Below are 71,400 nucleotides of genomic sequence, written 5' to 3' on the forward strand. Positions count from 1 at the left end.
CGGGCTGCTAGATTGCGTAATACCCTACATCCTGTGTGTTGGTTTTTATTGATGTATGTTCTGGTCTTGAGGATTGTTGTTTGAGGGGGGTCCCTGCCCGGCCTTATATACACGGGAGGGCAGGGTTACAAGTTTGAGTCCTAGTCGGGTACTATTATAGAGTTCTACTCGGTATCGGCCCGAGTAGTTTTCCATAAACATACAAGACTAGTCCGAGTAGGATACGCCCATCCTTGTTCTGATCATGTCCGAGTACGTCCCTTAGTGGGCCGTCCGAGACCTACTTGTGGGTCTGGGGAGTAGTCCCGACAATGTCCCCGCCTACAAGCTCATCACAATACCTCCAACATGGCCCTTCGCATGCTGGGGCCTTGACATGATCGATCCACTCCCAACTGTGCCTGGAGGGTTCAATTGAGTACTTGTAACCATCGACAAGTTCACCAAGTGGATTGAAGTCAAACCTATCACTTGCCCCAAGGCTGACCGAGTCCTCGACTTCTTGGATGATATCGTACATCGCTATAGTTTCCCCAACAGGATCATCACTGATTTAGGATCCAACTTCAACAATCATGACCTCTAGGAATACTGCAAGAATAGCAGAATTGACGTACAATACGTCTCCATCGCTCACCCAAGGGCCAATGGCCAAGTCGAGCGTTCCAACTGTATGTTAATCGAACCTCTCAAGAAAAGGTTGCATGACATCGGCAACACGAAAGGAGGCAAATGGCTCAAAGACTATGCACTCAACCATGTAAACCTACTGGCACTCTCCCTACTTCCTCGTATATGGGTCAGAGGCCATCCTCCCTGCAGACGTCATGTGGCAATCTCCCACAATTGAGCAGTATGACGAAGGAGTATCAGACAAAACAAGGCGCTTAGACCTAGATAGTCTCGAAGAAACAAGATGCGTGGCACTGGTTCAGTCAGCCAGATACCTCGATGGGCTATGGCGCTATCATGACCGTAATGTCAAAGAGCATTCCTTCAATGTAGGTGACATGGTCCTTAAATGCATCCAAGACACATCAGGGCTGCACAAACTCAACTCGCCATGGGAAGGTCCCTACATCATATCCAAGGTCACAGGGCCCAGATCATACCGACTACAGGAACTTTCAGGTGAAGAAATACCAAACTCTTGGAATATAGAGCATATGTGTTGCTATTACCCATAGCAGACTACAGGACATGTACTCGGGTCTTCACCCACAGTCTATTAACCAACAAAGTTCTTTGGCAAATACTTTGCCTCCGTTCGGCTATTCACAGCCACCCGAGCTCTCTAGCTCTGCGAGCCCCAGCGCTCCGTTTTCGACTTGACTCCATCAAGTCTATTCGAGTTATCACAACTCGTCGGCTATTCACAGCCACTAGAGCTCTCTAGCTCTGTGAGCCCCAGCGCTCCATTTTTTACTTGATTCCATCAAGTCTCTTCGAGTTATCACAACTCATCGGCTATTCACAGCCACTAGAGCTCTCCAGCTCTGTGAGCCCCAATGCTCTGTTTTCGACTTGATTCCATCAAGTCTCTTCGAGTTATCACAACTCATCGGCTATTCACAGCCACTCGAGCTCTCCAGCTCTGCGAGCCCCAGAGCTCCGCTTTTGACTTGTTTTCATCAAGTCCCTTCGAGTTATCACAACTCGTCAGCTATTCACAACCACTCGAGCTCTCCAGCTCTGCGAGCCCCAGAGCTCTGCTTTTGACTTGTTTTCATCAAGTCCCTTCGAGTTATCACAACTCGTCGGCTACTCGAGCTTCTTAGCTCTACAGAGTTTCAACACTCTCGCCAACTTGTCTCTACAAAACTAAGAGGCTTCACAAAATCCACGACTCAAGCCATTTTCACTTACTGGGCTACTACGTTTACGACAAAAAGCCACGACTACGGTGCTAGTCGCTCGCTCTTCAAAGGCACAAGACTACCGCAACCATCAAACAAGGAGTACTCAAGCTTACTTCATAATTGCATTCCTTGCATTAACGAAACCCCACAGAGTTACATTCGACTACCCAATGAAGTTAGGGTATACAAAATACAACACAATTGCACAACAACGACTGCAAGCAAACTACCTACTGATAGTTAGAACAGAAGTCCCAAGCTTTTACTACATCACAAGGATGCACAGGCCCGATGACTGCTCGACTACCAATGTACAAGCAGTGTCAAAAGGCAGGACCTGCACATGATGAAGCTGCGCAATACGCAGCCATATCCTGGTCCTTTCCTTTGACAACACCAGGAACTTCTTTACCGCCGCTCCCTCAACGGTGACAAGATGAATCCTCGATGGAAGATCAGGAAGAAAAGCACTAGGAAGACGATGTGAACTCCCCAAGGTGCTCCCTGGACAGCTTCAGTGCATAGATCCTTGCCGTATGCCACACCTCCACCTCTGATTAGGGAGCCGGATAAAGACTGCAGAGCTCATCATCCTTCACCCGTGAGTTCCAACGGGGACTAAGCTGGATCGCGAGTTGCAAGATGAGGCACACGGCAAACCCTCCTACCAGGATTCTTCTAGCATTGCGGCTATCCCTACGAATGCAAGAGTTTGTGGAGGGAAGGTGGCTCTAATCTACGAGGAATCTTCTAGCATTGGGGCGCTCAATGGAAGCTCTCTACTATCAAACAACAGCAACCTGAAGCAAGCCATCACTGTACTGAAGGGCATGACCTTGATCGAGTACCCAGGGGCTCATTTATAGCCGAAGGGCTGCAACTGCCAACTACTGGCAGTTACTGCTCGCTCGTGACGATCAGCCCAAGGCACTAACAAGGGCCAGGCAGACGTTTTAACCACACACTTGTGACTGCACTGAGCACAGCAGACAAAAGTAAACAGTACACCCATGCATCCTCTCAAGTACAAAGCAATAATAGTCACAGTACCCTCAACAGCAACTCCAATAATTGGGGATCACACCGGATACTACGACTACTCGGTCACTCGGATTTGTTTTCTTGACTGCAAGGTCAATCAAACAGATCATCGATCATATCAGAATTTTAGAGCAAGATTTACAAGACAATTGTTTGACTACAACCATAAGTATTCAACAAAAATACAACTCGAGTTCAAAAGACTAGGGTTCCTCCAAAGATACGAACTCGGTCATCTTTGCTACAATAGGCTCAGCCTCCTCAAGATACCGCACATAAGCATCCTCCGTGTAGTTCCGGGAAATTCCATCGCCAGCCGCTGACAAGTTTGCCCTCGGGTAATACGACTTGACCACTGCAAGGACTTGCTTGCGAACAATCTTACACAGTCCAGCAAATCTACCCGAGGCAGCCCTTAGTCTCTCGACTAGCGAGCGAGGCTCGGAATCATCTTCGAGTGGAGCAATAGCATTGATTACATCCTGAGCAGCACTAATCAACTCTTGGAGATCACCTTCCAGCCTCTCCACAGTTCTAGCATGGCCTCTGTAGGACACCATAGCCAGCGCCAGCATCACTCCATTCCGATTCTTTCTATCCCTCTCACGCTCATAGGCCGCCTGAGTTTCAACCAATGCTGCCCTAAGGCGGCCAGCCTCATCAGCTACCCAATCGTGAACATTTCTCCTACTCACAGCAGCCTCCTTGTTTTTGAGCTCTGCGTCAAACACCACAGATCAGAATCTACGACTACCAACAACCATACTCAAAAACTATGAGTACTTACCCTGATATCTCTGGTTCAAAGACCTATAGCGACTCTCCAATCGCTCATGGAGGACTTCATGATCATTCCTTTCAATTGCAAAAGATCTTGCAGCCTCCTCATGAACTCATAGGGAATCTGCAAGGCGGCGACACTCTTGGTCCATTTGCGCTACCCGTTGCGCGGCTTCACTCCGATCCTGAAGAGCTCAGGTATTTTTCTGAGCCCTATCATACAGATCCTACAATAAGCACAACACAAGCATCAAGACTTGTCCAAGAAACAATTAGTCAAACAAAATGGGTCATACGCACTTGAAAGCTCTGGATAGCTCTCTTGATCTTCGACTCTGGTGGCAGCTCGAGTACCGGACCCCCAGTACCCTTGGCAACTTGAGGCTCCGAATCTTTACCTACAACAGCCCCTAACACGAAAAAATCATGGTTAATGACTGGATACAAAGGATTTCCCCTTCTAAAGCGTCCATACTTCAGTAACATACCTGTTGCGCCGACTTCACCTACTTCTATCGCAACAACCAATGCCAAGGCACCAGCACCAACCGCACTCACAGTCGACGCAACTTCAGCAGTTGAAGGTGGCACACCTCTAGAACTCTCGGGGACTATTGGGCCTTCCACCGAGCGGATGACCTAATGCAGCATGGATATAGTAGCACCTAAATGACTAGCGTCTTCGATCTCAGGTGCATCCTCCATAGTCAAGTTAACTATGGCCCCCGAGAGGGTAGTCAACGGACCAGCCTCTACCCCCATCTCGACGGGAATAATGACTTCAGCATCCTTGGATTGATCAAGTCACGGGATTCTCATCTGGCAACAGAGTACTAAAAACATCAAAAGGAAAGCTTACACAAACCCTTACCGGGCTGATCGCAGTGGAAAACGAACACGCGTCTTCTCAACTACCATCGGCTGGATACTCGGCACCACAGGGGCTATGGGAGGAAGGTCCTCCACTCTTTTGCCAAGTCCTGAAAGAACCAAGGTTGAGACTATGTACGCACGACCACCAGAACAGAACAGAACACGTACTCACTACCTGTAATACCCTCACGCAATAAGGCGTCAGCAGCCACTCCCGACGTCTTCACAGCATCTGCTAGGTCAGAAGCCATGGTCTCATCACTTGATGGCTCAGTAGCCTGCCCGGGGGCTTCCAGCTCGGGGGCTACCGGCATAGAGGCTACCTACTCGGGGGTTGCTAACCCCGAGTTCAAAGGCGGCGCCTCCACAGGCGGCTCTTCAACAGCCGCGACACTTGAAGCTGTGTCTCTAGCAATCGTGACTACTTCATTAGAAGTAGCCTCGTCATCGCCAAAGGTCAAGTCGGTGGCCTTTTCAACACACAGTCTAATATCGCCAATATTCTGCAAGTAATACGACTAAGTCAACAAGAAACTCAAAAGTACTCAAATGCAATGCGCAACTACGCACCTTGGTACCGTGCGACCCCTTAGGGATCAAACCCGAAGAAGTCGCAGCATGCTGAGTAGTGGGTTTCTTCCTCACTACTCGGCGTCTCTTAGCTAGAGGAGTAGAAGGCGCATCTTCAGTATTAACCTCAGCTACCTCCTTACCCTCGGAAGGCTTGGGCAAGAAACCAAGCAGCACCCAGGACTACAAACCACAAGACAACAATGTTACTCGGAAAATACTAGTCAACAAAATCAACCAACTACGTATTCGACTAAAAAAAATAAAGCAAAGAGAAGCAAAAATACCTCTGTGGGTCCATACCAACCGTCAAACTGCCGAAGGACTCCCGGGAGCACTGGCACTCCTTGATAATTCCTAAAAAACTTACCCAACAACACCTCCACGTCATCGTCAGATACGTCTTCGGAGGACATACACGACGGGTCATCAAAACTCGTATACTCGAAGTCTGGGTGAGCACGCTGTTGCAGGGGTTGAACTTTGCGCTTAAGGAAACTGGCGGCTACATTGATCCCAGTCAACCCCAAAGATCTCAACTCAGAAATCTGCACCAACAAATTGGTGATCTCAGGGGTATCCTCAGGCTCAGTCACCCAGTTGTCCACATGTTTTAGAGCATGGCCAGTGACTACGGGCAAGATAGGATCATGGTTGCCAATATAAAACCACCTCTTCTTCCAATCACCGTGGGAAACAGGCAGATCATACTTGAGATATGCACTTGAGTTCCTCAACTGAAACCCGGCCCCTCCAAAGACTTCTATCCTAGTCGCGCTGGGTTGAGGCTTACACCAAAACAATTTTCTAAACAGATCCAAACTAGGCAGAACACCCAAGTACACTTCACACAAGTGTACAAAGATAGCCATATGCAGCACTCCATTCGGGTTCAAGTGGACTAACTAAAGACTATAGTACCCAAGAATACCTCTAAAGAAGTTAGAAGTAGGCACCGCCAGTCCTCTTTTGACAAAATGAGCCAGCATCACCATCTCCTTGGGGTGCTCTTCGAATTGCCATGCATTCCCATATGCGGGCCTCCACTCAAGATCAACCCTTGGCTGAAGAAGCTTTGCATCAACCAAGGCCTGAACCGCCGACGCCTTTATCACAGAAAGCTACCAGGTGATCCTAGGAGGCAGTGGCACAGTTTGGTTCGTCAAGCCACACTTGGGTGCTGGCAACTCGAGCTCCTTGCCTTTCTTGGATCTGGATCTCAACTTGCTGGTAGCCACGACCTCCCCCTGGATCTTCTCAAGTTTCTTGCCCATCTTCTTGACACACATCAACTAATCTTGAGGAAAAAGGGGGGACAAAAAGGCCGCAACAATTTCTCTCCTAAAGATCGGGCGAGGGAAACAATGGCACCGGTGGCACAAGCAGGAGCAGCGGCGCTAGGGTTGCAAAAAGGGGTGCAAATTACATATCTGTTGAAACAATCATGCCAATAATTAGCATTGGGCCTCCTATTATGTCAGCAACATCTCCGGATTCCACCCGTTAATTAAGCAACGGTCAGATATGACTCAAATTTACCACCATAATGTCCCACGGTTACTCTGACCAAAAAGTTGATCCCTTCACCGACTTCAAGTAGTTGTCCAAGTGCTCGGGGGCTGTGTATACCGTACTCGATTGGATAAAGTTTTCTTTTTCTAAAGACTAAAATAAGTCAAAGTGAAATTATAGGTTTGACCCTCAGCCTGATTCTTCGATTCAACCTAAGGCTCGGGGGCTACTCCATATGGAGTGTGATTATCATCGCACTACCATGTAAAAAGTTTCAAGGCAAAAACTACTCGAAGCAAACATCAGGGACTGCTAAGAGTACCTTCCAGTCATGCAACAGCAATAGTACTCGAAGTTTAGCCGCATCGAGAAGTACTCAAGGCACACAAGGAGAAACTTGAGCAGCATCTTGTACGGACCTACTCAAGGGAACATACCTAAAACCTACTCGGACATGAAGACTACCCCGCAGGGCGCGTAGACTTCATGGACTCCCCGAAGACTAGTCAGGTCAAAAGGAAACTACTCTACCGAGTTAGAGTTGGACTCTGTAAACGTACTCGACTAGGACTCATACAATCTGCCATGTAACCCTGCTCTCCCGACTATATAAGGGTGGCAGGGACCTCCTCCAAAAAATGAACAATAGAGAACGAAGAACAAGATCAATACAATCTACACACAGGACATAGGGTATTACGCGATCTAGCGGTCCGAACCTGTCTAAATCGTGTCCCTTGCGTCACCATCAACTCGTTCACTCTTGATGACACCCACCGCACAAAAGACCACCTAGGGCACCCCCTAGGCGGGTTGCCGGTCTAAAACACCGATAGTGGCGAAGTTGAAGGAGGCCTTGGAGGAAGTTGACCTTGCCAACCAGGCCATGTCCGACGACCTGCCCTGTATCAGAGAGCTAAACTTTCTACAATCCTGACTTCATCCCTGGTCTTTTGTCATTTGGCCAGTTGCCTTAGCACGCCTGCCCTTATTTTGCAGTGCTTGGAGATGATAGCAGCCAGTAAGTCCGGGTTCCTCCGGGAGGAGCACGGTCGTCAGGAACAGGACGTGGTGGCATTGCGGCAGGTCGGTGATCTTGCTCGCGAGCTGGAGACGGCTAGTCGCGAGTCCCAGGACCAAGAGGCATGTGCAGCCGCTATGGAGGAGCATGCGATTGCTGCCGAGTGGGAGCTTTCCACGTTGGAGAGTCGCCTGGCGGAGGCAGTGGTAGCGGCTCCTTGTAGGGTGACCCAGCTGGAAGAGGGGCAAACCATCCTTGAGAGCACCACTCAAGAGCTAGGTGAGAGGAACGTCCTTCTGTGGCAAGAGCTGCAGCGGTCGGAGGAGGGCTGCATCACGGTCGTTGCTACAACGGAGAGTAAGTCCCGTCAACTCAAGAGTTTAGCCGGGGTCGTGCCCATTTTTGCCTTTCGCTGAAATGGTCTCTTGTGCAGTTCTGGAGGGGGAGTTGAGGACGACCCAGGCGACGGTCAATCGGAACGTGGAGGTGTTGGCCCGATCCCTGGAAGAACAGTCCACCCACGCTGATGAGCTCAACCAACTCCGCGATGTGGCGCAGGTGGTAGTCACTGAGGTGCTCGGGTTGGGCCTGAGTACCAGTAGGCCTGCCATCCAGCTTGCGGAGGTCCCAGACATGGTCCAAATGCTTATCTCCGACGGTGTGTTCCACGGGGCGTCGGGGGTGCTGACGTCGGTGGTGACCCATTACCCCAACCTGGACTTCGAGGTGATCTACAGAGGGTACGCTGGCGAAAGGAGCTTTGAGGAGATTCGGGCGCTGGGTCAGAGCTTGGCCCCGGGCACGCGAACAATCGCCGCGCACGTGATCGTGACGTGGGTCATGGAGGCTCGCCGCTTGTGAATAGCTAAACGCGTGAGTTGGGAGGGTGCCACCGATCCTGATGCAGTGGTGCAGGCCGAGACAGAGCCGGGTGTTTTCCCGACGGAGACCCACCCAAAGGTCGACCCGAATGCGACTGGAAAGCCCTCATCCTTGTCAGTTGTGCCGCCAACCGACCCGGCCGAGGAGGATCGGTAGAATAGGGGCAGATAGTTTCTTTGTGTATGAAAGAAGTTTGCGGGGGACTGTGAGCTCCCGAGTGAACAATTTAAGTTCATTTGTGATTGTGATGGGGAGCTTGTCCTACCCTTCCTCGTTTTCACCCTTAAGAAATTTCTGCTTTTCGCCCTTTTCCTTTCAGACCTGCCAGTTGACTGTAGGCTACAACCTTAAGAACCTGGGCACAACCCGTTAGGCTCAGCTGCTCGTAATCGTAGTCATGGTAGGGTCTGATCGGTCCTCAAGGTAGAGCATGAGTTGCTTTTAGAGTGAATTAGAGGATGGGGTGCCCTTTCATTCGGGTGCACCCTTTCGTTTGGGCAAGGCGCATGATTACGCAAAAAGTAAAGAGGGGGTGGTGCCACACCCTTGTGGAGCCCCTGAGCGACCCAGGCTGAGAGTGCTCAGGCTGGGGTGCTGTAGGAGCAAGTTTTGAATGGAAAAGGACTAGTAATGGACCGAGTTAAGGAAAGAAACGACGTAACTGCTCAATGTTCCAAGTGTTGGTGAGGATGTTGCCATCGTCGTCCTTCAGTCGGTAGGCACCCAGTTGGATCACCTCGGCCACCGTGTACAGTCCTTCCCATGGTGGAGAAAGCTTGTGCTTGTCCTTGGTTGTTTGGGTCCTCCAGAGCACGAGGTCGCCGACCTCGAGGGTTCTTAACCGAATCTTCCTCTCGTGGTACCTGCGAAGGGTTTGCTGGTAACGGGCAGAGTAGATGAGCGCCGTCTCGCACGCCTCCTCGAGTAGGTCGACCACGTCCTGTTGAGCCTCCGCAGCTCGGTTGGGGTCGATCGCCTTTACCCTTGGAGCACCGTAGTTGAGGTCGGATGGCAATACCGCCTCAGCTTCGTACACCAGGAAGGAGGGGGTGAACTCTATCGACTGGTTTGGGGTCATCCTTAGGCTCCAGAGGATGGCTAGGAGCTCTGCGACCCATCGTCCGACGTGTTTCTTGAACCGGTCGAAGATGCATGGCATGAGCCATTGGAGGACCATCATTGGCCTGCTCGACCTGACCATTCATCTGCGGGTGTCCAACCGAGCCCCAATCGACCCTAATGTCGTAACCATCACAGAAGTCCAAGAACTTCTTGCCGGTGAAGTTTGTTCCATTGTCTGCGATAATATAGTTAGGGATGACGAACCGGTAGATGATGTCAAGGAAGAACTCGACCGCCTCTTGTGAGTGGATGTTGGTGATGGGCTTCACCTCGATCCACTTTGTGAACTTGTCCATCACCACGAGTAGGTGGGTGTGACCACCTGGGGCCTTTTTGAGGGGTCTGACCCTGTTGAGGCCCCAGATCACGAATGTCCAGGTGATGGGGATGGTCTCGAGTTCCTGCGCTAGCAGGTGAGTCTGCCGAGCGTAGAACTGGCACCCCTCGCACCTGCGGACCACCTCCTCTACGTCACGTAGCACTGTGAGCCAGTAGAAGCCTTGACAGAAGGCTTTCCTGACAAGTGAACGTGGGGCCATGTGATGTCCACAGATTCCGGCATGGACTACGAGGAGAAGTTGTTTCCCCTGGTCGGTTGGGATGCACTTCATGAGTATCCCCGATGGACTTTGTTTGTAGATTTCATCGCCAATGGCAATGAATGTTTTGGCGCGTCGAGCGATTCGTCGTGTCTCAGTCCTTTCCGGCGGGAGGACTTCTTCGAGGATGTAGGCAAGCAGCGGCGCTCTCCAGTCGGTCGGGTCAAGCACTATCACTACAGCATCAAGGTCGAAGCCACCGAGTGCTTGGTCGGAGTGGGGCAAAACCGAAGTGCTAGAGCCCCTGAGCGACCAATCGAGGCCAGCTTGCATGTGGGTCGGATAATCGCGGACGTAGGCAGACAGCTCATGGAGGTCGTTGATGAAGACTCTATCCGGGGGTGGATCCCATTTGGCCGCCACTTTCGCTAGGGATTTGGGGGCGGCGTTGTCCTTTCGCGGGACATGATGTAGCTCCATCCCTCAGAACTTGCCCTCTAGTTTGTGCACCTCTTGGCAGTATGCTGCCATGAGTGGACTTTTGTAGGAGAACTCCTGCATGAATTGGTCGACCACTAGTTCCAAGTCGCTGCGGACACCCAATGGCGATACGTAGCCTATTGACGAGGGCTTCATATTCTGCGATATTTGTTCGAGGCCTTGAAGTGGAGGCAGATTGTGTAGCAGAGCCTGTTTCCCTCTGGAGAGATCAGGACCACTCCACCCCCGCACCGGGTCCCATGATGTCTGGGGTCGGTGTCTGGACCTCCGTCCACTCGGCGACGAAGTTGGCCAGGGCCTGAGACTTATTCACGGTGCGGGAGGCATACTTGATGTTGTGCCCCATGAGCTCGAGATCCCACTTGGAAGATCTGACCCGCGGTGTCGCGGTTGCGAACAATCTTGCCCAGTGGGTATGAGCTGATGACCGGCACCTCGTGCTCAGTGAAGTAGTGAAGCAACTACTGGTCTGCCATCAGCACAGCGTACAGAAGCTTCTGGACCTGGGGGTAGCCCACCTTAGCATCGGTGAGTACCTCACGGACGAAGTACACCGGCCGCTGAACCTTCAGCGTGTGTCCAGGATCCTCCCTCTCAACGACGAGAACGGCGCTAACGACATGGTCACTTGCCACAATGTAGATGAGGAGAGGTTCCTCTCACTCGGGAGTGACAAGGACTGGGGCTGAAGTCAACAAAGATTTGAGGCTCTCTAACGCCTTCTGTGCCTCTTCTGTCAAGACAAATATGTCCGACTTCTTGAGGAGTATGTAGAGCGGCATCCCTTTCTTGCCAAGTCGGGAGATGAACCAACTCAGAGTGGCCAAGCAGCCAGTGAGCCTTTGTACGCCCTTGACATTGTGTATGGGACCCATGTTCGTGATGGCCATGATTTTTTCGGGGTTGGCTTCGATGCCACACTCGGACACAATGTATCTGAGCAGCTTCCCCTTCGGAACCCCAAAAATGCATTTCTCGAGATTCAATTTGATCCTGAACCTTCGAAGGTTCACGAATGTTGCGGCGAGGTTCATGATCAGGTCGCCTGCTTGAGCCATCTTTACCATTATGTCGTTGACGTAGACGGCAATAGTGTCCTTCAGCCGCTCGACCTGGTCGGGTTGGTTGGGCGGGTCGATCTGGTCGGTGAAGCACCGTTGCATCCCCCGCTAGTAGGTGGCACCAGCGTTCTTCAGACCAAATTGCATGGCCACATAGTAGTACAAGCCATATGGGGTGATGAAGGAGGTCGCGACCTAGTCGGACTCTTTCATCGTGATTTGATGATAGCCTGAGTAGGCATCCAGAAAGGAGAGGATTTCGCACCCTGAGGTGGAGTCAACTATCTGATCTATGCATGGAAAAGGAAAATGATCCTTAGGACACGCCTTGTTAAGGCTAGTATAGTCAACACACATTCTCCATTTCCCATTTTCTTTTTTACAAGAACTGGGTTGGCAAGCCAGTCGGAGTGGTACACCTCCTTGATAAAACCGGCCGCCAGGAGTTTAGCGATCTCCTCGCCTATAGCCCTACACCTCTCGTTGTCGAAGCGGCGCAGACATTGCTTGGGGGGCTTCGAGCCCGGGGTGATGCGTAGTGCGTGCTCGGCAACCTCCCTCAGGATCTTTGGCATGTCAGCTGCCTTCCATGCGAAGACGTCCCGGTTGGCACGTAGAAAGTTGACGAGCTTGCTTTCCTATTTGGCCGAATGCTTGGTCTCGATCCACACCGCCTTGGTTGGGTTGCTGGGGTCAATCTCCACCACCTTGGTCTCCTCGATTGGACTAAAAGCACTCATGGCGGTCGACTCATTGTAGTCGGGCATTGTTGGTGCCACCTCCATTCCGACCTTTGGGACTTCGGCGGAGTTGGCAAGGCCGGTGGCGAGCTCGAAGTTCTCGCGATCACACGCATAGGTGCGCGAGAAGGTGCTACCCACTATGATGGTGTTGTGAGGTCCGGCATCTTCAGCTTGAGGTAGGTGTAGTTGGGGACTGCCATGAACTTGGCGTAGCACGGTCGCCCCAGGATGGCATGGTAGGACCCTAGGAAGTCCACCACCTCGAAGGTCAGGATCCTCATGCGGAAGTTGGCGTGGTCGCCAAACATGACGGATAGATCGATCTGCCCGAGCGGGTACGCCTGCATCCCTGGGATCACACCATGGAAGGGCGCGCTCACCGGTCGAAGCTCGGACCGGGGGATGCGCATGGTGTTGGGATACAAGGTCGGCTACACTAGCGCAAAACAAAATTTTTCTACCACGTAAACCAAGAAATCTGCCGTATATGGATCACAGGATTACCACTAGATGCGCAGATGCGGAAGTTGATGAAGCACATCGGGGTAGTGTAGTCGATCACATGTCGACGTCGAGCAGCTCCTCAGCAGCTCATCCATGTGCAGCGGTGTCCTCCTTGTGCGCCGACTCGTCAGGTTCCTCGTCGGCTCATCAGGTTCCTCGTCGGAGGTGCCTCGTCCAAGTGCTGCAGATGAAACACCTCCAAGGTATCCACATGTGCGGGAAGAAAGCGTCGCAAGCCGGACTGCTAGGTCCGCGAGTTGCAGCAAAGGTGAGGGCGTGGGAGGGGGCGCGCCTGTGGTTTGGCCAAAAGGGTTAAATCCTAGGGCGCCCCCCCACCCCTCAATATATAGGGGTTCCTATGGGCCTCTGGGTCCGAGGCCCATTAGTACTCCTAAACCTTGTCCAATTCAGATCATATCCGAATTGGGCTTCAGCCCTTTAAGTGTGTGACCCTATAGGTTCATATACGTATAGACATGGCCTGAGTACTCCTACTCGGCCAATAATTAGTAGCGGCCTCTAGCAAGACATGCTAACTCCAATAGGCACACGAAGATCATATCAGACGAACCATCATAATATCACATACATGCTATTCCCTTTGCCTTACGATATTTGGTCTAGCTCCAAGTCGACCACTCTTTCTCGATGCTGTGATTCGGAATCCCTTTCTAGGTTAACTCTTAACCTCACGTAGCATGGCCATGCATTTCTGGATCCGATCACTCGAGGGGCCCAGAGATATCTCTCTCAAATAGAGAGGGGCAAATTCCATCTTGACTGACCATGCCTCACAGCATGCTTCTTGACAAACCCGAAAGCTACCTTTATAACTACCCAGTTATGGTGTAGCGTTTGATAGCCCCTAAATAAGTTGATCCACATCTTGAGAACATGCGACAATCTCAAGTCTAAGGACAAAGCGTACACGTTGTGTAAAAAAGAGAACTATGTAATTCGCATTGGGTCAGTCCTAGCACATGTCTCTACACGTGCCCACATTATTAGTTTGACATCTCCATGTCCATGACTTGTGAAATATAGTCATCAACTAATACATGTGCTAGTCTAATATTTATGTGTGTCCTCACATGAACTCCGACTAGGGACAACTTTTAGAATAACCATACAAGTAAAGAGTTTCACACACAATTCACATAATTGGAAATCAATTCAAGAAGTCTTTAATGGATATTCAAGGAACACAATATAAAACATGGATACAATGGAATATCATCATCTCTATCATTGCCTCTAGGGCATACCTCCAACACATGGCATCCAAGGTCCCAACATACAGGATGTTGAGGCCGCTGCCCCCGACCATGAGCACCCGGGTGAGGCGCTTTTTGTTGATGATCGGGTCGATGATGAGCGGGTACCTATAACAACTCTACCTTAATTAGGTATAGTTGAACTTGAGCCAGTCATTAGTCACTAAGTAGAGGTGGTGAAAGGTCCAAATTGCCCCTAAAAAGCTCTTCTTGGAGTTAAATAGAAAACTTAAGTTTCTATTTACCAACTTAATTTTTTGCCGAAATAAGAGTTGTAAAGCTTTTAATTTCAAAAAACTTTTATTAATAACACTTTGGCTAATTTGAAGTGGGACAAGGTCAAAAACAAGAATCAAATCAAGAGTACAACAAAACCCTACAAATGACCTAAGTCCTGGAATTCATGTTTTTCCTCAACTTTGCAACCTGTTATCTCACCATTCTTTATCTAACCTCAAGTTAGACCTTAAATAGAAGTTGTCATCCTATCCCTGCTGGGGCTGCTTGCCCTGACGGTCGGTCGCGGCGACCAACGTCAGGTTGGTCGGTCGGCGCCAGTCCTTCTTGTTCTTTTTGCCCCTCTGTTTGGAGGGCCCTCATCCTAGACTTCACGCTTGGCCTTGCCCTTGTCCCGACCGCCGCTGAAGACCGCCCGGACCGCCTCCTCATCGGAGTCATAGTTTGTGGCGATGTCAAGTAGGTCGTGGGTGGTTTGGGGCTTGACGCAGTCGAGCTTGTGGACCAAGGATTTGCAGGTCATCCCGGAGAGGAACGCGCTGACAACATCTGTGTCGATGATTTCAGGGAGGGAGTTGCATTGCCTCGAGAACCTACGGATGTAATCCTGCAGGGACTCGTTGGGCTCCTGTTTGCAACTCTTGAGGTCCCAGGAGTTCCCAAGGCGGATGTAGGTCCCCTGGAAGTTCCCTATGAACACCTTCTTGAGGTCCGTCTAGTCGCGGATGCTATTGGGCAAAAGGAATTTGAGCCAAGCTTGAATGAACTCCCCTACACAGATGGGGATGTACTGGATGATGAAGTAATCATCATCTGCGTCGCTGGCTCGACAGGCGAGCCAGAAGTTTTCCAACCATAGGGTGCACCTCCTCGTGTTCCTCATCGGACCAGTCGTGGCCCGCGCCACCCACGCTTGCCGCCATTTGGTGGACATCGGCGTCGTGCCGAGGCAGGCACCGCGCATGGATGACACTACGTGCATCATAGTTCAGTCCAAGCTACTAACACATGTGCTGGCAATGTGGAGCTGGTGCCGAACCGGGCTACGGCATGGCTGTGGCACTCCGCCCTGCATGATGCGGCTGCGGGGGCGACTGGTCGGAGTGATTCAGCTGGTGCGGCCCTAATGCCCCAGTCGGGCAAGAGGCCGCGTGCTACTATTGTGATATGAAGCTCTCTGCCTGCTGGATGGCGGCGGTCTCTACCAGCGCCCGAAGGTTCCGGTGGATTGCCTGCTCCTGCGGGTTGGTAGGCTCGGGGAGGCTGCACAGAAGCATCGTTGTGGCGGTGCTGTTCTGGCTAGCCCGAGCAAACTGTGGGGGGCTCATCCCCCCCAGCTAGGATGTTCTATTGGACCTGGCGGGCGCGCCGCTCGCCGGGTTGCGCATGTGCGGCTCAGAGCACGAGCTGGGCGCACCGGCGCGGGTGGGTGCTAGGCCTGCCGCCATTGACACGGTTTGTCGTTGTGCGCTTACGCCTGCGACTGGGCCTCTGCGTGGTGGTCCAGTAGGGTGTGAGCCCTCTGAGACTCCACCACCTCCAGTGGCTGTCCCGGGGCATCCGCCATGGCCCATTGCCGGAACAGAGGATGGTTGGACACCATGTTGTCACTAATGTTGGAGCCGTCGCTCTCTTTCTCCTTGTCGCAGAGGTCGTGGAAGGATGCGGGAGCACAATCCGCCATTCCCATGAACTCACATGGGTGAGGGGGCGACGTCATGACCCTCTAGAGCCCTCGTGCGTACACATCCGCAGGGGACGTGAGACCATAGGGGAACCAGCAACGTGGCAAGTGCAACGGAGACAACGGGGTCCCTCCAGAGAGCTGGCAGAAAGTGTTGATCAGTGAGTACATGATAGTGTCCACATCACTCACCGTGGGGTTTGAGCCCAACATGGACTCGATGTGGAGCGCGAGCACCTCAATGTTGAGATCGTCAAGCGGCTCATGGTCAATGGAGGGGCTCCTTCCCGGGACGCCGGGGTGACCGCCTCCTTGCGGAGGTGGAGTACGCCGAGCTGATCGGCAACGAAGTCTAGACTTCCGAAGCGGAAGGTCTGGGATGGCGCGAAGGTGGCGGAACCCACATCCCACCAAGTGTGGGTGCAGGAAACTCCAGCGAGCCGAAGTGAATCGTGTTGCTCGAGCTCATCATACTGAAAGTAGTGCGAAGGTAGGCCATCCGATGACCTACAAAAATGCGAATGCACGATGTCCTCCCCTCGGACGGCGCCAACTGTCGGTGCGAAATCTGGCCGACAAGTAAATATTTGCAGTTTTGCTGTGCGTTAGATCAGATATGGCCTAGCACACAATGACACAGGATGTATACTGGTTTAGGCAACGCACCCTACGTTCAGCCGGGATCAGTCGGTGGACTTTATTCCTGAGCCCAGGTGCTTAAAGTTTGCAGTGGGGGTACAAAAGAGAGGAGGATGAGAGGGGGTGCCTAAGTCCTGGCCTTGTTCTCATCTCAATGGAAGAGAGTGGTAGGAGCTCAGATGTGCGCTAAGTGTGGAGAGTGTGAAAGCGTAAGAGTGTAAGAATGTAAGAGTGCGTAAGTCGTAGAGGTGGAGGGTCCATCCCCTTTTATAGTACAAGGGAACAGCCTTACAGGTCAGAAAGGATAAGACAGTGAGAGTACGGGCGCTGCCTAACCTTGTTGAAGCCCATGTCATCTAGTATGATATGGCCTCCATCCTCGGTCCCTGTTCTCCTCATCAGGCCACTCCATCGTAGCGAGTAGGTTTACGGCGGTACTGTACAGGTGTGCGCAGGGCGTGGCACGGTACGGTTATGCATACAGTCAGCTGACACGGGTGCTTCCTCGTTATCCATCCCACTTTCTCCCTAGGCCCACACAGGATCGAGAAAGAGCGGTCGGCTTGGAGCTAGACCAAATATCATGAGGAAAAGGGAGTAGCAAGTACGTGATGTCGTGACGGTTCATCTGATATGATCTTTGTGTGCGTATAGGAGTTGGCACGTCTTGCTAGAGGCCGCTACCGACTATCGGGCCGAGTAGGAGTACTCAGGCCATGTCTATACGTATCCGAACCCATAGGGTCACACACTTAAGGGGCTGCAAGCCCAATTCGGATATGATCCGAGTTGGATTTGGTTTAGAAATACTAATGGGCCTCGGACCCAGAGGCCCATAAGGAACCTCTATAAATAGAGGGGTGGGGCGCCCTAGGGTTTGATGCTTTTGGCTGAAAACACATCTGCCGCGCCTCCCACGCCCTCGCCCTATTGCAACTCACAGACCTAGCAGTCCGGCTTGAGACGCTTCCTCCCTGCACGTGTGGATACCTTGGAGGTGTTGCACCTGCAGCACTTAGACGAGCCACAACGAGCCGCCGACGAGCTGCGGCACGAGGATGACCTTGCTGCACGTGGACGAGCTGTTGAGGAGCTGCTCGATGTCGACGTGATCGACTACGTGTTCGACTACGCTGATCGACTTCGCTGCCCCGACGCGATTCTACATCTTCCGCACCAGTGCGTCGAGTGGTAATCCCGTGATCCATATACGACAGTTTTCCTAGTTTACGCGGTAGAAAAAATTTTATTTTGCGCTAGCGTAGCCTACCTCGTATCCCTACAACTCAGTTGGGTGTACCCGGTCGGGAGAGCTCAGTCAGGAGAACTCAGTCGGGGTCGAACTGTGGCCTACCCCCGATTGGCTCCTTCTGGTCAGGGCACCAACTAGGCTTCCTAGTCGGAGGAGCCGTCTGGTAGCTGTATCATGGTCTCGGCCTAGCTTCGCGTAGCTGGGCCGGCCTAGGTACACATTATTGTTGTGCCCTTCGTTGGGCCAAGTGTTGTGGGAAGGAAGTCCCGTTGGGGACTCAAGGTCTATGGACCCATCAGGTAGACTCTAGATATGTCTTAGAACTCTTGCCTATGATCTTGTCAAAATTGGTGGGCAAAATCTCTGGTTCCATGAACTCTTGGATGAACTCGGCCTCTGTCAGATGTTCCGACCCCGAGTCGAAAGTTCCGGCAAGTGCCTAATGTTTATGTTTTGATTCATGTATCATCTCTTGACTCCATCCTAATCCTTTTGTAAATCATGTCAGATGGGTCGTGACAAGAAAGGCAAACATCATGAGGAGACACCGGAGATTGAAATCTAACTCATCTACCGAATCGGAAGATCAAATGCCTATTGCCCAATGGAAGAGGAAAAGGCAGTCCCCAAGGTTCCCCAACATGCTCAAGGCAGGGGGAGGCCTATTCCAGCTGGAGGTCCTAGTCAAGGTGGTCGACCTCGCATGAAGAATGCATCCGCTCCGTGTGCTCATATGGATGAAAATGAGATGATCACTTTGGACTTTCTTGAACAAGTGATCCTTCACATGTCCAAACCCATTCGAGAAGAGAGGCCAGGATATAATGGAGTTCGAATTGTGGATTATCAAAAGGACAAGCATGATATAAGAGCTCTCCGGTATGATAGGCCCTTCCAATATCAAAAGGAGTTCTGTAGGGATGTTCGTTTTTTGCTGCGTTTTCATGCTGATTGGTATGAGTTAGTGATCTTTTGCAAAAGCCATCCTACTACTAAGATGAAGTCTATTCATTAGCCATACTTTAATGCTATTGAGTTGTCGGTCATTGAGCAAGTTTGGGAAGCATGTAGGGACAAAAATCTTGTTCAACTCATGAAGTTCAATTGTGATTCGAATGAAGAAGTCATTGCTCAATTCTATGCCAATCTTTACATTGACCGTGTCAATAAGGTAATGCATTGGACTCTTCAAGGGAAGCCCCTCTCCACAACATATGCCGAATTTGCTAGTATATTTGGTTATGATGAAGAGGATCTCACTAGATATAAGATTCATGAGATAGAGAATGTCATTGAGGATGGTAAGAAGTCCTTCATGTATGACAGTGCTTATGGGCTAATTGAGCATTGTACTACCAAGGGTATGATTCCTTTTTACAAGTTGCTCAACTAGCTTTTTCGCTATACTCTCTGTCCTAAAGGTGGTGATGCAGACAATATCTCCAACATGTCAAAGAACCTGCTTGCAAGAATGCACCCAGTATGGGTGAATTTAGTGTCTTTGACTTCATTTGGGAAAAGATTATTATTTATTCTTACTCACCCAAGAAGAGTTGTCACTATGCTCCTTATATTTTTCCTATGATCAAGGTAGTGACACAATTGGAGATCTTGACAGACAAGGGTCATCCGGTATACAAGCCCAAGAAAGGTCACATTGAGCGACTATGCAAGATTAGCTCTCATGGTATTCATCCTCCACCTCCACAAGGACCTTCTCATGGGGCTTCATCTTCTTAAGGACCATCTCATGGAGCTTCACCTTCTCATAGACCATCTAGCTCTAAAGGTCCTCCACCCTCTCGTGCTCCTAAGAAGGAAGGGATCTTCAACTTCTTATCACAAGGTCTCTTTGCATGCTTCAATGTGGGCCGCCACAATGCGGAAGAGATGTATGCCCACAAGAAGCATGTGAATGAGCAGCTTTTGAAGATTGAAAAGAAGCAAAAGGAGCTCATGGCTAAAAATGATATACCACATTCTCCCGTCCGTGCTCCTATGGATTATCCTCCTCCACCGGTGTTCTACAACCCTTGGGAGGAAATTAGACAGTCCTCCATGTTCTTTGGGGCTCCCATGATGAAGACTTGGGTGGGCGAGAGGAGTCCGACGAGGAAGAAGAGGATGTCCCCGCTGCTCACACTCCTACCGATGAGGGCGATGAGGGTGAAGATGATGATGAGGACGACAACGATGATGATGACTTGATGAGTGATGGCTATGGAAGGGCCTTCCCTTTTTGAAGCTTGATGCCAAAGGGAGAGTGAGCTCACCATGGACCATGTGGTGGCTGCTTATTATCCTTATCTTTGAGCTTTAGTTTGTTGGCTTGTGGACATGTAAAACATTAATATGGTGTGATGTGTGGTGTGCCAAGTGAGACTTTTAAATTTGTAAGACTTATTTATGCTTTGCTATGTTGGTGTGGATCTAGAACTTAATGCTTATGTGATGATCATGGTTTGACGTATTGTTTATTTCCACTTAGTTGATGTGATATATCTTGTCATGTGCATTACGTTGATATTAATGTCACACATTACACCCCACAAATGCAAGTATATAGGGGGAGCTCTCTTAAAATGTACAAATGGCATTTGAGGCCATTTTTCATTTTATCTTGAAAGATGCACATATTAAGGGGGAGCTTATCTATATGGTTGGATTCAAAATGTTTATATATTTGTCTTATGAGCTTGAGTTGTGTTGTCATCAACCACCAAAAAGGGGAAGATTGAAAGTGCATTTGGCCCCCTAAGTGGCTTTTGGTGTTGATAACATGAATAACTAAGGAACTAATTTATCGAGAAATTGAAAGGTTTAAATGTTTAGAAATGAAAAAGTGCAAGAGAGGATCCCAATTTGTTTGAAGGACGGTGTTGAAGCATAAAAGAAGATTTTTTATGCTTTCTATTTTTGAATTTGAGTATAGGAACACTACACTATAAATGGGGATACGGAAGGATAGCTTGAAGATGTCAAAGTGCTTATTTGAGATGCTAATCACCTACGAGAGGCACCACTCATACACTTGCCCATTTAGTTTCTCACAATTTCTGTGAGTGTCGGAAGTTCCGACATGGGGTCAGAAGTTCCAACACCTGGCGGAAATTTTTGAAAACTTCCGAGAGGGGGTGCTCAGCGGGTTTTAACTGAACAGTATTGGAAGTTCCGACCCTATGTCAGAAGTTCCGATAATAGGTGCCAGAAGTTTCTAGTAACTTCTGGTAGGGGTTGCTCAGCTGTTTTATTTGAACTGTATCAGAAGTTCTGACAATCACTTAACAGAATTGCAACAACTAGTTTTTGGGCCTCGGGTATTTATACCCCCCCAGCCCCCCTTCATTTGTTGCTGACCTAACCCGAGACAAACTCCTCCAAGAGCATTCAATACTCATCCCCACTCCCTCCTTGAGCTAAATCTTTGAGAGTTTTGAGTTAGGGCTTGGGTGAGAGAAGGATTTGAGATGTATGACTCAAGCTTTGAGTGAGAGGTCAACCAAGGTCATCTGAAGAGCACTTGAAGCATCTTCGGTCTTCGATTCGCATTGGTTACTCTTGAAGCTTGCTTCTAGATGGTTCGGCATCGCCCGTTTGAGTGCCCTCTTGTTGTGGTGCACCTAGGAAGTTTGTATTGCCCATCCTCTTGGAAGATTCATAGTAAGTGACTCAATCCTCCTTTGTAGTTGATTGACAGAGGTAAAGGGTTGGTGAGGACCCAGCTCTTTGTGAGCTACTCAATAGAGATGTAGCTTCCTTTGTGAGAGTGAACTTCGGTAAACAAATCCTTTGTCTCGTGTGCTTATTGTATTATTCAAGTTCTTGTTGATCTAGAACTTGATTTGTGCTGATCTACATTCTTGTGAAGTTTCTACCATAAGGATCACCTGCAGTAGTCTCTATACTTCATTGCTGAACTTTTGATTCAAATATTTTCTGCTGAAACCTAATTTATTTTGAATTTCGTAGAGTACTTTTAACTATGTCGGAAGTTCCGCCCTTGTACCGGAAGTTCCGACCCCGTCCATTGACCCTCCCTCTAGGAATCACACGATCCTTTCAACCTTCCATGAAATTGAGGAGATCTTTGAAATAAGTCTTGCTACTCCTTTTGAGTACTAATTGCAGCTTGTGATCGACTTGTTGTATGTCCCTGAATCTTAGGTAGGAAATCTTCTATTGTGGAACTTGGAGGGCCTAGCCTGAAGCCCGTGACCAATGGCAGTAGCCACTCGGTCCAAGATGTTGCCCCAATGCCAACAAGTCCACAGCCAGAAGAACATCCTATGCCCATAAGCAACCTAGGTGTCGTATCTCTCGTAGCAGCGTTGATGCAGGATGTAATATCTTTATTGACTAACATTGTAGTGCCAGTCCCCGAGCAACGAGTGCCTGAAGTTGTGGAGGTGACTACCTCTGGCACAATGGCTACTCTTGTAGCCCCCGAGCCAGAGGTAGCAACTGAAGCAGCAGAAGTGCTGGAAGTTGTGGTGGCCGACCCATCATCCGAGCTGGGTCCGTTGACAAGTTGTGCCATGGTTCCACTCAGTGCAATGGATTTCGAAGCACACAGGGACCCACTAACAGCTGGAGAACTTAATCTTGAAAACATTCAGTTGATCGACAGCCCACTGCTAGACATAGATATGGTAGCTAGAATGATAGAGCTATACCACCGCGTCGGTGCATATGCAAAGGTATGCTTTGATCCAACTTTCTCCATAACTTCAAACCAGTACTCGTACCTTGACATGAGTACATATTTTGTGGTGCAGGATGTCATCAGACGCTCCCAGCAAAAATCTCAGATGCTTCAAGGCTTTGGGGACTCAGTACTCCGTGCTGAGGCCCTTGCCAAGGAGCTTGCCAAAAAGAGGGAGTACTCCTCCCGGTTGCTGATGAAGTATGACGGACAAGCCACCGAATATTCAAACCACGTTCAGCAGCTGGAGGAGGAAAAAGACGATCTCAGGGGACGTAACAAGTCTTTGAACTAGCAACTAAAAGCTAATTGATCTTCTCCCTTGGTCTTCAAGTAATGATGTTACTTGCAATATTGATCCTCTTGTGGATTATTTGTGCAACGCTCGAGAAGTCAAAGGATGATCTCTAGGGACAAATCACCAACTGGAAGAACTCATGCTATTGGGTGACAGATCAACATGATAAGGTGACTGCATTATATGAGAACCTGGATCATCATCTGAAGAAGGAGAAGAAGATGCACGAAGACAGGGAGGTCGACTTGGTTAATGCCATGAAGACCCTTTAGGAGCGGAGGCCAAGCTGGAAGCTGCAAGACTTGCTCTGAAGGAAATATCCGAAGCAGTCCAGCTGATTGCGGACATGGTAGAGCCCCCAGTTGAGGGTGTAGAGCCTCACCCTTTGTCCGAAATACTCAAGGATGTGCCAGCAAAGTTCACCGGCTACGTTTAGAAGATAGCGAAGTATTAGGAAGTATATGTGTATATTAGGATGTATTTATACTTTCCTTGTACACTTGATGTATTTCTTGTACTCCAAGCCATATTCGCCATATATATAGAGGTCACCCCTCCTCATTAGGGTGTGTGGTGTTTTCCCATCTACTTCTCAACATGGTATCAAGAGATTAGATCATGGGCCTCCTCTCCTCTCCTCTCCCTTGCGCCTCCCTCCTATCCCACGCGTAACCCTAGGGCAGCGCCCCTCCTGCTGTGCCACCACCACCCCTTCCGCTGCACCTCCTATCGCGTGCGCCCCCTCCCTGTCACACGCCATGGCCATCCTCTCCTCCATCAACTCTTCTGTGTTCGGTGATGCCACCGCCCCTGCTGATGGCTCTGTGCCGCCATCTTGCGCGCCTGTTGGCGCCGGCGGTGGTGCCCTTGTGCCGTCACCTCCTCCTGGTCCGCCTCCTCCTGGCGCCAGCGGTGGTGCCCCTGCGCCACCCCCCGACCCCCCTCCTAGCGCAGGCAGTGGCGCTCCCCGTGGTGGCGGTTTGCATCTTACCAATGCTCCACCACCCATCATCCACCCCTACGCCACAGTCTCCATCAAGTCTCACATTCCCATGACGTTGATGATGAAGTCCTCTGCCTATACCAAGTGGGCGTATTTCTTCAAGTCCATGTGCGGTAAGTTCGGCCTCAAGTCGCACATTGACAACACGATGGTGCCCTGTCCCTAGGACCCCGACTAGGATCAAGCAGATTGCTACGTCCGCTCCTGGTTCTTCAACTCCGTCGATGACTCCATCCTCGATCTCGCCATGACGATGATGATCAGACTGCCAAGGATCTTTGGCTCGCCATAGAGGGCCTCTTCCTCGCCAACAAGCAGTCTCGGGCGATCTTCCTCAGCCATGACTTCCACTCCATGACACAGGGTGACTCCTCCATCACTGAGTACTGCAGCTGCATGAAGACCCTCGCCAACGCCCTCCGTGACGTCAGCCATCCCATTCAGGACTCCCAGCTTGTCTTAAACCTCCTCCGCGGCCTCAACCCGCGCTTCTCCAAAACCGCCAACGACATCGCCAACTCTACCATTGGCTTCTTGTCCTTTGCCCAGGCACGGGACATGCTCGCCCTGGACGAACTTCACCTCACCAATGAGGAGAAGATCTCCAACTCCACCACCCTCCTTGCTGGGAACTCTTCATCATCTTCATCCTCCAGCTGTACGGGCGGGTGTCGCCCGCCGTCTGGATTTTTCCAGACTGGCGGCGACGGCAGCAATAGTAGCAGCGGCTTCCAGATGCCCCATGATAGTGGCGGCTTCCATGATGGCGGGCCCCCATGACCCACCGGCCCGTGGTTCTACTTCAATCCGGGGCCTGGCTCCTACGGCCCCTCGGGTTTCCAATAGGTTGGCCGTCAGGGCGGTGGGGGCTGGCGCGCTGGCACCCCTGGCCTCCTTGGCCCCCCTCCGTAGTCTCACGCTGCCAAGCCCCCGTTCAGGCGCCCCCTTAAGCGCCAACCTAGGACCAGGCGGGCCTGGTTGCCACCTTGAACTAGATGGCGCTGTAGAACGGCGGCTAGGTCGTTGACTCAGGTGCATCCAGCCACATGTTGTCTTCAGATGGTACTCCTCCATTATTGTCGGTAATGGTCACACCCTTCCCCTCACATGCCACGGCAACTCCACCCTCACCACCCCCATCTCCCACTTTCGCCTTAAGAATGTCCTTGTTGTCTCTTCTTTAATTCGTAATCTGATTTCTGTTTGTCAGTTTACTAAGGACAATAATTACACCATAGAGTTTGACGCTTTTGGTTTTTCTATCAAGGATTTTCTGACCAGACGCGTGATACTTCGCTGCAATAGCACTGGCGATCTTTACACCATGCCTCTAGCATCTAGCTTTGCAGCGCCCCACGCCGGCCTCGCCATCTCCTCCATTTTGTGGCATCTCCGTCTTGGTCATCCTGGTCCTGCCGCCATCGCTACACTTAGACAAACTTCATCTATTGCCTGTAATAAAGACAATCACACTTTATGTCATTCACGTCAATTAGGGAAACATGTGCGGTTACCTTTCTCACATTCTAGCTCTCGCAGCTCTGCTCCTTTTGAGTTAGTTCACTGTGATGTTTGGACTTCTCTCGTTGCTAGCGTTTCTGGTTATCACTACTACCTAGTCCTTTTGGATGACTTCTCGCATTTTTGTTGGACGTTTCCTCTAGTTCACAAGTCTGAAGTTGCCGCACACATCACTGACTTCTGCGCCTATGCTCATACGCAGTTTAGTCTTCCCGTTCGAAGCATCCAAGCTAACAATGGAACCGAGTTTGTCCATAAGACTCTCACATCTTTTTTGACTTCTCGGGGTATCCACTTGCGCCTCTCGTGTCCCTATACTTCTCCCCAAAATGGAAAAGCCGAGTGTGTCCTCCGCACCCTTAATAACGTGACTCGCACCTTGCTCATTCACGCATCCATGGCCACCTCATACTGGGCCGAGGCACTTGCCACTGCCACCTATCTTCTGAACCGGCATCCCTGCTCCGTCGTCCAAAATGACATTCCCTACTGCCTCCTCTATTCCGAACCTCCCGAGTACTCTCACTTATATGTATTCGGTTGTCTTTGTTACCCTAACCTCTCAGCCACGGCACGCCACAAGCTTGCTCCTTGTTCCACAGCATGTGTCTTCCTCGGTTATCCCTCCTCTCATAAGGGGTACCGCTGCCTTGACTTGTCCACTCGTCGAGACTCATCTCTCGCCATGTTGTCATTGACGAGTCTATTTTCCCCTTCTCTCCCACCCCACTCACCCATCGCAGCTCGACTTTCTCTTGTTCAGTCCCTCCAATGCTCCTGCTCCCCCCTCGGTCGCCCCGTCCTCGGACGTCAAGCAGTCGCAACCCTCACCCATTGTTTTGTAGGAACTCACTGACGATGACCCTGCCATCTTGGTACGTGGACCGATCGTGTACCTCGCTCCATCTGCAGGAGCGACACTGCTCTGTACTTCACCGGTTGGGCGCCCCGACCATCCTGGCGAGCGCCTCAATAGTGCAAGCAAGCGCCCCAACTGCACCAACGCGCGCTCCGACCGATCGAGCCAGCACCCCGACAGCATCGGCGAGCGCCCCGACCATCCAGGCGAGCGCCTCGACCGAACTGGCACGCACTTCGACTGCTTGGGTGAGCGCTCCGACCAGTCGGGCGAATGCCCCGATCGCATCGGTGAGCGCCCCGACCACACCGGCGAGCGCTCTGATTGGTCGAGCGTCGTCACCACCAGACCCTCCACGCCCTGTCACTCGGTCTGTAACTGGGGCAATCCAGCGGGTCCACTACCAGGGCATGACAGCCTTGACATCTTCTCCACCCTCTCCTATTCTGGCGAACTATCGTAGTGCTCTTGCTGACGCCAACTGGCGTGCTGCCATGGTCGACGAGTTTCAGGCTCTCATCGACAACGACACCTGGCGCCATGTCCCGCGGCCTCCCGGTGCCAATGTCGTGTTGGGCAAGTGGATCTTCTAGCATAAGTTCCACGCTGATGGGTTCCTCGTCCGGCACAAGGCGTGCTGGGTGGTTCATGGCTTCTCCCAGCATCACAGCATCGACTACAATGAGACCTTCAGTCCAGTTGTCAAACCGGCGACGATACGGACCATCCTCAGCATCGCTACTTCTTGCGCCTGGCCGATCCACCAGCTGGACGTGAAGAATGCATTTTTTCACGGACACCTCGCGGAGACTGTCTACTGCCAGTAGCCTCCCAGCTTCGTCGACCCTGTCACCCCCGATCACATCTGTCACCTGCAGAAGTCCTTGTATGGACTGAAGCAGGCCCTGAGGGCGTGGTACTCGTGGTTCGCCTCCTTCATTTGACAGCTCGGCTTTGTCGCCTCCACCTCTAACACCGCCCTCTTTGTACAAAGAGGGGCCGAGCATCGCCTACCTACTACTTTATGTCAACGACATCGTCCTCACCACCTCGTCCTCAACTCTTCTATGGCACATCATCGGGCATCTTCACTCCGAGTTCGCCATGACGGATCTTGGCAACCTACATCACTTCCTCGGCATCTCCATCACGCGTTCCTCCAAGGGTCTATTCTTCTCTCAGTGACAGTACGTCCTTGATCTTCTTCAGCGTGTTGGCATGGCTGAGTGTCACTCTACAGCGACTCCCATTGACACTCATGCCAAGCTTTCGGCACACGACGACGCCAAGCTCCAGGATGGCTCTGAGTATCAGAGTCTTGCTGGCGCCCTTCAGTACCTTACTCTGACTCGACCTGACCTAGCGTATGCGGTTCAGCAGGTGTGCCTCTTCAAGCATGACCTGCGCAGGCCCCACATGGCCCTGATCAAGCGCATCCTGTGCTATGTGAAGGGCACACTCTCCTCCGAACTTCACATTGGCACTGGTCCTGTTCAGTCTCTAACTGCCTACTCCAACGCCGACTAGACTAGCTGCCCGGACTCTAGACACTCCACATCCAGCTTTTGCATCTACCTCAGCGACAATCTGGTGTCTTGGTCCTCCAAGCGCTAGACCATGGTGTCTCATTTCAGTGCTGAGGCGGAGTACCGAGCTATGGCTCATGCTATGGCAGAGTGTTGCTGGCTGCGTCAACTTCTTCAGGAGTTTTATGTCCCACTTGCTTCGGCCACTGTTGTCTACTATGACAACGTGAGTGCTGTCTACATGACAGCCAACCCGGTGCATCATCGGCGCACGAAGCACACCGAGATTGATATTCACTTTGTCCGTGTGAAGGTGTCCAGGTCCTCCATGTGCCGTCCTATCACTAGTTCACGGACATTATGACCAAGGGCGTGCCAACTCCTTTGTTTACTGAGTTTAGGTCCAGTTTGTGTGTTCATGATCCTCCCGCTTCAACTGTGGGCGGGTATTAGGAAGTATATGTGTATATTAGGATGTATTTATCCTTTCCTTGTATACTTGATATATTCCTAGTACTCCAAGCCATATATATAGAGGTCACCCCCCCTCATTAGGGTGTGTGGTGTTTTCCCATCTACTTCTCAACACGAAGTCTGTCTCCAAGCAGTTGCTAAGCTTCATGAAGTCCTTCTACCCGCAAGCTGATCTAACTCCTGTTGCGGAAGGAATAGCGGAGGACTGATGGGATGAGCTCTTTCAGCAACACCTACAAGATATGGACCCTATCGCAGAAGAAGTAGCAAATCATTTAGACCTCGAGTTGTCTTGTACAAAAAGCAAACATTAGTTCTTGTAATGTAAACATGATATGAATGCTCTGAAATGTAAATAATTCTAAATCTTGTTGCAATTTTTGTTGCTTTCGACTTGTGTTTTTTTAGTGCCTCTTACGATCTATCCTGATAATTACTCGTGCGGTAGATGTAAGTATCTGCGCACAAGGCTACTTTGATGAACCTCTTTAGATACACGATGTAGAGTACTATAGGATGTCACTCCGTTTTGCGGAGTATGAGTACTCAAGGCATCTGGATAGTTAGACCTCTTAGGTGAGTAGTCTCTTTAGGATTTCTTCGATTAGAGCCTATCTTTATAACCTCTCTGAGTTGTATTGATGTTGCGCTCCTAAAACCCCTAAAACTACAAACTTGCTATTACAAGCCGCGACTAGACAGATTTGTCTAGTAAAAAGTATCTCAGGTAGTGTAGGCAACTCCTGAAGTGCGGACGACTTCTAATCTGCGAGCCACTAAGGGGCAGATTTGTCCAATGAATTGACTAACTTATGAATTTTAATGCAGTCTTGTCTTTGCAAGCCGCATTTGGACAATTTCATTCGGTGAGTTGAATAACTCAGAAATTTTTTGCAGACTTGTCATTACAAGCTGCGGTTTGGGCGACTTTGCCCAGGGAGCTGAATAGCTCTACGAACTTGCTTCTACAAGCCGTAATTAGGTAGAAATAAGTAATCGTATTACGACGAAAAATATGACTGCTTTATTGAATTGTAGTTCTACAACTAAGGTCGATGGCCGGTGTACATGAATATGTAAACTAAGGATAAAATAGACAAAGTTGCTCGATGTTCCATGAGTTATCGACGTCTTCACCAGAGAGATGTTGGAGCCTATACGACCCAGGTCCAATGACCTTGGAAACGATGAACGGACCCTCCGATGGTGAGTTTAGCTTGTGCAGTCCCTTGGTGTCTTGGATACGCTTGAGGACCATATAGCCTGTATTGAACGAACGTTCCTTGATGTTGCGATCATGATAGCGGCAGATTCCTTCAAGGTACCTTGCAAACTGGATGAGTGCTGCACAGCGAGCTTCTTCGAGACAGTCTAGACGCCTTGTTTCTTCTGCTGCGCCCTCCTCATACTGCTCGACTACTGGAGATTTCCACATGACATCGGCAGGGAGGATAGCTTCGGATCCGTAGACTAGGAAATAGGGCGATTGCCTTGTAGGCTTGCATGGTTGGGTATGGAGCCCCCAGAGGACATTTAGTAGTTCTTTCCACCAGTACTCCGTTGAATCCCCCAGGCGTCATAGGCTGTGGGCCAATCATGTCGACCCCCAGCATGCGAAAGGCCAAGAGGGTGGTATGGTGATCAGCTTGTAGGTAGAGACGTGTTGTTGCTTGGTGAAGAATTGGCATCCTTGGCATTTGCGGACTAGTTCCTTGATGTCAGCGAGAGCTGTAGGCCAATAGAACTCCACTCTGAAAACTTTACCTACGATCGTTCGTGAGGCTGCATGGTTGCCGCAAATGCCTTTGTGAACTTCCTCCAGTATGTCCCTCCCGTTTTGCCGTGAGACGCACTTCATGAGTACTCCTGATGATGCGCCTCTTCTGTAAAGCTTGTCTCCGACTAGAACATAGTTTTTGCTGTGTCGTGAGACTTGCTCTACCTCTGTTTTGTCTGGAGGTAACTTGTGCTCTTTGATATAGTCGTTGAAAGGAGCTCTCCAGTCTAAGTCGATATCATAATCTCTCGGTTTGGTGCAGCATGACCTCGATCGGTGGTTGTTGATGGTGCCGGCTCCGTTATGGATGGCTCGTGTAGCTCATGGATGAAAACCCCTACTGGAACTTGAGCACGAGTAGATCCAAGCTTGGATAGGACGTTCGCGACAACGTTGTTGGCGCAAGCTACGTGGTGAAACTCCAGACCAAAGAACTTGTTATCTAGCTTGCGTACTTCCAGGCAGCATGCGTCCATATTTTCCTTGTGGCCATCCCACTTGTCGTTAACTTGATTGATGACTACCAGTGAGTTGCTGTAGACCAACAATCGCTTGATTCCCAGCAAGACTGCCAGGCGGAGCCCGTGTAGAAGCGCTTCGTATTCAGCTTCGTTGTTGGATATTTCCTAGAAAATTTGCAAGACGTATTTGAGTTGTTCACCTTTGGGAGATATTAACAGTACTCCAGCACCAACACCCTCAACCTTGAGTGATCCGTCGAAATACATAACCCAATGCTCTGGATGCTCTGCTGGTGTTGTAGTTAATTCTCCCACCATTTTGCCATGAAATTGACTAGAGCCTGGGACTTGATTGTAGTCCTCAACTTGAATTCTAGGGACAATGCTCCAAGTTCTATCGCCCATTTAGATATTCTCCCTGGTGCATCCTGGTTCTGGAGAATTTCTCCCAGGGGGAAGTCTGTGACAACGGAGATGTTGTGCTCCTGAAAATAATGTCGTAGCTTCCAAAAGGTGATTAGTATTGCGTATAGTAATTTCTAGATTGGCGGGTATCTGACCTTGGAATATGACAACACCTCACTGATGAAGTAGACGGTCCTCTGTACTTTGTATACACGGCCTAGTTCTGGCCTTTCAACCACGATCGCCGTGCTGACAACGATAGTAGTCGCGACGATGTAAAGCAGCAAGTCTTCATTGGAGTTTGGCACCGTGAGGACTGGTGGCTTTGATAGGAAGTCCTTTAATTGTTGGAGGGCTTGATCTGTCTTCTCAGTCCACTAAAATTTATCTTGCCACTTGAGTAGTTTGAAGAAGGGTAGACCCCATTCTCCAAGCCTTGAGATGAATCTATTGAGAGCCGCCATGGATCCAGTCAGCTTCTAGACGTCCTTGATGCATAATAAGGCATGCATGTCAGTGATGGCAGATATCTTCTCGGGGTTAGCTTCAATTCCTTGGTGACTGATGATGAACCCGAGTAGTTTCCCGGAGGGTACACCGAAGATGCATTTTGTCGGGTTAAGCTTCCACCAGAATGCATGTAAGCTTGCAAAGTTTTCTTCCAAATTCGCAGTCAGGTCATCGGGATTTCTGATCTTTACGACCATGTCATCCACGTACGCCTCTACGTTGCGGTGTAGCTGCTTCTTGAAGCACTCCTGGATTACTCGTTGATAAGTAGCACCTGCGTTCTACAGCCCAAAATGATATTGTAGTGTAGTAGAAAGCTCCAAATGGGGTGATGAACATGGTTTTGATTTGGTTTTCTTCCTTGAGAGCTATTCGATGATACCCTGAGTAGCAATCAAGAAAATAGAGTAGGGCGCATCTAGCTGTGGAGTCGATGAATTGATCAATCCTAGGGAGCCCAAAGGGATCCTCTAGACAGTGTATGTTAAGGTCTGTGTAGTCGACACACATCCTCCACTCGTTGTTATTTTTCTTTCGCACCAGCAGGATTGGCAAGCCACTTCGGATGACAAACTTCTTTAATGAAGCCTGCCACATTAGTTTGGCCAGCTCTTTCTTGATGGCTTCCCTTCTGTCTTGGGTGAACCGGTGTAAGCGTTGCCTTTTTGGTGTAGCTTTTGGATCTACATTTAGCGAGTGCTCAATCAACTCCTTGGGCACCCCGAGCATATCCGCTGGTTTCCACACGAAGATGTTGCGATTAGCCTAGAGGACGAGCGCGCTTTCCTATTTAGGATCCAGCCTTGTGCGAATCAGGGCTGTCTTGGAGCTATCACTAGTCTCAAGGTCAATGGCTTTGATTTCTACTTCATTTGCCGGCTTGACCTTGGCTGCCCCCGACTTCTTTTCAGGGATCTCGAGTTCTGACAGGGATAGTTTCTTGGATGCGGTGAAGACTTGCATCATCGAATTTGGTACTTGTGTAGTTGCTGCTAGCTCCACGGCTTCTGTGTCGCAGTCATACAACCTCTTCAAGTCCTCGCACAGGGAGAGTACTCCCTTGGGTCCCGGCATCTTGAGTACTAAGTACACATAGTGTGGGATGGCCATGAATTTGGCCAATGTTGGTCTTCCAAGGATAGCGTGGTACAATGTTTTGAAGTCTGCTACCTCAAATCGGATGTATTCTGTCCGGTAGTGTTATTTGGTCCCAAAGGTAACTAGCAAGACCACCTGTCCAAGGGGTATAGCCGCGTTGCTTGGGATGATCCCATAGAATGGACAATTCGTTGGGGTGAGCATATCAGTGATGTTGAGGCCCATATTCTTCAATGTCTTGGCGAACAGTACATTGAGACCGCTACCGCCATCGATGAGTACTTTAGTGAGTCTGGAGCTAGCGACTACTAGGTTCAGGATGAGGGGATATCATCCTGGGTCTGAGAAACTAGTCCATTAGTCCTTCCTGGAGAAGGTAGTTGACACTTGGAGAACGTTGGTGTTGCAGGTTCAATGGACATAATCTCTCGAAGGGTGAGCTTCTAGGACCGATTCGTAACAGTACCCGGTGAGCCGCTAAAGATGACGTTTATGGTGTTCGATGGGTTATGGAATTTGCCATTGTCACCATCATCTTCGTCTTCCTTGGCCTTTGAGAGACCAAGTTGAGAAGTGCCTTAGTCTATTTGTGATGAGTGATTGACAAGATGATTTGAGGCCTTACTGGTTGAGTCCTTATTCCATATGCGCTTGATTATGCTAACGGCTAACCGAAGGTGTGAGTTGTGTTGTGCTGGTTGTGTAACCCATATCTTGTGTGTTGTGTCTCTTGGCTTGTAATGTGAAGGTGTAAGATGCGACATGACGGTCGACAACATGAGGTGAAGGTCAACGAAAGGTTCATACCGATGTACTAGGGCTGTGAAGGGTGGACATGAGTAGGCTTGGACCGAGGGACCTAAGGAGTCCGGACGGAGTCATGGGCGATCCACATGGTGCATAGAAGAGCAAGAGTACACGAACAGTGATGGAGACGGCATCGGTCGAGTCAAGCAAGACGGAGGCAAGTCGAGTAGGTGGCCTAGGAATCAGGAGCGAAAGACTTGGAGGCGTCGAAGGCTTGGTGGAGGCTGGACATGCGTTGACATCGGTGAGTCATGCCTTGCAGAGCGTGCAAGGAGGTTTGACCGGTTTGGCCTTAAAACCAAAGGTGAGTCATGCACGGTGGGCGTGCAAGAGGGTTTGACCGGTTTGGCCTCAAAACCAAGGGACGAGTTTGGTGCGGTCGGACAGCATCGAGTCGGAGGACGCGTGGCACCATCGCGAAGCTTGCGTTGAGGCAAAGCTAAATCGTGAAGGCGCCGGGTCCGTCCGATGAATGAAAAAAAAGTTGGACGGTTTTACTCCTATGGGGTATTTGAGTTGTGTGCTTAATGTAAGGGCATTTTGGACATTTTCCAAATGCCTATATATGTGTAGGAGGGTTGTTTGGGGTAGCAATCTTTTGGGCTAGTTGGTGGTAGGCTCCTCATTTGATTTGTGAGAGTCTTTGGTAGAGGGAGAGAGGGAGAAAGGAGGGATCTTTGTTTGATCTATTTGCCATCCTAGTTTGGATTGTGCTTAGGAGTGGCTTGTAATCAGACATGGTGAAGTAATCCAAATATCTATTTCGTGCCCTCTTGTTCCATCCCGTTTGGATTTGCAATTTCCGTTTGTGTTCTTCATGTTCTTGCTTCTTCCTCTCCACCCCCTTCATGTTTTTGTTTAATCCGTGATTTGTAGGGTGCTTTGAGTCTAACCGATTGTTTGGAAATGAATTAGGATGTGAGTTGAACTGTTCCACCAAAGGAATTCGATTGAAGCCTCACGAGTTCATAGATCGGGGTGATTAAATTTTTGGAGTTGAAAAAGTAGCATTCTTCACGAGATTTGATTTTCCCGTTGATTGACAAATCTTTGAGGGATGATTTCTTAGGAGTAGCTTCTCTACTATCTTGACATGCTTTGGTTAAATTTTGGTGGCATTTGACATTGATTTGACCAAGTTTCGGACGATTTGGAGTTCGCGCGAACATTTTTGGGAAGCTCTGTCCGCCTGGGGCGGACCGTCCGCCCTTGCGGTGCTGATCGTCCGCCCAGAGCTCGCAGAATCGCTTTGGTCTGAGCTGTGTTTGAGTTCTTGAGGTGTTTTTGTTTAGGTTTCACTCCAGTTGCTTCTCGAGAGTCCCACTATGTCTTTTGATCATTATCATAGACACCCAGCTACCTTGGTGGCTTGTGGACCTCTCCTCTTCCACTCGTTTTGATTTGGTGTTTGATTTTGGGATAGCGGTCTAAGTTTTTGAAATAAATATTTGAGGCTCACATTCACCCCCCCTCCGGTCACTGTTTCGGTCCTTCAATTGGTATCAGAGCTTGGTTAAGGATTATACAACCTTAATTGGTTTTGTGATCCATGGGGTGACAAGGTAAAGGGCGTTTTTGTTTGCGGATTTGGTTTTCGAAATTTGAGCTTGCTTTTGGCTAATCCTAAATGGTGCTTTGAGCTATGGCACTAAGCTCTTCTTCTTGTGGTTCATTGTCCTCAGGTAGGAGGAGTTCGGAGATTGAGTTGGAACCAGAAGTGGAGGCGGTGATGGATCTCCTCAAGAACTACCAGGATGGTGATCTCACAAAGGGCGAGTTCTACCACGGGCTAAGAGACATGAGCCAAGGTACGCTTGCCAAATGCATCATGGTTCTATGCAATCGTGTTGATGATTGTGAAGATGAAAATGAGAGAGATAGAGCTTTGTGATGCTTTGCGTAGGAAGAATGAGAAGATGAAATGTTCTCTTGCTAAGTTGAAATGCAGAATTGCTCATTGGAAGTCACATGCTTTAAATCCTTGCAATTCTTGGAATGCCTAGCTTAGAAAGAATGATGAATTGAACTCTTCTTTTGATTGCTTGAAATCTAAAAATGACTTGTTGAAATTAAATGCTCCATTCCATGCAATTCTTGTGTAACTTTAAATAATGATTTGTTAAGGCTAGAGATGAAATTGCTTTGTTGAAGTTAAATGCTTATTTACCATGTGTTTCATGTGAGTCTTTGCTTGCTGAAATTAATGAACTAAAATTGACTCACACCACATGTGTAGATCAACTTGAGCATGCTAGGGCTGAAATTTGTGAAATGAAGTCTATACCTTGTAGCATGTGCTCTTTGGTGCTTGATGATGATGTTTGCCTTACTTCTTGTGATAATCATGATATAGTGCTTGATGTGAATGATGATGATTGTTCATGCGGTCTTATTTGCACATCATGCATTGAATTGGAAAATGAAGTTTTGGCTTTGAAGCAAATACGCGATGATATGAGCGCCAAGTTGGTTGATCACAATGAGATGAGTGACAACCTTGAGAAAGAAAATGAACTCTTGTGTATCACATATGCTAAGTGCATTGAAATGGAGATGGATAATTTGAGAAATGCTCCATGTGGTACTTGTGATCGCCTAAAATATGAAAATGAGGTTTTGGCCACAAGATGCTTGTGCTAAGTCTTCTGATTCTCGCAATTCTCACTCCAATGTTGGTGTTTCAAAAAATTACTTTTTCTCAATCGGAACTGGCTTCTTCTATTGAGCGTGAGTCTTTGGATAGTAGTACTTGTGCTAGTGCTTTGGATAGCTCTTCTATAGCTACTCCTAAGCTTGTTGCTTCTTCCGGTATTACCCAAGACAATTCAAGTGGCAAGGGTGCTTCTCACATTTTTGGAAATCATACTCCAAACCGAAGTTCCATTGCACCTTTTGTAAGAAAGATGGGCATACCGTTGAGTTTTGCTTTCGCCGTGTCAAGCACGAGCAACGTGTGCGTGCCAAAGCTTTTAGGAAGCCACATAACCTTTCCCATGGCACGTGTGAACCTAATGTGGACACCAAATCAAATGGTATTGTTGATGCTTCTTACTCTAAGTCCCAAGGGACTTCTCACTTGAATGAGAATGGTGATTCATCCTCTCAGACCGTGCCTCCAAAAAGGCCTTTGTACCATTGCTCTTATTGTGAGAAAGATAGGCATCAAGAGATTTTTTGCTATCGCCATGCAAGACAAACGCGGCGAGCTCGTGCTTCTAAGCCTTTAGTTGTTCATAGCCCTATTCATGGAATGAACACTTGTGAGCCTAGTACGAAGCCACATTTCATTGATGGGTTTTATGACTCCTTTTCTAGTTCTCATGGTGCTTGTATTGGTTCTTCTCTTAAGACCTCGGGGGATCATTGCCTTTTTGCTAGTGGTAGCATTCGTTCTTCTTCTCGAGTTTCTCCTTTGAGGCGTGGTTCCAAGGGTGTTCCAAAACCTTCTTATTTGAACTGGCATTTGAATCATGCTAACTCACATGATAAGTTGAGTGCATCTTTTACTCGTGTGACTAATTTTTGGATTCCCAAGTATATGCTTGCTAACCCTTTGGGATCCAAGACTCGGTCTTCTTTGTCCCCTCATGTGTAGGTACGGGGATGTGGGTGGAGAACATGAGCTCGAAGGGACTTGATCTTTTGCTTAAGGTGATCAAGACTTGATGGTTCTCCATGCCATTTGGATGGTCCTCAAGAGGCCTTTGTACACTTGTATAGTGAGTTTTCCCTTCCACACTCTTGTACTCACTTGTATACTATTTGCATATTTTATTCTTGTATCATGCTGTGAATATACCATGGTAGGCTAGCTACTTTTTCATGTTAGCATATGTGATCTTCATGTATATCTTTTCATGCTAGCTTTGTAATATATCTTGGTGGATGATCCACATGAACATCATGCCATGCTTTAGCTTAGTCTTCATAGTGGGTATGACATGTTGTTCGTTTAGTATCATTTTAGCTTAGTATCTTTGTATGATCATTTGCACCTTGTTGACATGTTTGCTTGCCCAAACTTTTATTCATAAATGTGGAATCATGTTACAATGTTTAAATTTCTCTCATTGCTATCATCATTGCATTGTGTGGCATGAATTGACCTTCATCTTGGTTTTAGGCCTGCTTTGTCATTAGGTTGCATTTTGCTCCTTCTTTGGATTTTCTTTTCCTTTTGATTGGCATTGGAACTTTTCTTTTGCCTCTTCTTTTCCTCATTTTTGTTTAATAGGTGTCTATGGGTGAGGGGGAGTTCGGCTTCATTTGAGGGCGAGTTTGGACCAAGACTTGCTTTGGTTTTTGATATATTCACTTTTATCTTTTAATTGGTATCACAAGTGATCTTCATTTTGAGTTCATCTTCTTCAAGTGATATCAATTTTTTATCCTTAAATTGGTATCTTTTCCATGGTACTCAATTGGGATCCTTAGCGGTTCTTCCTTTACCACGAAGCTTTTCCTATATTGGTTTGACCCTCATGAGCTTTCTTGATCTTGAGTCGAACCCCATCTCTTTTAACATTGTATTGCATTTGTATAATATTGCACCTTGTACACTTTACACTAGATGAGCTTCTTCTATATATCCTTAGCATTTCCTTATGCTATTTGTGAACTAATGCATTGGTTGGTGATTGTGTTAGCAATATGCAGCATATGCTCTTGATGATATTGTCATATAACCATGTTGAGCTAAATGCTTTTTGAAATCAAATGTTAATCTTGAATAATGAATTCTAAAATGCTTATCACCCATGACTAGCTACCTGTTTATGCATTGCTCTTGCTTAAATGCTAACTCCATGTTTAGCTTGTACTTCGAATTCATATTCCTTTTCAATTGGATCAAAGATCTAGGTATCATTGCAAATGTTTAGCCCATGATGCATTCCTTGGGGAAGCATGGCTTCTTTGTGCCGCAAAGGCACTTCATGTCCCTTGTTTTGTGTGAATCATGAAAAATTATGAAAAGAAAAATTCTATAATTCACAAAATGTTTATGCTTAATGTTCATATCTTTGTTTGCTTAGTTGTTACATGATGTCTGCCAAAAGAAGTAGGCACATGGTTTCAACAAGCCTTGACTAACTTGTGACGCATATGTGGGTGTTTGCAATGATCTCTTGTTGAGAATGTATCTTCCTCGTATGAGCTTTGATGGCCTAGTTTACTTCTTGCTTGAGTGATTCATGTAGGTGCTTGCTCATGTGGTGATACTTTTATAAACTATAAAACTAGTCAACTTGCTTCGTCTTTTACTTATATCATAATATCCTCTTGATGGCAATGCAATTGCTCTTTTATGATTTACCTGCTTGTGCATTATCTCACTTGTAGCCTTTGTAAGTGCTTTGTGATATATTTGAGAAGCTTGGTAGCTTATTCATTTCATGACATGCTTTTTGTGCTCTCATATGATCACGATGGTTGCATTTAAGGGGGAGTCTTGCATTTAATGGGGAATCTTGCATTTGAGGGGGAGCTTACATTCTTTTACTCTTGTGCATGCATTTCATTGTGGCATATTTTCAGGGGGAGTGCATGTGTTTAGGGGGAGCTTGTGAGTTTTGTGCCCTTTTTTTTTGCTATTTTGCCGGTTGTGTTGAGCTTTTACCTTTTCTTGAGAAACCGACATTTGCTTTGAGCTTTCAATCTTCACATGATTGGAGTTGATCCTTTCTGTCTCTTCTTGATGGATCATGTGTTTTCGATCTTCACGTGATTGGTGTTGAGCCCTTTCTGCCTCTTCTTGAGGGATCATGTGTTCTTTGTCTCAGTTGCATCGAGTCGTTGCCCATGTCTTTGGGGACCGAGACTTTTCCAAGTTGATTTGGCTTTTGTGGTACTTCTCATGTCAAGTGACTTTAATCTTTACCTTTACATGGCTTTCAATCATTTGGATGAGAGTTTTGCCTAATTGGTTTCACAACTTGGTTTTTACGACTCTTCTCATCTCAAGTGACTTTGATCTTGGTTTTTATTTGAAGTTTGATCACTTGGATGAGATTTTTGACTTTTGCCTCTCAAACCACTTTGTTGTGCTTGAATGTTAACAACACACTCATGAAGGGGGAGATTGAGAAAATCAAGTTGATATGAACCTTGATTTATAGTGATGAGCATTTGACAAATGTTGAAATGGCTTTGACAACATTTTGGGATTCATGAAACTCTTGTGTCTTTCACTTCTTTGGTTGTCTTGTGGGATTCATCAAGGGGGAGATTGACAAATGGCTTTGATGCAACCTAGAATTTTTGTTTGGAGCTTGCATGATCCCTTCTCATTTCAAGTGGCCTTGTGTTTGTTTTTACTTGGTTTTTAGGCACTTGAATAAGTTCTTTTTTGCTTTCAAATCATCTTTTGTCAATGCACTTATCAAGGGGGAGATTGAGAGATCAAGTTGAGAAGTGTCTTAGTCTATTTGTGATGAGTGATTGACAAGATGATTTGAGGATTTATCGGTTGAGTCCTTATTCCATATGGGCTTGATTATACTAACGGCTAACCGGAGGTGTGAGTTGTGTTGTGGTGGTTGTGTAAACCATATCTTGTGTGTTGTGTCTTTTGGCTTGTGATGTGCAGGTGTAGGATGCGACATGCGGTCGACGGCACGAGATGAAGGTCAAGCAAAAGGTTCATGCTGACGTACTAGGGTTGTGAAGGGTGGACATGAGTAGGCTTAGACCGAGGGACCTGAGGAGTCCGGATGGAGTCATGGGCAATCCACATGGTGCACGGAAGAGCAAGAGTACACGGAAAGTGATGGAGACGGTGTCGGTCAAGTCAAGCAAGATGGAGGCAAGTCGAGTAGGCGGCCCGAGAGCCGAGAGCGAAAGACTTGGAGGCGTCAAAGGCTTGGCGGAGGCTGGACACGCGTCGACATCGGTGAGTCACGCCTTGCGGGGCGTGCGAGTGGGTTTGACCGGTTTGGCTTCAAAATCGGGGGTGAGTCATGCTAGGTGGGCGTGCAAGAGGGTTTGACCGGTTTGGCCTCAAAACCGGAGGACGAGTTCGGTGCAGCCGGACAGCGTCAAGTCAAAGGACATGTGGCACCATCGCAATGCTTGCGTCAAGGTGAAGCTAAGTCATGAAGGTGCCGGGTCCGTCTGATGAACGAAGAAAAAGTTGGACGGTTTTATTCCTAGGGGGTATTTGAGTTGTGTAGTTAATGTAAGGACATTTTGGACATTTTCCAAATACTTATATATGTGTAGGAGGGCTGTTTGGGGTAGCAATCTTTTGGGCTAGTTGGTGGTAGGCTCCTCATTTGTTTTGTGAGAGTCTTTGGTCGAGAGAGAGAGCGGGGGAGAGAAGAGATCTTTGTTTGATCTTTTTGCCATCCTAGTTTGGATTGTGCTTAGGAGTGGCTTGTAACCGGACATGGTAAAGTAATCCAAAGATCTATTTCGTGCCATCTTTTTCCATCCCGTTTGGATTTGCAATTTCCATTAGTGTTCTTCACATTCTTGGTTCTTCCTATCCACCCCCTTCACGTTTTTGTTCGATTCATGATTTGTAGGGTGCTTTGAGTCAAACCGATTGTTTGGAAATGAACTAGGATATGAGTTGGACTCTTCAACCAAAGGAATTCGATTGAAACCTCATGAGTTCATAGATCAGGGCGATTAAATTTTCGGAGTTGACAAAGTTGCGTTGTGCACGAGATTTGATTTTCCCGTTGATTGACAAATCTTTGAGGGATGATTTCTTAGGAGTAGCTTCTCTACTACCTTGAGATGCTTTGGTTAAATTTTGGTAGCATTTGGCTTTGATTTGACCAAGTTTCGGATGATTTGGAGTTCTTGTTGTCCACCAGAGGCGGACCGTTCGCCCCCTGTGGCCGAACCGTCCGCCTGGGGCCGACCGTCTTTCCTTGGGGTGCGGATCGTCCTCCCAGAGCTCGCATAATCGCTCTAGCCTGAGCTGTGTTCGAGTTCTTGAGGTGTTTTTGTTTTAGGTTTCACTCCGATTGTTTCTCGAGAGTCCCGCTGTGTCTTTTGGTCATTATCATAGACACTCAGCTACCTTGGTGGCTCATGGACGTCTCCTCTTCCACTCGTTTGGATTTGGGGTTTGATTTTGGGATAGGGGCCTAAGTTTTCGAGAGAAATATTTGAGGCTCTCATTCACCCCCACTCTGGTCGCCGTTTCGGTCCTTCAGCCTTACCCTTGTCTTTAGTGCCAAATGGTTCCAATAGGTCCTTCATGACTCTGCGTAGATTGAAACAATCTAACGTAGAGTGCTTGTGGTATGGGTGCCATAGGCACTGTTTCTTCAGGAGCTCGCTGAACGAGAGCCTCTCTTGATTCCTGCCGCCACCTTTTTTGGATGACTGTGACATTGCCGCGACAGTATTGTCTAGCTTTCACTTGCAGTTGTGACCTCTCGAGTAGTTATTTCGGTTGTCATTGTTAGGGCGATCATTGCGGTTCTTGTCGTTGCATTGGCCATTATTCTGATTATTATTATTCTGGCCCTTGTTGTGTTAGACTCGAACCTTTCGATCTCCCTGTCTTCTTCATTTGCCCACGCCTGTACCATAATCTTGAGAGATTTGACATCAGCAGGGCATCTTCTGCCGAAGTCGTGGAACATCCGATGATCGTAGAGGCCATTTTGGAAGCAGTCTATAACATCGCGCTTCGTGATGTCCACGATTGTGGTTTTCTTATCAAGGAGTGACGTAAGTAACTCCGCAGGGTCTCTCCTTCTTATTGTTTAACTTGAGACGAGTCGATCCTATTGCTAGGACGCTGCATTGCCCCTGCGTGGTTGTTGGTGAACACCACCTTGAGGTCCTTCCATGAATAAATGAAGTTCTTGTCCAATGATTCGAGCCATGTGAGTGGCGCCGCCTCCATGCAGATGGGGAAGTAGATGACCTTGGTGTCATCATTCCCCCTGCTGCCTATATTGACAGCGAGTAGCACCGCAACCATTGGACTGGGTCCTGCTTGCCATCATACTTGGTGATACCTGAAGGTTTGAATTTTTCGAGTAGAATTATCCTCCTCACATGTCTTGAGAACACAGGGAACCCGTCAGAATCATCTCCTGGGTACTTGACTTCTTGCTCACGCTCACGGTGTCGTCCGTCAATGATGGTATGGGCGTCGCGGCCGGCGTTGATTTTATTGTGAAGGTCTTCTACTAGTCATTCGTGCTCTGGGTTAGGCCCACGGTGGCCACAGTCTCCCGAGGATCCTACCGACTACCCTCTGCTCCATCATGGGTCGGTCTGGCGCCTCTAATTTGGCTTGGTCTAGACGAAGGGCCTCTATGGCTGCTGCCATATTTACTACGCTGGCATGGGGAGCCTTGAACTGACTGTATCGGGTTCTACCGATCTAGTTGTTCGTATGCACACTTTGCCAATTCAACCAATTGTCTAGTGTATTTGTCCTATGATATTGCGCGGGTGATGAGATCAATGGATGCGATGGTGGCGAGGGGAGTACGATGATGACGTGATTGAACTACTTCGAATGCGTTATCTAGGTTCATGATTGGTAGGTTTGCTGCAAGACGGTGGTGGTGCTCTGCTCTTGCAGTGTTTCTTGCTTGTTATTGAGTTCTTTGAGCTTCAGTCTCTTCTCCAGCAACTGAAGTGTCCCCACATAAGTAGAGACTAAATGTGATACAAATATCAGTCCCAGGAGGCTGATAACACATTTATTCGACAGATAATTCAGTTACCGTACAACTCTCGAGGGAGTGGGCGTGAAAGCCACGCAGCGATAAGAAGTAAATAAACAACAGCGGCTAACCAAGCGACTGCCAAAAGACAGCACTCGGGACTACACGGCAGCAGAAGCATCTTGGAAAGGCTGGCACCACAGACAGCGTTGGGTGCGGACACAACCTCTACTCAAGGTCTTCGGCGATGAAGTCCGGGTCTTCCTCTGTAGTAACGAAGCAAGGGTGAGTACGAACGTACTCAACAAGTCCAACCCCATCCACGAAGGGGGATACAAGCAAGTATATGCACAGGATATATCAAGGATAGGCTAGGGTTTATTTGCAATAAGGCTAGATTTTCAACACATGCATGGGTACGTTTTCAAACAAGTTTTCGTAAAGCTTTTCTTTAGTAACCGAAACATTAAGTGGGGTTGATCCTACAAAAAGGATCCAAGTTTTTATTGCTATCGGACTCCCCGTCCGCCATAGCCCACGACACAACTGCCGGACACTTCCAAAATCCAACACACACACACACACACGCGTGACAATCTTGCCCAAGTGCTAGTTATGTGACCAAGCCGTAACTCGTCCAATGCCGTGGACACAGCTACCCGGATAGGTTTTAACTCTGCAGAGGTTGTACACTTTTCCCACAAGTAGGGTACCGCAGTACGATCACCTTAGTGCCGGTGCGGATCCTAACAAAGCCATTACCCACCTTAGCTAAGACCGGCTAGCCCTCACGGGAGCACCCAAGGGGTTCACGGCTCATCCACGAGACCGTAACCGGGACCTAAGTCACCGAGATCTTACTCCTTCCATGGGCCCCCGTTGCTCACCAGCACCCCTGAAGACTAACAGTTCAGCTAGTGGGATTTATGCTAAGCCATTGCCCATACAACGGTCGAGTGGTTGCACGATGGTTGAATTAGGCAAGATGACACATCAACTCGGTCCTTAACCACGACAAGATGGATATCTCCCGACATTGCTCAACCACCAAGGTACGAGCACATCACCCTGGCATCCCACACAAGGAATACCCATCCATCCTGTCTACACATCCTTTTTCCTTTGAACCCAGAAAGCCATTTTCCTTACTTGCACACACACACACATTTATTTTCCAAAAACATCATTGTAGTAGTGATTGAAGTTTAAGTAGCAATTCCCTAAGCATTCTAGCGGTGGCTATCGACCAAATAGAGCGAATCATATTTAGAGACAGCTGTAGGATAACAAGGAATGTTCATAACAATCAAGGGGTGGCTATCCAACCATGTCTTGCGATGAAATAATATGCATTTTGTAAAACGGGCCAATAGGTTGTGTTTGAAAAACTAGGTATTAAATATGCATCAAAGGGTGAGATTGGACTTGCCATCTTCAAAGCCTTTCAGGAGTTCCGGCTCGTGCTGCTGATCCTCGAGCTCGGGCTCGTGGTCAAACTCCTCCTCGGGATCCTCCTCGGGCAATCCGCGATCTACGGCACACACAAACAGACACACAAATAAATAAAAGAAAGATCGGTTTTTAACCGTGAGCTCCGAACAGAAAATGTGAATGGAAAATAGGTAGAAAGATTATTTTTGGGAAATTTGGATATGGATCGGCGAAAGTATTCTGGAGGATGAAGTGGTGAAATTTGGGATTAATTGGAGGAAGTTTGGCGCATGAAATGATGGGTTAAACATGAATTAGGGGCTTAAACGGAGGTTTAGGACTGATTTATAATAAACCAGGGACCTATTTGTAAATACTTTTGGAGGTGGAGGGGCTTATCCGCGAATAGGTTTATGAGAGTGGTGGAAGGACTGTTTCGCGAATAACAGATTCCTTGGGGTTAGATCGGAAAGGAGGGGTTCCTTCTTCCCTTCTCTCTGTACCAGAATAGAAGAGATGGGAGGGAGGGGCGGCCGGCCTGGGGCGGTGGCCCAGGCTCGCCGGCGGCGAGGGGAGGCGGCGGGAGAGGCTAGAGGAGGCCGTGGGGGCTCCATTTTGCCCGATACCTTGGAGCTTCGGATAGGGAAGGGGCGGCCGGCGGTGGTTCGGTGGAGGCGGCGGCGGTTGGCGCTCGGGCGGCGGAGGTACTGGTGGCGACGGTGCTTGGCGAGTGGTGTAGGTTGGGGTGGCGAGCTGGGCGGTGGTGGAGTGGCAAGGGAGGCCGGGCGAGCGGCCCTTTTTATAGGCCGGCGAGGGGCGGCCGGCGGTGTGCGGGGTGGGGGTCGGGCAGGCCGGGCCGGCGGTAGGGGCTCAAGCGCCGAAGGAGGGCGTCGCAGGGAGGGCGGCACGGCAACGGTGGCGTGCGACGGGCGGCACCGGAGGAGAGGTAGGGGCCGGCGGCAGGCGGCGTGGAGCGGGGACGGAGGTGGGGCCGGCGTAGGAGGGGCGCGGGAAGGGGTCGGCGGGGTCGAACGGCGCGGAGCGGGGCCGGAGGCGGGGTCGGCCGGGCAGCGGGGCGCGGCCCGAGGCGGCCGGGCGGTGTGGCGCCAGGGAGACGTGGGCGCTGGGAGGAGTAAATGCGCCGGTGGGGGGGACGTCCAAAGGAAATGGCGCCATGAACCGGGAGGAGTGGCGCCAGGAAGAAGAAGAGAGGAGGAGAGAGAAGGAGGAGGAGGAAGAAGAAAAAGAAAGGAGAAGGAAGAGGAAAAAGAAAGAAAGAGGGAGGAAACACAGAAAGAAAGAGGGGGAACCGGCGGCGATTGCGGCACGCGGTCAGAGCACGCGTGCGGCGGTCTGACAACGGCACGCGGCGAGATTTACGGGCACGGGTAAAGATGATGGCTGTCGGCTTAGGTGCCGGGACGGCGAAATTGCTGGGGAAAGTTTTCGATATCCAGGAGCTCAGCATAAAAAGATTTTGAAAGCGATTTTAACGGGTGATTTTAGTTGGTGATTTCGGCGGATGTTACAGCAACGTTGGAAGTGAGTTCATTCTGCGAGACATCATCCGGGTGAAATTTATGCCATGGGTTCCTTTCTGGTTGCTCTTCTTCCTCGCCATCTTGTCCAACAACAAGAGTGAAAAGTTCTCGTTCTGGAAAATAACTTCCCGAGCTTGAAGTGATGACCTCCGTGGTGCCACTTTTTTCATAGATGGGTGATAGAGGAGCTCCCTCCTTATATGTGAGGGTGTCAAGGTAGGTGAGAAGGCGTGAATTGTCGTCCTTGGCGAGAGTAGGTGGCTTCATATTGGGCCAGTAGACGAATCTGCCTTGGGCAGTCGATGTGATCACAAAGCCCTGCTGCGAACCTGATAAAGGGGTCTTCTCGTCCGGGTCCGAGTAGTAGTCAAGGTCGTCGATCGTATTCCTATCGGATTGTGATCTGGACAGGGTAGCCTGATAAATAGTAGCCGCGTTGCGAAGTCCGAACGGGAATCAACTCGGGTTGTAGGCCAACTTGCACGATGGCTTATGTGCCGACTCGTGAAAGTTAATCCGACTGGCGGAGAAGTTGAGTTGTACTCAGATTCATTCCCCCAGCCTCTGACTAAGTCAGAAATTGAAAATTCGTTGAAATTCTCGACGAGATCCTCTAAAGCTTGACGCTGGAGCTTCATGGTTTGCTGCTTCTTCTCCGGAGTTGTCGCAATGTGGCGGTGGAAATTTCCAGTGCCGTTTGTGACGCAAACCCAGGAGCCGAAGATAAATGTCGTGCCTGTTTCGAACGCGATGATTGGCTTGATGACGACTTGTGCCATCGACTTTGCCAGTGGATTCTCAGCGAGAGCCCCTACCTGGCACGCCAGCTGTCGGTGTTTAGACCCAGCAACCTACCGGGGGGAGCCCGAGGTAGTGTTTTGGTTAGTGGGCTCGTCGAGATCAGGAACTCGAAGGTGAACACAGATACACGATTTAGACAGGTTCGGACCGCTAGATTGCATAATACCCTACGTCCTGTATTGGTTGGATTGAATTGCTTTGGAGGGGGTCTCTGCCTCACCTTAAATTGCTGGGGGCAGGGTTACAGGTCGGTTGATTTACAAGAATACTAGTCCGATTCGACTAAATGAGTCCTACTCCTATTGCTAGAGTACTTTTCCTAATCCTCCACTAGTTCTTGTCTTGCCATGTAGATCACGCCGTCTTGCGTTGTAGTCTCCATATCAGATACGTCTCAACGTCCAACCCTATATTTAAGACTGTCCAAACCTTTTGGTGGGCCCATAGATGTATGTACGACACCACCGGCACATGCTGAGGCTGGGGGCTGTGCTCCTCCAGCCGCCCCCCACGCTGACGGTAAGAGAGGGGACGCTGAAGATAGGGAGGCGCGTGGCATATTTGCTGTAAATAACACGAACTCAAGGGCAAATCAATATTATTTCACGCTGGGCAAGAGGAGAACCCATCTCCGGCATTGTAGTTCATTTGCGCAATCGGCTCTGCAAGGGCTTCGACCTCGAAGCCGTTTTGTTTGTTGGCGTTTGGCAGGACTCTTGAGAAGCAAGTGCCGGAGCCATTTGAGGAGTCCTGCCAAAGAGGCCCTAAATGTCATTCGTCAAGACCTCGAGGAGTTCAGGCGAGCTAAGAAATGGCAAGCTAGCTAGAACCGGGTGAGAGACTCAAAATGTACTTTTGTGATCAAATATGAGGTGGACGTTCGGCCCGCGCTCTCAACGCTCAAGAGGGGCATGACAATAGTAGAGAAAAAAGGGCCATGGTTAGAGCCTTTGTCGGACCATATATAGTCTGAGATAGATATGAACAAATTTGGCCGGCCTTGACCCAACTTGAGCCCATCGGGCTAAGTTCGGCCCGTGGCCTTTTCGGGCCGTCGTGGCGGCCATTTTGCTTGCCCAAAAAATCCGAGCGGGCCAAGCACGATCCGATTTTTTTATTTATTTTCAAACTATAATAGATTGGCTAGCCCCACCCGGTTCGAGCCAGGCCCGAAAAAGCTCAAAAAGGCTGGCCCACAAGCTGTCGTGGGCGGTCATGTTTTTTCAACCCGAAACATTTCGAGCTTTTTGTCGATTTGTCAACTTGACCGCACTTTGTTCAGGTCTGAGACCTAGGCACAAACAAACATGCAATGGATGATGGAGTGAACAGAGGTTTGGATTAGAAAAACAATCCAGGTTTCCCCTTGAAACGTCCCAATATTTAAATTTGGTCCAGGACCCGCCTACGCTCGTGAACATCTACTGTGTTCGGCTGGCTGCTGCGGCAAAGAGCTGCTGCGTGCTGCAGCTGCTGCGGCAGAGAGCCGAGCAGCAGCAGCCAGCTGCAAAGCAGCCAGCCGAACGAGCTCATCCATATTTTCTTGAACATTTGACCTTATGGATATATTTAAATTTGTTTTTCACGATCGAATTTGATATCGACTCGATATTATCCATCCACAACAAGGCTTTGGACTGAACGCATCCCAAAAGTAACTATGCAAAAACCATGATATAAATATAACATATTGATTTATTTTCAAATACTTTTATTTTATTATTGTAAAATATTTTTATATGCTTTTGTTTATTGATATCTATCTATTGATATCATTATTGCTTTTTAAGTGTCTTTGACTACATGTGTTTTTTGTAATTTTGTTACTTGTATGTTTTATGATAATTTCGTTCTTCTAAGACCATGGATTAAGCGAGAGGATACTTGATAATTGCGACCACAGTACCACTTAACTGAAGTAGATATTCGCATGTGAATATGAATTCGAGTTATCAATTTATAACATCCGAAATTCTAAATCTGTATTCATATTTAAGTTAAATGTAATAAAAGAGTACTGCTATCCTTTGCGCTGGCGACAAGTAGACGACGTACTGGCTCGTGGTATTCTTCCCCTGCAATACACGCCAAACCTGCGTGCCACGCGACGTCCAGAATTCGGATCCACTCCGTCTCCGAGAGGCAGAGCATCACAGCCGCCCTACTCGTCGCCCGTACGCAGCAAAGCGCCGCACGCCTCCCCTCGCGTGACTCCAGAGTGGTCCCACGCGGGGAAGGCACGAACCTTCACCGGCCACGCCACTTCCCAATCTCACAACGCTACGTGGGCCCATCGTTACCATGGTCCCCGCTTGTCAGTGGCCCATACAGGCCTTCCCTCACGAGCGACGAGCCGAAGAGACGGGCCTTTCCAGGTTCCTCCAGCTATCCCCCTCGCCTACCCATTTAGAACGCGCTTTTCATCACAACTCCATCCAAATAAATTACCGTATTTTCTTATTCCATTTTCACCTTCATTTTCTTTCCTTGGTTTCTCCCTCATCCCACCTTCCCTCGTCGTCCGAATTAAAACGCTCGACCTGCCAAGCCGGACCAAACCCTAGGTCCCGATTCGGCATCTCGCCGTGCTAGCTCGGATTCGATCGGGCTGGGCGCGGGGTCGGATCGGCGGCGGCGGCGGGCGGCGGGATGACGATCCCGAGCGCGGAGGGCTTCCTCCAGGCGTCGAGCTGCCTCCCGTGCACTGCGGAGGAGGAGCGGGAGCTCGTGGCCGCGCTCACCAGGGAGGCCGAGGAGAATGTCAGGGACGGGGATCTCCGTTACCTCGTCTCACAGAGGTCGGTGCCGTACGATTTCCTCGTTGCTTTCCCCCGTAAATTGCCCCGTGTACTTTTCCGCGCCGAACCGCGCGTCGTTCCGGGAGCTGTAGCGATTTAGGACTTAGGTTCGAAGCGTGGATCCGAGGCGTAAAATTTTGTGGGGGACGCGGGCTCGTGGTTAATTGAGTCTAGGACTATTTGGGGCTGCTGGTGTTAGGGCCAGCGTTAGCAGTATTTTGATCTAATATTCTAACATCTCGAAAATCCGGTCCGTTTGGGTGACGATGGTTGGCCATCTTGGGCAAAATTCATTTGGTTTCTGTAACAGGAGAGCGAGGAACTTGCTGGCCATTGTCTTGCGTGAGATGATCCAACTGGCAGCTTAGATTGGTACCACATGATGGCCTGCGATCATGATATGGGGAGGCATGCCGATTGTTTGGATAGAACTTATTTGTGTTGTTGTGAGCACAATGTTATAGCAGGAGCATAGATTGTAATTATGGCAATGGAGATCACAACTCACCCACTGATTTAGTGATTATGTTAGGGGTGGATGTACATTGTCTAGCCATCTCCTCAGCTTTCACACATTGGTTATATGTTTTGATGTTTGCTTCCTAATGATTCAATCAGAAACATTGGCAAGACTTTAAACTAAAGGATATCCTAGATGGACTCAGGTTCCCATCTGAGTTGACCTGTTAATATGGTTATGATGACATGGAGATACCGATTTCTTGAAAAGCATGATGGTCCTGTAAACTAGGGATGCCAAGATTCATATCCCTGTCTAAGAAACGTTATTGTCCCCAACACTGTATGACCATTATGGTACCCACATCCTAACTGGTTACTGCTATATGAGGCTTCAGAGTCTTATATACCTTCAATTGCGCTGGAACTATGAAGAACTCATCACCCCCATTAAAATTCTTGCAAAAGATATGCCTGTGTTGCCCTACGTGATTTGTTTCCTGCAAATGTCTTATCTTCATTACACTTTGGAGTTGTCATTTCCTTTTGAAGTCGTAATGTTTAAAAATCATCCAATTTTATTCGGAATTATTGTTCTGCACATGCAAGTTCATAGTATGATTACTAAATTACGTCTTACGTAAATGTGGCAGCTGGTGGATGGAGTGGCAACGTTATGTGGGCTTAGTCAGTGATGAGGAGAATGACACCGAGCAGCTTCCTCAGGCTATGAATAGACCCGGAGAGATTGATAACTCGAAGCTTATTTCAGCAGAAACAATCAATGGTAGTGAAGAGCCAGAGCTTCAAAGAACCTTGAGAGAAGGGGAGGACTACACTTTGGTGCCACAAGGAGTTTGGCGGAGGCTATATGGATGGTATTTAATGCTATTTGTATTTGCTTGTTTTCTCCGTAAAGTGTACACATCAGTGGAAAATTGGTGCACCAATAGTACTAGTGGCCTGTTTTTTTAGCAATTAGGTTCACTGTGAATTGTCTTCTTTGTATCTACAATCTTGATGTGGTAGCTGAACTATAACAAGAGTTAATACCAAGACATGTTTTCCTTTGATTATGTCTGTTTTATTCGTTTATCTGTCATGGTTACAACTTTATTATGTTAAGAATACCTGTGATACCTAGTGTATTTGGAATTTTTTCTGTTTTATTAGAATCATCATACAGTGTCCGAATCATGCTGTATGTTATGCAAATTTTCTTTTGGCGGTGTTCTACTTTTCTAGTGAGGTATTGTGTGTTCATATTTGGTGTGGATCTGTTTGGACTTACAGGTGGTATCTAATATTGCATCGCAACTTTTTGATGGACTACCTCACTACCATCTGTAGCAGCCACTCATTTGAGAAATAATTAGTTTCTATGTGATAGATTATTTTGTTGTGTTTCCTGTAGTATCATATATTACTCTACTCATTGAAGATATCAATACTTGCAGGTATAAAGGTGGACCAGAAATCCCCAGAAAAGTAATTTTGGATAGTCAACCTAACAAGGTTTACATAGTGGATGTCTATCCTCTCTGTCTAAAACTAATTGATGGAAGAGATAATTCTGAACGAAATATCAGAATAAGTAGAAAGGTACACTCGACATAAAATTACCCATCTATAATAATGAAACTGTTCTGATATATTTTCAGTTTATGATGCAATGCCGAGTTGAGGTATTAACTACACTGTTGTATTTGGTGTCATCAGTTTTTATTCAGTTTAGTCTAGTTTGGGATGTTAGGACTGGTTGGATGTGGGTAAATGAAAAATGTCTCGAGCCATACATGGAATGGTCAGACTAGCATGGATGGATTTTACAATTAGTCTCATAATCAGATTGGAAGTGTGCAAATTGTTAATTGCTTGGAGTAATAATGCACATAATGATAAATTAAAATTTCTATGAGCTACTTGTCTTAGTAGTTTTGTTGGGATTCTCTAGTTTCTTGATTACCAGACTAGAAAAATTTGTTTGTTCTGTAATTGATTTATCTTTAGCATCTGTTTGTTGATGTTTTCAGGCCAAAATTAATGAGCTTTACTCAATGGTTTGCTCAATCATGTCAGTAGAGCAGTCCGAGGTATAAGCACTATCATCTGTTGAATTTGATTGTGCCACTTATCAGTATGCTTATAGTTAGTGTCTTTGACCATTTGTGGTTTAATGTTTCAGATTGTCATCTGGGATTATTATCAGAAGTTAAAGAGCAAGAAGTTGGCTAATTTCAATGAGACACTAGATGAAGCTCAAATTACTATGGACCAGGAGGTATAGTGCTACCTTTGTTTACTTTTCTCAGGGGGATGTGCCATAGACCCAAACTTGTGCCTAATTTTGCCTAAATTGTGGCTATCATCCTTGCCACCAAAAAGTGTAGAAATTCGCACTTGCCTAAGGTCAGTTGTGGCAGTATTAGGCATGGACTAAACAGGCCTTAATATGCTAACAATTAAATTTTTCTTCTTTTGTTACACCTAGCAATGCTTTGCACAATCCATCTCATTGTTATGTTTTTGAGTTATAAAGCTCACCGTTTTAGTCTTTAATATAATTCTGCTTTTGGGTGCCGTGTTGTACTTCCGTGAACCTGTGATATGATAGCTATTAAGTTTTGTTATGCTGTACTCAGAATGAACTTGTGCTGGACGCATCTCTCGCCCCACCAAAAATTTGCTAGATACAAACTAGCTTGTCTATTTGTGGTACTAATGCTAGTGCCTTATTGAACTTTTTTTTATATATCATTTTGATGGTGATTGCTAAGTTCTAGCTATTTTCTTGCTGCGCAGTAACTATTCTTCCTTGCCTTATGATTGCAGATCCTTTTGGAAATGAAGCTAGATGAGAGCCGTACAGGTTTTAATACAAGATCCACAAATAATGAGTTGGCACTAATCCCATTAGGACCCTCCACATCTTCATTTTCGATTGCTGGGGGGCCCACCTATTCAAATGGTTTTTCATCTGGAATTGGTTCTAGTTTTTCGCAAGATAATAGCTTCAGTCCTTTACTAAGGGACTCAACAGATGGTTACAACAGTTTCAGCAATGGAACTAAAGATGATACTCATGGATTGAGTGGGTTACATAACTTGGGTAATACATGCTTCATGAATAGTGCCATACAATCCTTGGTCCATACACCTCCCTTGGTAGAGTACTTTTTGGAGGACTATACTCGTGAAATAAATACAGAAAATCCACTAGGGCTCCAGGTGGTCATTCTTATCCTGAGCTTAACTAAATAAATCTTGTACTTACATTACATGATGATGTTTTTGCTGATCCGGGATTTTCTAACCCGCAGGGTGAACTTGCGATAGCATTTGGAGAGCTTCTTAGAAAACTTTGGTCATCTGGTCGAACTTCTGTTCCTCCACGTGCATTTAAATCAAAACTTTCTCGTTTTGCTCCACAGTTCAGTGGATATAATCAGCATGATTCTCAGGTTGGTCTTATTTTAAACAGGAATTGATGCCAACTCAGAGGATGTATATAAACATATTGTGCTCATGTATGAGATTTGTGTATTTAAGTTGAAACTTGAAACAATGTCCTTTTTCCAATGCATATTTCTTCTACTAGTACACTGCCGTGTTCTAGATAAGATATTTGATACCTTGTGCTATTTTTGACACTTTGGGCTTGTTCAATGATTTTCCCTGTTTTTCAGGCTTTCAGATTATTATTCTTTGCTCCACGCATTATGATAGGAGTGTTATACCATGCACATTATCGGAGTTAACCTTGCAACTTTGCACATTGTATTTTGGTACCCATGCACCATTCATTTTCAGCATGTTAGTGCCTTCACGTGTTTAACTGTTACTCTGGCTGAATGCATTTGCATAATTTCTCTGTCGATGTGAATTTCATTTTTTTTATGATCACACCTTATTTAATAAAATTTGATCCCTCTTGACACAGTATTTCCCTACCTTTCGTACAGGAGCTACTTGGGTTTCTGTTGGATGGTCTGCATGAAGATCTCAACCGTGTCAAAAAGAAACCATATATTGAGGCGAAGGATGCTGATGGCCGTCCAGATGATGAATTTGCTGAGGAATGCTGGAATTACCATAAAGCTCGAAATGACTCAATAATTGTAGATAAGTTTCAAGTAAGTAAAATCTTTTAACATGGTGCCTCTTTCCTCTTTTACTTTCTGGATAATATTTTAGGTTAAACCGAATCAACCTTTAGGGTTTCCTCTTTGCTACTCGTTCCACCCTGTTATCTGTTATTCCACCTAAGAGTTGCACTTCTCACTTTGCCTTTGTTTCTCTAGTCCGCATTTTCTCGTTTGCAATCATTTCAACCAAATGGTCATCAAGGAAAACACAAAAGTTGAGAAAATAATCAAGAGAAAATAGATATAGAATAGAAAAAAGAGGCATTTTTGAACAAAAACTTTTAGATTTTTGGAAAATTATGCACTAAGAAATTGAGGATGATACACAAAGTTATTAATCTGCGTTCATTTTGTTATTTTCCTATAGTTCTATCTATTGATATATTGGTATTTTCTTGAGGCAATGTAAAAATATATATTTTTCTTAACTTTTAAACTTAATGCTCAAGAGTGAGTACTGAATCTGTGTTTGTTTCGTTTATTTTCTATATTTCTATGGATAAATTGAATTTTTCTTTAGTTTCTAAACTGTGTTTTGCTACATTTCTTTAAGATAGCATTATGGCTGTTATGTGTTCAAATTTGACCAAAGAAGCCTTCATTGATCTATGTTCTTTGGTTATTGCTTTTGCAATTGAAACTAGCAATTCGATAATCTAGCTTTTTATGTTCATTGATAATCCCGTCCGTGTTCTGTGCTTTAATCTATCAATTTGCTGGTTGATGTTGCAGGGTCAATACAAGTCTACGTTGGTGTGCCCAGTTTGTAACAAAATCTCTGTTACCTTTGACCCATTTATGTACTTGTCACTACCATTGCCATCAACAGTTACTCGAATGATTACTGTAACTGTATTCAGTGGTACTGGAGATGCTCTTCCAATGCCTTTCACTGTGACGATACAGAAAAATGGAAACTGCCGAGATCTTACTAAAGCCCTTACTGATGCCTGCTGCTTAAAAAGTTCCGAGACATTGTTACTTGCAGAGGTACAAACATGTGTTTGCCTTTCTTGTGCGGCTAATCCTATAATAATGTACATGCAACTGAGCAGCTGATACTTGTATGTTTTTAGGTGTATGATCACCGTATCTATCGCTACCTAACAAATCCAATTGAGGGACTTTACACTATAAAAGATGAAGATATACTTGTTGCATATAGGCTCCCTGTTGGTCATGAAAAACTTTTGAGGTTGGAGATCCTGCACCGGAGGGCAGATAGGTGAGCTGATGGTAGTGCATCTTCAAATATACTCAAATGTTGGCAAGGAACAGAGGATTCTGTTTGTTGGTGCATCCACCCATTGTTTATGAGACAAGTCATTAATTGGGTGGTAGTTTCTCCTTTAAGTTCTATTGATTTATTTTAGAGTAGTATATTATCTATTTTTTTGTGATCAATGATTTGCAATTTAGTTGTGGCCATAGACCGCAGAAAACACCATATGATTAAACTTATCTTTATGCCATGTTGTTTGATAGTTATTAGTTTCCAAATCTATTCTTATGTGTTGATAAGCTTTTGATAATTCACCCAGATTTGGTGCGGACCCCCAGTTTAATATCAACCGGAAGCTCATTGGGTGCCCCCTTGTGACTTGTATTCCTAATGACTCTACTGGAAAATCTGATATATATGCGGCTGTCTCTGATGTTTTGGTTCCATTTGTACGAGCAAAAGCACATGGCCCTGATGTGTCTGCAGTCAAGTTGAGTGGCAATGGGCCAAGTCTGGATGGTATTGTACTGACAGATAATGGCACCACCTGCGAGGAGGGTCTCTCTACATCAAGTGGTGATGATAATGCAGTTGATGATGACCTTTTGCCTTTTCAGCTTTCCTTGACTGATGAAAAAGGTATTGCGAGGAATGCTATAAACACGGATTCTAATCGTGTTTTAGGAATAGTTATGAGGGTTTTAATGGATTGGTCTGATAGAGAGCGTGAGATGTACAATACCGATTACATGGATGAACTTCCTGAAGTCTTCAAGCCTGGTTTTTTGTCAAAGAAAACCCGGCAAGAAGCAGTGAATTTATTTTCATGCTTGGATGCCTTTCTGAAGGAGGAACCTCTGGGGCCTGATGATATGTGGTTAGTAATTTTCCTTTTCTTCATTGAGGTGCTTTTGCAAACTGCCCTCATTTGAGACAAGCCTTTTATGGTATCTGATGGTTTTTTTTACTGCTGTCATGCCTATCTAAACAGGTACTGCCCTGGCTGCAAGGAACACAGGCAAGCTAGCAAGAAACTGGACTTGTGGAGGTTGCCTGAGATATTGGTAGTTCACTTGAAAAGGTTCTCATACAGCCGCTATATGAAGAACAAGCTTGACACTTTTGTGAACTTTCCAATCCATGACCTCAATATGAGCAAGTATGTGAAGCATACATCAAGAGGTAATCTGCAGCCCATGTATGAACTCTATGCAGTCATCAATCATTATGGTGGTCTGGGTGGTGGACACTACTCTGCATACGCAAAGGTACTTGCATTTTCATGTTATTATATTATATTTGTATATGTTTCCATTATTGTATACTTGTTCAGCTTCCTGAAGTCGTCAATGCTGTCACTTGCAGCTAGTAGAAGAGGATAACTGGTATCATTTTGATGATAGTCATGTCTCCTCTGTTAGTGAGGATGACATCAGGACGTCTGCAGCATATGTGCTTTTCTACCGACGTGTTGGAGGTTCAAGCGCAGTGGCAAACAACGTTCCAGTTGACCTTGAGATGGTTGATTCGCTGGAGACATAGCTTCCCAAATCAAAGCAAATGTCAGTGTAATATTGTGGATGGAGATATGTAGCTCAGAATATTGCTCAAATTTGCATGTCTGCACTGGGGAGTATTGCTATATGGTTCAGTCAAGCTGTTGACAGATATTTTGAGGGCGCAGCAGAGATCAATTTAGCATAGTGGCATGGATCTGTAGCCCTCTATCTGACCAATTAGGGTTCCTGATATCTTTGTTGATATCTGTCTGTTACCCGACCCTTTTGAGTAGAACAGATCCTGGCAGGTAAATTGATAACTACGTTGACGGCAACAGGTTTGCCTATTCGATATTTTTTGCTGATATGCAGATGTAGCTCTTGGGTCTACTATTATTATTGGTGTAATGTAGCCAAGGGATTGCAACTGGGAAGAAAGAAGGATGTAAAAACGCTGCATATTCTTTTTGCCTTGCTAAGCTATGGCCAAGTTTTGATTCCGATTGCCTTTGTTATAGACACTACGATCCTCAGCACCTGCTAAGTGTGATTTTGCGAGCAATCATTTCTGGGTAATGTGCACTCAGCTTCCAAGATGATCTCATGCTTAGAGACATTGATTCATCCAAATATAATACTCCCTCCGTTCTGATAATTGTTTTGATTTTTCTAAGTTCATAGATATTATTATATATCTAGATATACACTATCTAGATTAAAATAAAGTTAAAACCACCTACAATTTGGGAGGGAGTAGATGCCAACCGAATAAATAGTATATCTGGTTCTGTGTGGCCAATTTTAATTTGGGCTGAATTTTGCAAGTCCATGGTGATATATATCTGCATCTGCTTTGTCTCCATTGTTAGCATATATAATCGGATATGAGCGTTTTATGTCGTGTCGTGTGGGCCAGAAATTCAGGATACACTGTTGAGATGGGGAGCAGATCGCTGCTGTGCGCAGTCGCTATGCTCCACATGGGGTGTGTTAGGTTGTATGGACTATACGATACATGTTATATCATAAGATTTACTTCTACTAGTAGAATAATATATTAAGTGGGATGATTTCATTATAGGTGAATTGGCCTAATTCACCCAACTAAAAAAGTACTATTATATTGAATCATTTTACATATGAAACAAATGATACAAGCAACTAAATCACACTCACAATGAACATACAGAAACTGGAGAGATAAACACTACATGAGTAATCGTTATTCAGCTTAAAGCTTTTTGTTGGTTTGCTTTTAAACTCCATTTTGTTTCACGGCTCTGGTCTTGTCAATAGCGATTGAACTCTGTATTTGTATCAAATAATCAACACCTTTACTTCAGGCTACAGGCCCGGCCTCGGCCCTTTTGTTCTTGTGCACATCGGGTTTTTAGATTCCTCTGCATGATGGAATTGTTTGTCTGTTGGTTCATGTGTGAAATACTGACCCGCATATTTGGGGGAAACTGACTCCTGCTGACGAAGAATATTTCGAGTTTAGAGGATGAATCACCCTTTTTATTTATACGCCCATGAACTGAATGCGTGAGAGCTGAGGTCAACTATTGAGAGCTGTCCGGGTGTAATTTACTGACCTCATGCAAGTTTAAATCAACCAGGTATTGAAGAAGACTCCACACCGATCCATTCGCTATTTGAATGGTCTCATTTGTTACTACTATTAATTTGTTTCTTTGATGGTTCAGATGAATGATATCCAGGCTCATGTTACGGAAATCCCCTTAAATTTAAATCAACTTCCTGTCGACCGAAACTTCATCGCTGTCGAACTGCCGTCACGCTGTCCTTTACTAGAATTTTTGCAGGGTCATCTCATCCTCGCTTACTGTTTATTTTGGGTCCAGCCAATACCATGAGTGTACTACCATTTCCACTATTTATCTTGACTCTCGGTAGGATAGTTTACTTCTAACCATCCACACATTTCAGCTGCAGTATGAGCTCACTCCACAAATCAGCATTATTGCGATTTTTAAACGGTTTAGATGCTGCTGCAAGGTCCTTTTCCCACAGCAACAGACAAGATGACAAGACGTTTGTTTTCTTGTAAAAAAGTTTCTCACTCGAGGAAGATATTTTATATAATACTGACCGTGCCTTGCTACGGGCAGAGATATAATTTTTTTTTGGCATTACTCCATCATCAATTTCATATCAATTAATTAAATTTGCTAAATTAAATGATATATATAAGTTGTTCACAAATATACATAATATAACTTGGTAAAAACCAATAAAGGGTATTATTAAAATCATATGTATGAAATAGACTCAAAACATCAATGAACCGTTAAAACATACTAGAAGTTCTCCCATGCTAAGAAGGATGTTGAAGGGATCGTGACACCGTAAGAGAGGTGAGGAATTGGGTGTTCTAAAAAACTAAGGTTCCAAGCATATATAAAAACCTATTTCAATTTCTATCTAAATGTGCATTAGGTTTTTCTATGTGTTGCTATCTCTATCGCAAAAGAGTTTTGCACCCTTGGTTACAATCCTATAAACTACACATGACAATTTTAAGAAAGGTAAATGCAGAAAGTAAAGTGCAATATGAAATGCGGAAGGCAAATGAGATAGAGAAGGCAAACTCCTTCACGGCGACATGATGATTTTTACAGAGGCATCAAAAAACAAAGCTTTCCACTAATCCTCGTTATTGGAGCCTCTCTCCAGGGAATGCCTGCGCAACTTCATGGTCAAGTAACTCCATAGGGTAGCCGACATGCCTTCCCAACGAGCAAGTGGGTCTCCGCCTAGTCTCTCCCGGATGCTCTTTGCCGCTCCTTAGTTGAGTTTCGGCAAAACGCAAAGGGCCTCTTCTTCCTTTCATATGCACCAGCGGCCACCCCACAAACACAGTTGGAGGGTCTCACAAGACTTACAAGCTCCAGATTTACAACATTTGATGCGCGCAAGCATAGATAACAAAAAAGTGTGCAAACCTCACATAACTCTAGACTAATTCCTAAAGCAATGTGCTAATAGGTCTAAACTAGCACTAATCAAGATATAAGTCTTATGCTAATTGCCTTAAAATTCTCTTTAGCACTTTGGTAGATAGAGCACTTGTGTGAATGTGGAATAAAGCCTACAACTTCTCCAAACTCTAACACCCATCAAATGGCCGGGCAATGGGGTATATAGCCTCAACCCAAAAACTAGCCGTTGCTCCAACGGTCACAAAAACTGTAGTCACCGACTGATTCGGTGCACCTTAGTGTGCACCACCGAATGAATCGGTGGTCCAACTCCAGCTAGCCATTAAGCCACTGACGCCTAAGCCCACGATCACTTACTAATTCGGTGCATCTTCTTGACCATCACCGTATGAATCAGTGAGTCCACTTAGTCGTTGCTTTCACACACTAGTAGAAATCGAAGCTTCCATAACGTTTTGCGCGTGATGTTCTAAAACTTCATCATTGAACGGACCATACTTATGACAAAAATCCTAGGTTCATCATAGTTCATCGGCGGTAGCCCTCAGCCACTACGAATCTATGATGAAAGTAAAATGAGCGTCATAGAGCAACATCTCATATCATCACAGAACAGTGCACCACAACCATCTCGTATTTGCGACACCAGGAACTCATCATAGAACCGATGGGCCACGTGTGGCGGTGGGACCCATAGGTCCACATGTGATGATAGAGGGTCCAACGTGTATTTGTGGCTGCCACATGTAGTGACCAGGACCCACCGGTCCACGTGTCAGAGCCGTGGTAGAGGGAGGACCTAGCTGTCCACGTGTACGAGTGTGGGCCTAGCAGGCCGACGTGGCTAACACGTGTAACTGTGGGTCTCTGTTGACCAGTTCAACATGTCTACGTGGCTGCCACATGTGGTGACTAGGACCCGATGGTCCATGTGTTAGGGTTGTGGGTCAAATATGTCAACGCGAGGTCCACTGGGGTGGTAGGACCCGGCAATCCAAGTGTACGAGTGTGGGCTAGCAAGCCGACTTGGCTAACACGTGTAACTATAGGTCCTGGTTGACTAGTCCAACATGTCTACCTAGCATCCACGTGTGGTGGCTAGGACCCGATGGTCCATGTGTCAGGGTTGTGGGTCAAATATGACGACCTGAGGTCCATTGGGGAGGTCGGACCTAGCAATCCAAGTGTATGAGTGTGGGCTAGCAGGCCAATGTGGCTACCACGTGTTCATGACGGTCCCATTGGGTGGGTCCTGGTGGTCCACTTGTACGCGTAGTGGGTCTAGTAGGTAGTCATGGCAGCCACTGTAGATATGGGGTCTGCTTGTCCAGTCTAGCGTATCCACATCGTGGCCACGTGTGATGGTGGAGCCAGCAGATAACACTACAAGAAATGTGTTGATCTATGATGAATTTTATGACACATTTGTTCTCGTCATAGATTTATGATGTTTCTGGCTGAAAACGTCATAAAGTTTCACATCCGAGCAAATTTAGTGATAAAGTTATGAAATGTCATAAAAGTTACCACTGTAGCCAAAAAGAAATCGTCACTCGCTGTTACATGGTGGTTTTGTGATGATATAAGCTCAGCAAAAATATCATAAACCAACCAGGGTCCCACATGTAAGTTTGAGCTGATAAATAGGGTGGTGAAATAAAATGGAAAATGTGCTCCTCCCGTGGATCGAACCTGTTAATCGAATGGGAAGTCTTTACCGCGACTGGGTCCCACATGTAAGGTAAGTTTCAGGTGTGTGTGGTATTTGGTGGCAGAAAAGCCCGTGCTACAGCAAAAAATAGTTTACCCACTGCTGTGCTCCCATGATAGGGAAAAAAGAAGAACAGAGAGAAGATGGATAGGATGGAGCACTCCGGCGGAATCTGCACCTTCCCACGGTGGCTCAATCCTACAGCAGCACAAATCTGGTGCTTCCTGCTGCGACGTGTCAACCTGGTTCGTAATTGTGAGTTGAATTCACCAAAATTTTCTAGATGGATAGACGTTGGATACACGGTTGTTGACTATTTACCCGAGCATGAGAAAGGGGTCAATGATTTCATGGAATTTATTAAGAGTAGATACTCTGACAATAATCAAATACTATGAGCGTGTCGTCGATGCCTGAATCAGTCTAGATGTTCTGTAGATGTGGTGAGCCTGCACTTACTTTTGAATGGGATGACAAGCACCTACACTAGGTGGATCCATTATGGAGAAACATTCGATGATAGGGTTCAAGAAAATGCAAATCTGCAGGATAATGGGGTTCAGAAAAATGCAATTCTACAGGATGATGGGGTTGAGGAAACTACAATTCTGCCGGATGAGGGGGTTGTGGATAATGCAGTTCTGCAGGATGATGGTGATCAGGAAATGGTTCAGGAAAACGAACACATATCGGGTATGGAGGAGGATGAAGGCACCAAAGATGGACTTCCTGAAATGATAGTAGACATGTTCCACGCTAAAGAGCTTGGAGGGAAAATGTTAGAACGTATAAAGGAACATATAAACCGTAAGGTGTCACCGGGATCTAAATATACATAATTTACATTTGATGTGAAGTTACTTCATATCAAGTCTTTCTATCAGATCAGCAATGTCGCATTCAATGCGATTCTGAAGGTGGTATCCCTTGCTTTCCCAGGAGCATGTGTTCCAACATCTTGCGATGATGCAATGAAGTACATACGTGCCATGGGACTCAGCTATAAATCTATCCATGTTTGCAAGAATAATTGTGTATTGTTTCGCAAGGATCTAGCGGAACATGATGTGTGCCTAGTGTGTTGTGAAGCGGATTCAAGATGGAAAGATGCAAACAACAAGAAGCGTGTTCCTCAGAAGGTATTGAGTCATTTTTTGCTGGTTTCAAAGCTGAAGAGGATGTTTCTTTTATCAAAAACTGCAAAGGATGCACAATGGTATGAGTTGAAGCAACAACCGGTGGACAATGAGCTTAGCCATCTAGCTGATGGTGAGGCATGGGAAAACTTCGATAAAAATTGGCCAGAATTTGCAAAAGATGCTATGAACATTAGACTTGGCCTTGCTACCGATGGTTTCAATCCATTTGGCAACATGACTAACTCATATAGTATGTGGCTAGTATTTGTTGTATTGTATAACATGCCACCATGGGTATGCATGGAAGAATCAAACTTCATGATGGCATTATTGATCCCTGGGTGAGTTCTCCATCAAAGCATTTTGATGTGTTCTTGCAACCTCTCGTAGATGAGCTGTTGGACCTGTGGAAGGGTGTCGATGCATAAGATGCTTGTAGTCAACAATCCTTCAAACTGCATGCTGCGGTTATTTAGTGCATACATGATTATCTAGCACTGAGCACATTGGTGGGGCGAGTCATGAAAGGTTATTATGCCTGTGTGCGTTGTGACAAGAATCCTTTGATATGACCACGCCATCAACCAACATGTTACAACCTCCAACTCAAGTATCACCTACATCAACACCAGCCCAAGCCTTTGGTGGACCGATTACATGTAGTCGAGCAAAGAAGCTACAACAAGAGGTGAATGCGCTATTTTATGAAGTTCAATTTAATATTAATGAGAATTATATACTGCCTAAGTCGTGCACGTTGTTGTTGCTCAGGTTCACCAAGGAGATACGACTAATTTAGTGAAGACTAGTCAGAAGGTCAACAATCTGTTGACATTCAACTTTCCATGCAAAACTGTACCAATGTACAAGGTTTCATGGAACATACTGCACATGGTGTGAAAGTGTATCAAGTTAAGTTTCCAACGCAACCAACGGCACGTCATTTGGACTTTCCAAGAAGGAGTTGTTGCCAAAACACTAAAGACTACGCAGAAGGCCAACAGCCACGCGGGAACAACTCAGGAACTCTTGTTTCGTGGAGGTCCTTTCACACAGTATCTTTTCATTTCTATTTCGTGTTTGTACCTATATAGGAGGACTGTTCCTATTATAAATATCCCTGTACTCCTAAGCAAATGCAGACTTGGATAATTGATATACAAACCCCCCCTTTGCTTAGCTGTTTGCTAACAATACTTGAGAGAAATCTCTACCCCTTTGCTCTTGTGATTTCCTTCACGGGATTATAGAAGCTGCGACGTCATCCGCTCCCAATTGGTGTTCCTACTCCCTTCAAGGTTCGCCTTGATTGATTGTAGGCTATGTTGGTTGGTTCTTTAAGAGTGTGGTTGGGCGAATCCTTGATTCAGGTTGCCGGTTAAAAACGGTGGTTGGCTCCGAGTTTTATTTGCCAGGTTGCACTAGTTATCGCTGCTTGCAGCAAGTTATCTGGCTGTTCTACAGCTAGTTATCTTGTGATTGATCCTACGCCGTGAAGATTGGGACACTATGTCTTATCATCCTTACTCAAGGAGATTGAAGAACAAGATATGTTATATTGGTCATTGTCATTTCCTTCCAACTGACCATCCATGGAGAAGAAAGAAAGCAGAGTTTGATGGTAATATTGAAAACTGAGAGAGGCCAGAGCAATTTACTACTGAGGAGATTTAGCAGCAACTGGAGAAGGTGAAAGACGTTAAACCAGGAAAAGCTCCTCAAGGTCGGAAAAGGAAGCGGGAACCCGGACAGTGTTGGAGCCAAAGGGTTTATTTATTTGACTTGCCATATTGGAAAACTTTGAAGCTGCCACATAATCTTGATGTCATGCACATTGAGAAAAACATATGCGAAAACCTTATTGGAACATTGCTTAAAATTGCCGGGAAGAAAAAGGACACGATCAATGCTAGGGTTGATTTGGAAGAGATGGACATTATACCACATCTACACATGCTGAATACTACGGAAGGGGAGTCATGCAAAATGCTAGAAGCTCCATATACAATGCGTAAAAAGAAACAGAAGGTGTTCTGTGATGTTATAAGTCAGGTGAAGTTCCCAGATGGATATGCTTCTAACTTATGAAGATGTATTGCCGCTGATGGATGCAAACTCCAAAGACTGAAAACTCATGATTGTCATATCCTACTCCAAAGGATTTTGCTTGCTTCCCTTTGAGGTTTAATGGATAAAGAGTTATACTCAATTGTTTCGAAATTAGGAAACTTCTTTCGGCAACTATGTTGCAAAACTCTGAAGTTGGATGTTTTGAACAAACTGAAAACAGATATCCCAATAATTTTGTGCAAGCTTGAGAAAATTTTCCCGCTTGCCTTCTTTGATATTATGGTGCACTTGGCTATCCATTTGCCTGATGAAGCAATCCTAAGAGGCCCAGTTCAATATGGATGGATGTATCCCGTCGAAAGAAGGCTATGCACATTGAAGCGTTCCGTGAGAAACATGGCTAGGCCCAAAGGATCCATTGCAGAAGCATATGTTGCTAATGAGGCCTTGACATTTTGCTCAAGGTACTTTGCGGATGATGATGTTAACACACGATTCAATCTAGAGGGCAGGAACAGAGAGAATGCTGATTTGTTACGAGAAGGCGATTTATCTTGTTTCCAACACAATGTTGATGTACTTGGAGCAGCGAAGACTTCATTCCTTGATTCGGATTACGACAAGCTAGTTTCATATGTGCTACACAATTGCAAAGAGGTTGAGCCATATATCGGGTACATAATCCGTCATGCAATGATTGTACTGCTATTATTTTGGTCTAATTTTCAGATGGATGTGTTTTTAAAGGATATACAGGGATCAGTTAGAAGCGGAAGGTGTGTCGGACTAGGTTATTGATAGTAGAATTTAGAAAGAATTTGCCTGATGGTTTAAATCGCATGTAAGTTTTTTGTTTTTTCAGAACAAACTGATCCGTACTAAAGATCCATACTAAGGAGTACTCCCTTTCCTTGGCAAGTTCTTTTTCAAGGGCCTCAGCAAGGAGTACTGTGTCCCATAGCCTTGAAACATTTGAGACTTGCGGCTCGAGCATTTGATGACATCTTGTGCCACACAATAAGTGCTCGTATCAAGGCATGGGTACTAATTGCAAGTTATGTGTCAATGGAAGAAGTCAGATCAAGCATACCTCTGCGTAAGCACCGATACGACGGTGCATCTCCATCATTCCATCAACCATATCCACATTCAGCAGGGGACGTCGATCAATTGGATATCTTCAAGATGAGTTTCTCTAGCCGACAGAGGTTTCGCATGAGCTTCAGACTCAGTTGTGCTAAGCGGAACCACGACAAGACTTGTTAACGGACCTGGCTCGGAAGATGCGTCGGCGGCCATGACTCCCGACACTGTCGCCACTTCAATTTCCACCTCTGCTCGGGGGCTATGAGAGCAGCCATGGTGCCAGAGGTAGTTGCCGCCACTTCTTTGGGTGCTTGTCACTCGAGGGCTGGCACTACAACGTCAGTCAAGGATGATATAACATCCTGCATTAACGTTGCTACAAAAGATACAGCACCTGGACTACTCATCGTCGCGGGCTGATTCTCCGGCTGTGGACTTGCTTGGGCTGAGGCAACATCCTGGACTGAGTGGCTACCGCCATCAGTCAGAGACACAACAAGTCGATTATGAGCTAAAATTAGTACTTAAAGGAGCAGCAAGTCATACCTTGTAGATCTCCTCAACTTCAAAGAGGGTTCTCCTGTTAGGCGCAACGGTTTGATGGTAGAAGATGGTTTCTTTGGCGCAGCTTGAGTGGTCACAGCATGATCATTGCCAGCCTTAGCCACCGCCTCTATTCTTCGAGTTGTTCTTGCGCCAGCAGGGTCCACTACAGCAACAGGAAGTTTTGAATCATCTTCAATGTTGATCACCTCCTTGATGACCGGCAACCTATCTTGCGCAGCCAGAGCATCCGCCTTTTTAGCATCCGTCACCGGCTCGAGTACCTACAAACCACCAATATCATCTTGAGTATACACGGTGGTGATATTGGAACCACCTACTGGGAGTACATGATCCTCAGGATCTTGTCCTTCCTCATAAGTAATTACCGCGGGAGGCACACCTTCTATGGTGACAGACTTCTTTATGGCCCGCTTCGCAGCAATGGACCGTGTGACGACCGGACCCTAATCTTCCGGGTTAACCTTAATCCTAGCCCTAGATCGTTCCATCTATCTTGTTTTGCCGCGCCTGTGTGCTCAGCCTTCCAACCGGTTCCGACCCCTAAGACCCCTCCCCGCTTCGCTCCAATCCCGACCCCGGCAAACTCAGCTCACCGTCGGATCCTTCTAAGTCTTCCTCAAACGTCCGTTCTATCCGCCCGGTGGACCCGCGAGATCTTTTTCCCCTAGATCTTCCGCGACAGGCGCACTTAAGTTGCATGCCCACTTCAGAGTCTCCCCGCCGCGTGGCTCATTTTCTCCGACGCCCGCCGCTCAGTTTTGTCTCTGGCTCGCGACCGAATGGATCCTCGCGCCCCCTTTCCCAATGGCGGCGGAAGCCCCTCTGCCACCTTTCTGCGGCACCTCGCCTCCCGCACCCATCATCACATCGCCAGATCCCGGCCCCAGCGCCCGATGTCGCCCGTCTTTTCCGTCACTTCGATCTCAGTCGCGCCGCCTGGTCTCCACTACACGACGATTCCTCCATCGCCAACCCTGGCTGCGGCAGCGACAGCTCCTTTCCCCCGCCCTGCCAGAAGCCGCCCGACAATCTGTTGCTCCGCGCTCGCCCGCAAGCCCGCGGCTGCATGTCTGTTCACCTGTGCGCCCTCGATTCTAGCGCCGTTTAACCAGTCGCTTCTATCAAATCTTCCGCACGACGACGCCCGCCTCCGCCAAATCTCAACCACCGGCATACCCGCTCATGCGCCGCCCTGACGACAGAACCCAATGACCGCTGGCGTCATCCCCAAGTCCTGCACCACCGCCCTCCTCGCTCAATCGCCGCCCCGGCAGAGCACTCCATTGCTTCTCCCCGGCCTTCACGCCGCTCCCCTTCTCTCTCTCCCGCGACGCTTTCGTTCTCTGTTCTAGCAGCTATAAAAGGAATGCACCAGCCACCGGAGTTCCCTCCGCCTTTGTTGCCTTCAGCCATTCTCTCGCTCCCTGCTCAAGCTCCTAGCACCACACCCTAAAGCTCTTGAGGAACTCTCCTCTCAGCTCCCCTCCGTTTTCCCCAAAGCCACCAGCCGCTTGCCTTCCGTGCTGCGTAGAAGCTCACTTGTGATCCACAAGAAGCATCGCCGCCGCCGGAGTACTGCCGGTCTTAGCCGTTGTCCAAAGCCTTAGTCCCTCCGCCCAAGTCTACTTCTTCCCGACCCCAAGCTTTCCTTTTAGGAAGAAGGTAAGCTGCCGACCCCAGTCCGCTTCGCCCGACCCCTCCTATCCGCCCGACCCCGGTTCCGTCTCGCCCGACCCTATCTGTTCCATCGACCCTTATCCGCCTCGCCCGAGGGCTCGGCTGTAATCTTTTGCTTCAACCTGAGGGTGTATGTGTAAAACTTAGGAACCCTTCAGCGCTTGCGTCTGAGGACCCCTAGTATACCACATCCTCTGGTTCGAGGATCAAATCATAAGTTCCTTTCCGACCCTTGCCTCTTGATCTTCACCAGCTCTCTTGAACCTCCCCACCCTCCTGCTCCTTGTCGCGAGTTTCTGGGCTTAGGCGAGCAAGTGTTACTGTTGAAATAACCGTCTATGCTAACTCTTGCATTGCATTCGTGTAGAGCTGCGTCTCGCCGACGGCTTCTACGAGCTACACCCGGCGCCAGAAGACGAAGCTGTAGCTGAGCTCCTGCCCGCTGAAGCCGAAGTCGCCTCCGAAGTCGAGCAGTTCTCTTCCTCCTTGCTCGAAGGCAAGCCCCGGTTGCATGAAAATCCTGCGTTGTTTTCCAAACTTGCGCATGCCTTCTGTAACATGTTTGCGCATTTACGTATAGGAGTTGTTTGAAACCCTAGATGCATGACCTAGTATCCCCATGATCTGAGCACTAGCTGTTGGACCGAGTAGTTGCATGGCTTAACTAGGAGACGGTAAAAGCCGAGTGATTCCCTGTCACTCGCGAGTTGTAGGAGTTGCATGTCTACCTTTCTGTTATAACTATAAGGATGATGGATGGGGTAGGGTTTGGTAACTCTTTGGTGGACGGATGGTTGCCCTATCTGTCTATAAAAACTTGCTAAGGTCCGACAGTGGTGGTGTTCGTGATCAAGTGTTTGAAAGTACTAGCCTCATACTTAGTATGGGATAAGGAAGCCTAGTATCGGATTAAACCTAGACGTGAGCGGTCGCCCCATTGTTCTTGGAACGGAGTTTCCCCTGCTGGATGTTGCACGTGGTGGCAAGCGTGGTCACAGGACGGCAGAGGCCGGGTCTGTGGAACCTTGCACCAAAGGAAATGGGCTCGACACGGGTTAGGGGATTGATGGGGAAGGCCGACACAGGAAGCGACCTCCGGGTACGTGGATGTCGTGAGGCTAGGTTCACCATGCATGGTTAAAGAACTCGAATCAATTCGTCTGCCTCTCACAGTTTGAGATTGCTTGATCGCTATGTCACCCTGAGTAAATGAGGAATCTGATGATGACATGATTTTGTTGATATATACATACCTTGCTTGATTTCTATGTTTGCTTAGAATAGGTTGCAAAAACCTAGACCGGCTAATGAACTTAGAACCGGAGCTAAAACCTGAAAATAGAGTTTACTTAGTGCTTTTGGCAAACAAACCCCTCAGCCAGAAAGCCCTGCATGTCTAGAAGTGTGGAGTAGTTTTACTCCTATCGGTTAAGTCTTGTTGAGCTTAGTAGCTCAGCCCTGTTGTGGCTCCTATTTTTCAGGTGAAGTTGCTGCTCCCGACCCCTCTCTTGCTGGCGCTTGGCCGCCCCAGCTCCCGCCGGGCTGGACGGTCGAGTGGGATCCCTCCTCGGACGGCGAGGAGAGGGATCAGTGATGTCCTGGCTGGCCTCACCAGGACATCCGACCCCGACGATCGCTTCCGCTAGTGTTTTATCTTCTGTTGTTTTCAGAAAGCTTGTAAAACTCTGATGTTCTTTCGCAACTAAATCCAGTGGTTAATTTGTTAATATGGGTGGACTTGTTGTACTCTCTGGAACCGCTCACCTTCGTGTGAGTCTGCTAAATCGGTCCTGTTCAAGTGGTTAAATCGGAGGAAAATCTGACGGCACTTCGCGTTTACTCGGCTTAGTCATGAGCGTCGCATATCAGGCGGCTAAATCATGTCTAACCCAGTAGATCCGAAGTGGATCCGCCACAGACCGCTTCTTCTTTGGTCGCGGAGGAATTGCAGCTTCAAACTCTTCATCAGCTATGCGCTTCCTCGATCCAGAGGACAACCCGGCCTTAGCAGATGGCTGGACCTTGACTTCAAAGTCCTCCGCAGCATCAGAACTAGTGCTGCTGGAGGCCTCAAATACTTCCTCTTCCTCCTCATCACTCTCAGTGCTCTTCGTCGTATGCACACGAGGAGCAGCTTCACAAATATCTTCCGATCCGGGATTAGGAACAGCAGAGAAGTACAGGCTAACATCTTCCTGCAAAAAAAGGGAAGTTAGCAGAGAGAAAAATCTCCAAATAAGTACTCGGGGGCTCCGGCCATGGGTACTTACAGCGATGAGGAAATCAATACCACTTATACCTCCATGCCGACACAAGTACCAATTGTTGGTCCTACACAAGTACCAATTTCTAGTCCTATTACTCGCGCCCATGCTCGTCAACTTAAACATCAGGTGAGTTCATTCTTAAGTTCATGTCCATCATATTTAGACTGTGGAGATGCATGCACTCTTATTTTGCTTAGGAACTAGGGAGAAGGCCAAAAGGGAAAAGGATTCGCTCATGCTGGATTCAGACTGCAGAACAGCACCAAATTGTGACGGTCACCACGGTCACATACATACTCATATTGGGGCGTTCAAGTACTTCATGAAATCCTTATAAAGTCTATTTTTATTGATCCAGACTCAATTCCATTTCTGTTCTAAGGCAGCCGCAATGATCAAATTACTACCGAGAGGTTTTTCTGTCCAAGGTGCTGCATCGCCTTATTTTGGCCCAATGGGCCGTGTATCAAGTTGGGTCCTTTAGGGATGCGTCCTAGGGTTAGAAAACATCCCCAACACCCTTGTGGTCATCCTCCCATGTTCTTATACACCATGGCCGCCACCAGGAACACTCGGGTTTTGTTTAGATTAAGTTTAGCTTTTGCTACTTGCTTGTAAGCGCGCGTGCTGGATCAGCCATCCGTCTTCTTGTCTTCGGAACCCCACCATAATTGAGATTGAGTTTGAAACCTTCATCTACATCTAGTAATTTAGTACTTGTTATACTTGTTCTTGCTAGTTCTTCCATTGCTCTCAGAATGAGTGCCCTAGTGGTCGGGTGATGCGCTCCACAAGATTGCGGCAGCCATTGGAGGTGGTGTATCTGTTGCTAAGGCGCAACATCCTTG

The 71,400-nt window shown here is 47.3% G+C and overlaps 3 protein-coding genes and 2 pseudogenes across 3 annotated transcripts; 4 read left to right on the top strand and 1 right to left on the bottom strand.

The window, feature by feature from the left end:
* Positions 1 to 12,399: 12,399 nt before the first annotated feature.
* On the bottom strand, positions 12,400 to 12,914 carry LOC117835516 (uncharacterized). The gene is made up of 2 exons (XM_034714868.1): positions 12,699 to 12,914; positions 12,400 to 12,600 (listed from the first exon to the last, which is right to left on the bottom strand). Exons 1-2 carry the CDS (start codon positions 12,912 to 12,914, stop codon positions 12,400 to 12,402), a joined length of 417 nt encoding a protein of 138 aa, XP_034570759.1.
* Positions 12,915 to 26,476: 13,562 nt separating this feature from the next.
* Positions 26,477 to 27,512, top strand: LOC140221169 (uncharacterized mitochondrial protein AtMg00820-like; annotated as a pseudogene).
* Positions 27,513 to 27,695: 183 nt separating this feature from the next.
* On the top strand, positions 27,696 to 28,004 carry LOC117835518 (uncharacterized mitochondrial protein AtMg00810-like). The gene has a single exon (XM_034714870.1). The coding sequence runs from the start codon at positions 27,696 to 27,698 to the stop codon at positions 28,002 to 28,004; it is 309 nt and encodes a 102-aa protein (XP_034570761.1).
* A 21,359-nt stretch (positions 28,005 to 49,363) lies between these two features.
* On the top strand, positions 49,364 to 57,572 carry LOC117837955 (ubiquitin carboxyl-terminal hydrolase 9). Its single transcript, XM_034717779.2, has 13 exons — positions 49,364 to 49,747; positions 50,860 to 51,084; positions 51,664 to 51,808; positions 52,240 to 52,299; positions 52,392 to 52,487; positions 53,039 to 53,434; positions 53,527 to 53,667; positions 54,169 to 54,339; positions 55,084 to 55,341; positions 55,428 to 55,576; positions 55,893 to 56,450; positions 56,565 to 56,841; positions 56,939 to 57,572. Exons 1-13 carry the CDS (start codon positions 49,599 to 49,601, stop codon positions 57,113 to 57,115), a joined length of 2,802 nt encoding a protein of 933 aa, XP_034573670.1. The 5' UTR covers positions 49,364 to 49,598; the 3' UTR covers positions 57,116 to 57,572.
* A 4,644-nt stretch (positions 57,573 to 62,216) lies between these two features.
* On the top strand, positions 62,217 to 65,827 carry LOC140221170 (uncharacterized; annotated as a pseudogene).
* The last annotated feature ends 5,573 nt before the right edge of the window (positions 65,828 to 71,400 follow it).

The sequence above is a fragment of the Setaria viridis genome, chromosome 9, assembly GCF_005286985.2.
Source record: "Setaria viridis chromosome 9, Setaria_viridis_v4.0, whole genome shotgun sequence".
Classification (NCBI taxonomy): Eukaryota; Viridiplantae; Streptophyta; class Magnoliopsida; order Poales; family Poaceae; genus Setaria; species Setaria viridis.

Excerpts from the sequence above, each read along its gene's own strand:
- LOC117835516 (XM_034714868.1), bottom strand. The coding sequence starts at position 12,914 with ATGCGCATCCCCCGGTCCGAGCTTCGACCGGTGAGCGCGCCCTTCCAT. Across the intron at positions 12,601-12,698 it reads GCTACGCCAAGTTCATGGCA|AACTTCGAGCTCGCCACCGG; the intron begins GTCCCCAACTAC and ends TGTGATCGCGAG.
- LOC117835518 (XM_034714870.1), top strand. The coding sequence starts at position 27,696 with ATGGCTGAGTGTCACTCTACAGCGACTCCCATTGACACTCATGCCAAG.
- LOC117837955 (XM_034717779.2), top strand. The coding sequence starts at position 49,599 with ATGACGATCCCGAGCGCGGAGGGCTTCCTCCAGGCGTCGAGCTGCCTC. Across the intron at positions 55,342-55,427 it reads AGACATTGTTACTTGCAGAG|GTGTATGATCACCGTATCTA; the intron begins GTACAAACATGT and ends GTATGTTTTTAG. Across the intron at positions 55,577-55,892 it reads CTGCACCGGAGGGCAGATAG|ATTTGGTGCGGACCCCCAGT; the intron begins GTGAGCTGATGG and ends TAATTCACCCAG.